This window comes from Rutidosis leptorrhynchoides, chromosome 5, assembly GCF_046630445.1.
Source record: "Rutidosis leptorrhynchoides isolate AG116_Rl617_1_P2 chromosome 5, CSIRO_AGI_Rlap_v1, whole genome shotgun sequence".
NCBI classification, from domain to species: Eukaryota; Viridiplantae; Streptophyta; class Magnoliopsida; order Asterales; family Asteraceae; genus Rutidosis; species Rutidosis leptorrhynchoides.
The window spans coordinates 139,200,974-139,273,062 of NC_092337.1; positions in this window are offsets into that span (position 1 = coordinate 139,200,974).

Below are 72,089 nucleotides of genomic sequence, written 5' to 3' on the forward strand. Positions count from 1 at the left end.
AAGAGCTTCCGCTGTTGCATACTAAAATAAGGACAAGATTTGGAGTCCATGTTTGTATGATATTGTGTAAAAACTGCATTCAAGAAACTGATTTCGATGTAACATATTTGTATTGTAAACCATTATGTAATGGTCGTGTGTAAACAGGATATTTTAGATTATCATTATTTGATAATCTACGTAAAGCTTTTTAAACCTTTATTTATGAAATAAAGGTTATGGTTTGTTTTAAAAATGAATGCAGTCTTTGAAAAACGTCTCATATAGAGGTCAAAACCTCGCAACGAAATCAATTAATATGGAACGTTTTTAATCAATAAGAACGGGACATTTCATTTGAGTCGTCGCATTCATCAAGATTATTATTAAGTCAATTATAGTTAAATATATTATGAAATGGTATGCCTGCCGTCAACTTTTGATGTAATGAAAGATTGTCTTTTCAAAAACGAATGCAATGTTTGTAAAATGTATCATATAGAGGTCAAGTACCTCGTGATGTAATCAACTGTTACGAATCGTCTATAATCGATATGGACTTCGTCCGGATGGATTAGGACGGGTCGCTTCAGTTGGTATCAGAGCGGTGGTCTTAGAGAACCAGGTCTTGCATTAGTGAGTCTAACTGATAGTCGTTAGGATGCATTAGTGAGTCTGGACTTCGACCGTGTCTGCATGTCAAAAGTTTTGCTTATCATTTTTTTTTCAGAAATCATCTATTTATTATCCTTAGGAAATTACCTGCTTATCATTCTTAGTCTAGACACATCTTACTGCAATGATTGCATGAATAGTGTATAGACAAAATTCGTATCTTAGCGTATCTGCTAATTCATCTCTTAGCATATCTTGTACTGTAGACTTTGTCTGACAACTTCCGTAAATTCCTCCGTAACATATGGAATTTTAGTATTGTATATGCATATGTAAATTATGTATTGCAGGGTACTAATCTACATCCTATAATCTGTTTCTTATCAAAAATATTTCATCTGATCGTACAAGATGAATCCCTCAACCAGTTCGAGTCCCTCAGACTTCGATAGCTAATCCGATAGTTATTCCGACAGCTATTCCGACATGGATGTTCACCTAAGCTCCGGAGGCAACGTCATCAGAATGAATCAACCAATCAATCATCCCCAATTCATCTGATGGGTTCGTAGTCAACTTAACCGATGGAGACGAGAGGAAGGCGATCCTTTCCACCCACCAACCGAATTTACCTCTTGGCAATGAACCTGAAGCACTTACCGGCGAACCAGTCTGAAACACCATTTTCACCCCCATTTCCCGAATATCTCACCACGATTGTATTCTATCTAAAATTCTAAACCTTATTCATCCGCTCGTACCGACCGACAATCATCCCGGAATAATAGAGGAAGTCAACGAACTTCGCGCTCGAGTAATCAATCTAGAGAATATGGTGCAAAAATTACCAGCTTTAACAACATCACCGGCACCAACAGTACCATCAGTAACAACACCAGTGCTATCAAAAACCCATGCCTCGACGTCTCATTCTATACCTTGAGTAGAATTATCGTTCTACGTATCGTTCTACATCATTTATCTTCACTCGACATGGTGATTATGTAATCTCTAATGTTTTAGAGATTATATATTCTTGTTCCAACGGTAAATCAAATGAGTTTAATATCATATTGACTCATTAAATCTGAAGAAAATATATATGTATATATATTTTCATAAAGATTGTAATTAAAAAAAAATAAATTCTTGTGTACAAACTGTTAATGGTGAAAATATTTTAACGGGTAGGTAATGCCCGAGGAATATTTAGATTTCACATTAATAAGTTACACTGTACATTCTTCGAATGTAATTCAACAGTCGTTTACTATCCTACTTACGTCCACCGATATACAAATCCGTTCAACACAGAATAACCATATTCATCCAATTTCATATTTGGATTTTGATTTATCAAAAATCAAGTGGCATAATGAAGGAAACATTTGACAAAATAAAATTTGTTAGAAACAAACAAATTAACTATGAGAAATTTTGTTAAGAATCCACGCTAACTGTTCCTAACTAATTGTTCCCAGCTAACTGATTACACTTTATTTATCGCAATTTAATTATTGCAATTTACATTCTCGCACTTTATTTATCGTCATTTAATTTCTGTTATTTATTTTACGCACTTTAAATATCGGGACACGTATACAAGGTTTTGACATATCATATCGACCCATCTATATATATTATTTGGAATAACCATAGACAGTCTATATGCAGTAATGCGGCAGTTAGCTATACAGGGTTGAGGTTGATTCTATTATAATATATATACTTTGAGTTGTGATCGAGTCTGAGACGTATACGGGTCACGACACGTATTAATTAATTCGAATATTATATATTAAACTGTATATGAATTATTAGACTGTCAATGTGGACTATCAACTGTGGACTATTGACATTGGACAATTAAAATGAATTAATATATTAATCATAACATATGAAACTAAATAATTCTTCAAGTTTGCCACTTGCTTTCATCTTAAACCTCATTTGTATCTTGACAATTCTAATCTGCGTTCAAACCTTTCATGATTCTTGAAAACACCTCAATCGATAGGATGAATCAACCGCACTTCATCTATGGAAGGAAAGAGTGATACATATAGTTATACACCTGAAAACACTCGGAACCTGAGTAAACGTTTAACTCGTAGCTGTGCTAATTCCTTTAGCGTTATTATTACCGAAAATAACTTCGCATCTGTTGTTCGAGATAGCCAGTTTTGTCACAGCTCCAACAAGACAACTTCGACTTTTCGTATAAAACAACCTTATTATAACGTTGATATATACGCGTGCTCCTTTATTGTTACCAGGGAACCTTTCATATTCCACCATATTGCCATCAGCGTTTAATCAACTAAAAACACAATTTTTCTGAAACCACCTCGGATTAATAACCGATGATTCAGATATCATAGCATTAAATGCAGAGGAAACAGAAAAATGGTAGATGGTCTAAACGACCAAAAGTTTGATGATAAAGAAAGGAGTGTTAGGAACGCTCGATAGAAAACTGGGTATTGAAAAACAGATTGAGCCACCCATGAAGGAGACCATGGACAAATACAAGGACCATACCCTATATTCAAAGAATCCAGATAATTCTGAATCCGTTGAAATCTTTAGAGAATATCTTGCTCCGAAGTCATGTTAAAATCTTACGGAAAATCTTTCTCCATCAACCATCGAACTTAGAAATTCTAAAATATCATCATCAATATCTTCGATATTTCTGAGGATATTTTCATAAATATTCTCGTCCGAAATTATATACCTCCTCGTGCTTCCTGTGTATCATTATATTGGAAACATTCAATAGAAAATTTAGTACTGAAAAGTGGATTATGCTAAACTATGAAGAAAGCCGTGGACAAATCACAAAGAATAAGTTTGACTTCAAAGAATCCAAATGATTCTGTTTCTGATGAAATCTTTAGTGAATACCTTGCTTCCGAATCTAAACCCTTACGGAAAAATCTTTTTCATCACCCATCGATATTAGAAATTCAAAGATATCATCGTATCTTTCATTATAAATATCCTCCATATTTCTGAAGATATTTTCATAACTATTCTTATCTGAAATCGGTAATCTCTTCGTGCTATCAGTTTTACATCATATAGAAACTGTTAGTTTCTATATTCTGTAAACTTTCGAGCTTAAAATATGAATGTTATTGAAGTAATGTTGAGAACTGATGCATGAGTTAGTATAATATAATGACACTTGATCAACGTGATTATATTACAGTAAGTCATGCTGAGTTTCTAATGGGACGTGATGATTCACAGATCCTAACATCATCATGTGTTATGTCACATAACTCTTTTATTCTACTTAACTTCTGAACAAATCAAGAAAATGTATTCTTGATGGTTCTATCTTCCGTGATGCTGATAAATTTAAAAATCAAATCATGATATCATATTCCTTCCTGCTTAGAACATTATAATCATTTGAAACTCTATATCTACAAATTCTGGACCATTATTCGCTTGACTTGAAGTCGGGAGGAGAAAACAAAAGCATAGAACTTTGAAATATAAGGGAGAATATAAAGCCCGATAACCACACATAAATTACAAACCGTGTATATCAATGTTTATCACAACATAAAGACACGGGAGAATTAAAAACATTATAATCCCAAGGGCGAAGTAGAATAAAGCAGATTCCTCTGGTGGAAGTTGGAAAATGAGAATGATTGTTGCGATAGTAAGGATGAGGACAAGGATCAGAACTGGATTAAGCATTTTCACAATCTTTTAAATGTATAAAATAAGAAAGAAAGTATAGAAATGATGAGAATAATAGAATGGAAAAGTTTAATTTATAATGGGAATACCAGATGGAGTAATCGAGACAGATCACCGTATTAATTATAGAGATCTTAATTTCCTTATTCGTCGAAGAATCAAATCTTTTAGATTTTGAAGATTTTCTCTATATCCCTTGAATTCCGGAATTCAACCAAGACAACGTCAAAAGTTAAAACGAAACTTCATTTATTCATTTCACTCTTTTGTGATAGCTTCATTCGTACTCTTCGAATAATCGAATTATTTATATCCATATTACTCAATGATGATAAAACTCAATTTATCAACTCTTATTCGTCATGAAAACATTTTTATTGTTAGCCATGACCACCTCACTCAAATTTCGGGACGAAATTTCTTTAACGGGTAGGTACTGTGATGACCCGGGAATTTCCGACCAAATTTAAACTTAATCTTTATTTGATTCTGACACGATAAGCAAAGTCTGTTAAACTGAATTTCAAAAACTTTGAACTATGTTCATGTATACATTTGTCCTTTTGACCATTCCCGACGATTCACGAACAATTGTTGTAAATAAATATGTATATGTAAAGTATACGTATATTAAATTGAAATTATAAGATATAATTTAAACATGCGAATTAAATATGTAAAATAGAATACAAAGTAATTAAGTGTAAATTTAAAAGGAATCTATATATATATATATATATATATATATATATATATATATATATATATATATATATATATATATATATATATATATATATTAAAATAGGTAACATATTAGTACTAGTATTATTATAAAGTAATATCATTAAGAGTTATAATTATCATTATTAACAGAGATATTATAATATGATTATTAATTAATATTTCAGTATTAATATTATTGATTATTACTAAAATTATTATTATTAATACATTTACTTCTTTGTAAAAAGGTTACTAGCAAATTTTGCCAAGGGGATCAATTCCAATCCCTTTCAAACTATTTTCAATTCTTGTATCTACTTGCCAATTGATTCTTTTACAGCAAAACCAATCCAAAATTTGTTAAAGGTTAATATCACTTTTTAATTTTTATATATAAACTGTACTTGATTAACCTGTATATGATAAACCCAGTTGCCATAAAGCCATCGAATCCCTCTGTAGAAAATTGACTAAACCATACCAATCAATTTCAACAAGAATAAAAAAATTTGTTACCAATTATTCTCATATTATTTTTTTTCTTCCTATTTCTCTTCACATTCAATTTTTATGTCCATTTTATCTTTTGTTTGATTGAACAATTCAGGGCATCCAGCAATCGAATTTTTACCTTCCACTACCATTATCATTTACCCAACAGACAACTATATGATTTTTTTTTAAACTAAACCCAATGATAAACACCCAAAAACAGTCGGTATCCCTGTTCCTATTTTATTTTTCAAAAATCAAGAATTCGAAAGAAATTGCAAAAAGTGTAAATCCCATTCTGTTAGGAATCCCTTATACAAACTATCTGCAAATTCTTAAAACCCAATTTCTATTATCGAGTAAGAAATTACGAGTCAAAGGTTCAAATAAAAAAAGTCAAACGATTTTAAATCCTTCACATTCGTGAACTGTAGATGGATTCAGGTCAAAAGGATAATTGTCGAGAGTTTCTAAGTTGATAAGAAACATTTTTCGTGAAGATATCGAAGTCCCAAAACATCCCAATCTCAAAATCCATTTTTTTATGTTCTTCGTTATATTTTTTTTTTACTGTTGTTGTTTATAAATTTTATCCTTTTTCTGTTAATCACATTTATACAGCCGAATAACTTTGTTAAAAATTCAAGTTTTTAAATCAATCAATGAACTCACTTTGGCGATTCCTGAATGTCCTCTGATCAAACTTAAAAATTGATGAAGAAGAAAGGTTATATAAATACGGGATAAATATAATTAAGTTCAGTATAATCTCAGTAATTGGGCAACAGCCCAGCTGGTGTTATGGGTGTGTGGGTATACGGGAGGTCACGAGTTCAAGACCGGCTGATGCAACTTTTTCTTTTTTTAAAAAGGTTGGGAAGGTATAATCTACTACCAAAATCATTATTATTATTAGTTATTCATTATTATTATGATCATATTTGTTGTTGTTTGCTATTATTATTGTTATTATTAACAAGTAGGAGTGTTATTATTAATATTAATATTAAGTATTATGAATATCATTATTAATGTTAAAGTAAGTATTATTATAATTATTAGTATTATCATTAATTTTAAAACTTTAAAAGGTTTATTATTATATTCATTATGAAAATAATACGAATTATTATTATTTTTGTAAATATTAGTATTAGTATCTTTTTACGAATAATAGAATTGTTAAATTTAACATAAGCACTATTACTAATATATGTATTATTATTATTAACATGTTAGGATTATTATTATTATCATTAATAGGAAAACAATAAAATGTATTATTATTTCTTTAATTAGTATCATTTTATAATTATTAGTATTATTTATTAATAATATTATTACTATTATTAGTTGTATCAATATTAATAAGGTTATTATTATTAGTAACTCACTAATGTTAAAAACTATCATTTTTAACAAATAAATAATTTTGTATATAAAATGTATTTAGTACATATACTATAACTACATTAATATTTCATATAACTATATACATTAACATTATCTAGATAAATAATTACAGGTAACAAACTATTGAGTTTAAAACATAATATATATATATATATATATATATATATATATATATATATATATATATATATATATATATATATATATATATATATATATATATATATATATATATATATATATATATATATATATATATATATATATATATATATATATATATTATGTAGATATATATGAATATAACTAAATGAATAAATATTAATCATTTCAAACTATATATATACAAAATAAATATATATAACATATAATTTAAGACATAATATAAGTACATGTTTTTAAATAGAATTTAAAATAAATTCTATATAACTACAAATATATATATATAAATAATATACCTTAATAAATAAAATTATGTGATTTCCATTATACGTTTTTAATATATACAAATGATATAGTTTCGTGAATTCGAGGCCAACCCTACACTTATTCAATGTAGTCATATGTATTTTTACTACAAAATACATTAGGTGAGTTTCATTAATCCCTTTTTAAATGCTTTTGCAATATATATTTTTGGGACTGAGAATACATGCGCTATTTTTATAACTGTTTTACGAAATAGACACAAGTAATTGAAACTACATTCTATGGTTGAATTATCGAAATCGAATATGCCCCTTTTTATTAAGTCTGGTAATCTAAGAATTAGGGAACAAACACCCTAATTGACGCGAACTCTAAAGATAGATCTATCGGTCCCAACAAGCCCCATCCAAAGTACCGGATGCTTTAGTACTTCGAAATTTATATCATGTCCGAAGGAGGATCCCGGAATGATGGGGATATTCTAATATGTATCTAGTTAATGTCGGTTACCAGGTGTTCACCATATGAATGATTATTTTTGTCTCTTTGCATGGGACGTATGTTTATGAGAAATGAAAATATGAAATCTTGTGGTCTATTAAAATTATGAAATGATTATTTATGTTAAACTAATGAACTCACCAACCTTTTGGTTGACACTTGAAAGCATGTTTATTCTCAGGTATGAAAGAAATCTCCCGCTGTGCATTTGCTCATTTTAGAGATATTACTTGGAGTCATTCATGACATATTTCAAAAGACGTTGCATTTGAGTCGTCGCGTTCATCAAGATTATTATTAAGTCAATTATAGTTAAATATATTATGAAATGGTATGCCTGCCGTCAACTTTTGATGTAATGAAAGATTGTCTTTTCAAAAACGAATGCAATGTTTGTAAAATGTATCATATAGAGGTCAAGTACCTCGTGATGTAATCAACTGTTACGAATCGTCTATAATCGATATGGACTTCGTCCGGATGGATTAGGACGGGTCGCTTCAATTAACGTAATATATCATTATCGAGCATCATTCGTATCATCCTAACCTCGTCACATAAAATCAAAATCATAAAATTTATAATCATCATCACATCGTCCTTTAACTACCATCGTCTTTATCTTCACATAAAATCATACCATCCATATTATCATAATCATGTCATCATCTTCATTATACTCCACGTTATTCCCTAGCATCATCATCTTTTCTAACTTCCCTTGTGAAAACCGTATCAGGAGCCTAAATAGCAACTCGCTGGTCGGTTGTTTGGACAGAAAGATAGAAAAACGGCAGTGGCAATAACAATAATTTGGATAGGTTAAAGTAGTATGTGGTGGTGATGGTTAACGACTCAAGTCGGGAGCAAGAATCATAAAAAGTACAGCAGAAATATTGGCGGTTTCATGGTGGTTAATGGTGGAAGTGGCAATTGGGTTAAGGTGATTTTTTTTTATTCCGGCTATTTACAGCACAACTGAACAGAAAAAAAAATAATAGTAGTAACATACGAGCAGTTGGTTGGGTTTAAGTAGTGATGGAAACTTGATGATGGTTGCCGGAGAAGATGGTGATGGATGGTGGTGATGCCGTGGAGATTGAGGATCATGGTGGTGGGAGGTTGAGTGGTGATTCTTCGTGATGGTAGCCGAAGGTGGTGAAGTGGGTTTGTTTGGTGATCATGGATGGCTCTATGGTATTATGTAAATGGAAAATGGTTTCATCAACTTGAGTTCTTGTCAAATTCAACTTGTTTTTTCTTTTCTTTTGTCTCCTAGAAGATGTACGTATAGTTATATATTTATCAAAGCCAAAAGTCAAGAGTTGGTGGTAGTGGGGTTAAAAAATAAAGAAATAAAATAATAAATAAAAATATAAAACGTGCCATTTATGAAGCCGCCTGTTACTATTGACTTAAATTCAGTTTTACGGACTGGATTTCTTGCCCCGTTGTTAATCAGTGGCGAAATAAAAGTCTTCGGAAAAATCCCATAATTTTAAATTAACTATATTTATTTATTTGGGTCATTATGGTATAAAATTCGATCATTAATTTATTAAATAAAAATTACATCAACTGTCCCTCTCATTTATGGGTGAAATATAAAAAGTTCTAAAATTTAATAAACAACTTCTAAATACATTTTTAATAAGTCTATAACTTATAGAACTCATTTTTGGATCACCGTTTATTTTAAAATCATATAAGTTTGAATTTAGTTTGCTTAATATCAATTAGAATATCAAACGAGTATTACAATCATTTAATATTTTTTTTTACTTTATTTATATATATAGATATATTTTAAATAATAATTATTATAATATCCTATTTTTTATGTTTACTTTACATAATTAATTTTTAATATCAACAACCTATAGTACTTCAAATTATATTTCAAATTATTATATATTTATTTATATACACACATATCTATTTACAATTAATTGTTCTTGAATCGTCGAGCACAGTCAAAGGGTGTTTGATTACATGAGTATAGATTTCAAAACTTTCGTGACTCAACATTACAGATTTTTGCTTATCGTGTCAGAAACATATAAAGATTAAAGTTTAAATTTGGTCGAAAATTCCCGGGTCATCACATTTATTGCCTTTGTTGAACGACTTGTGTACTAGCTAGAATTATCTTCACAACTATCTTGTATCAAAGTTATTGTGTGCTATATTTCATGTTTTATGTAAAATAAGCGGTATTGTAAGTTTGTAAAATATTGTATAAAAGTTTGAACGCGAAATATTATTATAATCAGTTTTTCATATAGAATTGTAGTAGTTGAATTGTATATTAGCTACTAAGTATGAACTTAACGGGTAGGTACTACCCGAATTTAAACTTATAAAACGCTAATATGAAGAAAAAGCTTTTATAAATGAGTTAATATTATGCTACAAAATACTATTAACTACTCTTAATATTCTGTATGATTAACTTGTTCCATTTGACTATTTTGAAGGAAATGGCACCGACTACTCGACACACCGTGAATATGAATGGAGAGGAATTTCGTACTTTTCTAGCTTCAAACATAGCTACAGTACAGGCTGCGCTACATACCAACAATAACCTTGGATCTAGCAGTACAGGAAATCGTGTAGGATGCACCTACAAAGAATTCACAGCTTGCAAACCTTTGGAATTTGATGGAACCGAAGGACCGATCGGATTGAACTGGTGAACCGAGAAGGTCGAATCGGTGTTTGCCATAAGTAAGGGTACTGAAGAGGACAAAGTGAAGTACGCTACGCATACCTTCACAGGTTCTGCGTTAACATGGTGGAATACCTATCTAGAGCAAGTGGGACAAGATGATGCGTACGCACTACCGTGGTCAGCATTCAAGCACTTGATGAACGAGAAGTACCGTCCCAGAACCGAGGTCAATAAACTCAAGACAGAACTTAGAGGGTTACGAACCCAAGGATTTGATATTACCACGTACGAAAGACGATTCACAGAATTGTGCCTATTGTGTCCGGGAGCGTTCGAAGATGAGGAAGAGAAGATCGACGCGTTTGTGAAAGGATTACCGGAAAGAATCCAAGAAGATATAGGTTCGCACGAGCCCGCCTCCATACAACAGGCATGTAGAATGGCTCACAAACTAGTGAACCAGATTGAAGAAAGAATTAAAGAACAGACTGCTAAAGAGGCCAATGTGAAGCAAGTCAAAAGAAAGTGGGGGAAAAACGGTGATAAGATTCACCAATACAACAACAACAGCAATTACAACAATAATCGCAACAACTATCCTAACAATCGCAACATCAATCGCAACTACAACAAACGGCCCAACAACAACAACAACAACAACAACAACTACAACAATCATCTTAACAACAATAATAATCGCAACAACAACAACAATCAGAAGCAGCTATGCCAAAGGTGTGAAAAGTATCACTCGGGGTTCTGCACTAAATTTTGCAACAACTGTAAAAGAAATGGTCATAGCGCGTCGAAGTGAGAGGTCTACGGACCAGGGGTTAACCGAACAAAAGGAACAAATGGTGTCGGAACGAGTAATGGCGGAGCAAGTAGTGTCGGAGCAAGTTATGCCAATGTAGTTTGTTATAAATGTGGAAAACAGGGCCACATTATTAGAAATTGTGCGAACTAGGAGAACCCAAATGGACAAGGCCGCGGAAGAGTTTTCAATATTAATGCGGCAGAGGCACAGGAAGACCCGGAGCTTGTTACAGGTACGTTTCTTATTGACAATAAATCTGCTTACGTTTTATTTGATTCGGGTGCAGATAGAAGCTATATGAGTAGAGATTTTTGTGCTAAATTAAGTTGTCCATTGACGCCTTTGGATAGTAAATTTTTACTTGAATTAGCAAATGGTAAATTAATTTCAGCAGATAATATATGTCGGAATCGAGAAATTAAACTGGTTAGCGAAACATTAAAGATTGACTTGATACCAGTAGAGTTAGGGAGTTTTGATGTGATAATCGGTATGGACTGGTTGAAAGAAGTGAAAGTAGAGATCGTTTGTTACAAAAATGCAATTCGCATTATACGAGAAAAAGGAAAACCCTTAATGGTGTACGGAGAAAAGGGCAACATGAAGCTACATCTTATTAGTAATTTAAACGCACAAAAACTAATAAGAAAAGGTTGCTATGCTGTTCTAGCAAACGTCGAGAAAGTACAAACTGAAGAAAAGAGCATCAATGATGTTCCCATTGCAAAAGAATTTCCCGATGTATTTCCGAAAGAATTACCGGGACTACCTCCACATCGATCTGTTGAATTTCAAATAGATCTTGTACCAGGAGCTGCACCAATAGCTCGTGCTCCTTACAGACTCGCACCCAGCGAGATGAAAGAACTGTAAAGCCAATTACAAGAACTTTTAGAGCGTCGTTTCATTCGACCAAGCACATCACCGTGGGGAGCTCCTGTTTTGTTTGTCAAGAAGAAAGATGGTACATTCAGGTTGTGTATCGACTACCGAGAGTTGAACAAACTTACCATCAAGAACCGCTACCCACTACCGAGAATCGACGACTTATTTGATCAACTACAAGGCTCGTCTATTAATTCAAAGATTTACTTACGTTCCGGGTATCATCAAATGCGGGTGAAAGAAGATGATATTCCAAAGACTGCTTTCAGAACACGTTACGGTCATTATGAGTTTATGGTCATGCTGTTTGGTTTAACTAATGCACCAGCTGTGTTCATGGACCTTATGAACCGAGTGTGTGGACCATACCTTGACAAGTTTGTCATTGTTTTCATTGATGACATACTTATTTACTCAAAGAATGACCAAGAACACGGTGAACATTTGAGAAAGGTGTTAGAAGTATTGAGGAAGGAAGAATTGTACGCTAAATTTTCAAAGTGTGCATTTTGGTTGGAAGAAGTTCAATTCCTCGGTCACATAGTGAACAAAGAAAGTATTAAGGTGGATCCGTCAAAGATAGAAACTGTTGAAAAGTGGGAAACCCCGAAAACTCGGAAACACATACGCCAGTTTTTAGGACTAGCTGGTTACTACAGAAGGTTCATCCAAGACTTTTCCAGAATAGCAAAACCCTTGACTGCATTAACGCATAAAGGGAAGAAATTTGAATGGAAGGATGAACAAGAGAAAGCGTTTCAGTTATTGAAGAAAAAGCTAACTACGGCACCTATATTGTCATTGCCTGAAGGGAATGATGATTTTGTGATTTATTGTGACGCATCAAAGCAAGGTCTCGGTTGTGTATTAATGCAACGAATGAAGGTGATTGCTTATGCGTCTAGACAATTGAAGATTCATGAACAAAATTATACGACGCATGATTTGGAATTAGGCGCGGTTGTTTTTGCATTAAAGACTTGGAGGCACTACTTATATGGGGTCAAAAGTATTATATATACCGACCAAAAAAGTCTTCAACACATATTTAATCAGAAACAACTGAATATGAGGCAGCGTAGGTGGATTGAATTGTTGAATGATTATGACTTTGAGATTCGTTACCACTCGGGGAAGGCAAATGTGGTAGCCGACGCCTTGAGCAGAAAGGACAGAGAACCCATTCGAGTAAAATCTATGAATATAATGATTCACACTAACCTTACTACTCAAATAAAGGAGGCACAACAAGGAGTTTTAAAAGAGGGAAATTTAAAGGATGAAATACCCAAAGGATCGGAGAAGCATCTTAATATTCAGGAAGACGGAACCTGGTATAGGGCTGAAAGAATTTGGGTACCAAAATTTGGAGATATGAGAGAAATGGTACTTAGAGAAGCTCATAAAACCAGATACTCAATACATCCTGGAACGGGGAAGATGTACAAGGATCTTAAGAAACATTTTTGGTGGCCAGGTATGAAAGCCGATATTGCTAAATATGTAGGAGAATGTTTGACGTGTTCTAAGGTCAAAGCTGAACATCAGAAACCATCAGGTCTACTACAACAACCTGAAATCCCGGAATGGAAATGGGAAAACATTACCATGGATTTCATTACTAAATTGCCAAGGACTGCAAGTGGTTATGATACTATTTGGGTAATAGTTGATCATCTCACCAAGTCAGCACACTTCCTGCCAATAAGAGAAGATGACAAGATGGAGAAGTTAGCACGCCTGTATTTGAACGAAGTCGTCTCCAGACATGGAATACCAATCTCTATTATCTCTGATAGGGATGGCAGATTTATTTCAAGATTCTGGCAGACATTACAGCAAGCATTGGGAACTCGTCTAGACATGAGTACTACCTATCATCCACAAACTGATGGGCAGAGCGAAAGGACGATACAAACGCTTGAAGACATGCTACGAGCTTGTGTTATTGATTTCGGAAACAGTTGGGATCGACATCTACCGTTAGCAGAATTTTCCTGCAACAACAGCTACCATTCAAGCATTGAGATGGCGCCGTTTGAAGCACTTTATGGTAGAAAGTGCAGGTCTTCGATTTGTTGGAGTGAAGTGGGGGATAGACATATTACGGGTCCGGAGATAATACAAGAAACTACCGAGAAAATCATCCAAATTCAACAAAGATTGAAAACCGCCCAGAGTCGACAAAAGAGCTACGCGGACAGTAAAAGAAAAGATATAGAGTTTGAAATTGGAGAAATGGTCATGCTTAAGGTTTCACCTTGGAAAGGCGTTGTTCGATTTGGTAAACGGGGGTAACTAAATCCAAGTACATTGGACCATTCAAGATTATAGATCGTGTCGGACCAGTAGCTTACCAACTAGAGCTACCTCAACAACTCGCGGCTGTACATAACACTTTCCACGTCTCAAATTTGAAGAAATGTTTTGCTAAAGAAGATCTCACTATTCCGTTGGATGAAATCCAAATCAATGAAAAACTTCAATTCATTGAAAAACCCGTCGAAATAATGGATCGTGAGGTTAAGAGACTTAAACAAAACAAGATATTAATTGTTAAGGTTCGATGGAATGCTCGTAGAGGACCCGAGTTCACCTGGGAGCATGAAGATCAGATGAAGAAGAAATACCCGCATTTATTTCCAGAAGATACGTCAACACCTCCAACTGCTTAAAATTTCGGGACGAAATTTATTTAACGGGTAGGTACTGTAGTGACCCGAACTTTTCCATTTTTATATATATATATTAAATGAAATTGTTATTTACATGATTAAGTGTTTCCAACATGTTAAGCAATCAAACTTGTTAAGACTTGATTAATTGAAATAGGTTTCATATAGACAATCGACCACCCAAGTTGACCGGTGATTCACGAACGTTAAAACTTGTAAAAACTATATGATGACATATATATGGTTATATATATAGTTAACATGATATTATGATAAGTAAACATATCATTAAGTATATTAATAATGAACTACATATGTAAAAACAAGACTACTAACTTAATGATTTTGAAACGAGACATATATGTAACGATTATCGTTGTAATGACATTTAATGTATATATATATCATATTAAGAGATATTCGTACATCATAATATCATGATAATATAATAATTTAAAATCTCATTTGATATTATAAACATTGGGTTAACAACATTTAACAAGATCGTTAACCTAAAGGTTTCAAAACAACACTTACATGTAATGACTAACGATGACTTAACGACTCAGTTAAAATGTATATACATGTAGTGTTTTAATATGTATTCATACACTTTTGAAAGACTTCAAGACACTTATCAAAATACTTCTACTTAACAAAAATGCTTACAATTACATCCTCGTTCAGTTTCATCAACAATTCTACTCGTATGCACCCGTATTCGTACTCGTACAATACACAGCTTTTAGATGTATGTACTATTAGTATATAAACTCCAATGATCAGCTCTTAGCAACCCATGTGAGTCACCTAACACATGTGGGAACCATCATTTGGCAACTAGCATGAAATATCTCATAAAATTACAAAAATATGAGTAATCATTCATGACTTATTTACATGAAAACAAAATTACATATCCTTTATATCTAATCCATACACCAACGACCAAAAACACCTACAAACACTTTCATTCTTCAATTTTCTTCATCTAATTTATCTCTCTCAAGTTCTATCTTCAAGTTCTAAGTGTTCTTCATAAATTCCAAAAGTTCTAGTTTCATAAAATCAAGAATACTTCCAAGATTGCAAGTTTACTTCCAAGTTTTCTAAATCCATTCCAAGTAATCATCCAAGATCAAGAAACCTTTGTTACTTACCGTAGGTTATCTTTCTAATACAAGGTAATAATCATATTCAAACTTTAATTCAATTTCTATAACTATAACAATCTTATTTCGAGTGGAAATCTTACTTGAAATTGTTTTCGTGTCATGATTCTGCTTTAAGAACTTTCAAGCCATCCAAGGATCCTTTGAAGCTAGATCTATTTTTCTCATTTCCAGTAGGTTTATCCAAGGAACTTGAGGTAGTAATGATGTTCATAACATCATTCGATTCATACATATAAAGCTATCTTATTCGAAGGTTTAAACTTGTAATCACTAGAACATAGTTTAGTTAATTCTAAACTTGTTCGCAAATAAAAGTTAACCGTTCTAACTTGACTTTTAAAATCAACTAAACACATGTTCTATATCTATATGATATGCTAACTTAATGATTTAAAACCTGGAAACACGAAAAACACCGTAAAACCGGATTTACGCCGTCATAGTAACACCGCGGGCTATTTTGGGTTAGTTAATTAAAAACTATGATAAACTTTGATTTAAAAGTTGTTATTCTAGGAAAATGATTTTTATTATGAACATGAAACTATATCCAAAAATTATGGTTAAACTCATAGTGAACGACGTCTAGATGACCATTTTAGAAAACATACTTCCACTTTGAGTTTAACCATAATTTTTAGATATAGTTTCATGTTCATAATAAAAATCATTTTCCCAGAATAACAACTTTTAAATCAAATTTTATCATAGTTTTTAATTAACTAACCCAAAACAGCCCGCGGTGTTACTACGACGGCGTAAATCCGATTTTACGGTGTTTTTCGTGTTTCCAGGTTTTAAATCATTAAGTTAGCATATCATATAGATATAGAACATGTGTTTAGTTGATTTTAAAAGTTAAGTTAGAAGAATTAACTTTTATTTGCGAACTAGTTTAGAATTAACTAAACTATGTTCTAGTGATTACAAGTTTAAACCTTCGAATAAGATAGCTTTATATGTATGAATCGAATGATATTATGAAGATCATTAATACCTCAAGTTCCTTGGATAAACCTACTGGAAATGAAAAAAATAGATCTAGCTTCAAAGGATCCTTGGATGGCTTGAAAGTTCTTGAAGCAGAATCATGACACGAAAACAATTTCAAGTAAGATTTCCACTCGAAATAAGATTGTTATAGTTATAGAAATTGAATTAAAGTTTGAATATGATTATTACCTTGTATTAGAAAGATAACCTACTGTAAGTAACAAAGGTTTCTTGATCTTGGATGATTACTTGGAATGGATTTAGAAAACTTGGAAGTAAACTTGCAATCTTGGAAGTATTCTTGATTTTATGAAACTAGAATTTTTGGAATTTATGAAGAACACTTAGAACTTGAAGATAGAACTTGAGAGAGATCAATTAGATGAAGAAAATTGAAGAATGAAAGTATTTGTAGGTGTTTTTGGTCGTTGGTGTATGGATTAGATATAAAGGATATGTAATTTTGTTTTCATGTAAATAAGTCATGAATGATTACTCATATTTTTGTAATTTTATAAGATATTTCATGCTAGTTGCCAAGTGATGGTTCCCACGTGTGTTAGGTGACTCACATGGGCTGCTAAGAGCTGATCATTGGAGTGTATATACTAATAGTACATACATCTAAAAGCTGTGTATTGTACGAGTACGAATACGGGTGCATATGAGTAGAATTGTTGATGAAACTGAACGAGGACGTAATTGTAAGCATTTTTGTTAAGTAGAAGTATTTTGATAAGTGTCTTGAAGTCTTTCAAAAGTGTATGAATACATATTAAAACACTACATGTATATACATTTTAACTGAGTCGTTAAGTCATCGTTAGTCGTTACATGTAAATGTTGTTTTGAAACCTTTAGGTTAACGATCTTGTTGAATGTTTTTAACCCATTATTTATTATAACAAATGAGATGTTAAATTGTTATATTATCATGATATTATGATACATAATATATCTTAGTATGATATATATACAGTTAAATGTCGTTACAACGATAATCGTTACATATATGTCTCGTTTCGAAATCATTAAGTTAGTAGTCTTATTTTTACATATGTATTTCATTGTTAATACACTTATATAATAATATATTTACTTATCATTTAACATAATTAACCAAGTGTATCAATATCTTAATATGATTCGTATGTACCTAGTAAGACGTTGTTATAACGATAATCGTTATATATATCGTTTTCGAGTTTCTTAAATTAATAGTCTCATTTTTATGTATATAACTCATTGTTAAAATACCTAATGAGATACATACTTATAATAAAATCATGTTAACTATATATATAACCATATATATGTCATCGTATAGTTTTTACAAGTTTTAACGTTCGTGAATCACCGGTCAACTTGGGTGGTCAATTGTCTATATGAAACCTATTTCAATTAATCAAGTCTTAACAAGTTTGATTGATTAACATGTTGGAAAAACTTAATCATGTAAATAACAATTTTATTTAATATATATATAAACATGGAAAAGTTCAGGTCACTACAACTGGTTTGTTTGCTGCTACTGCTTTACCAACAAAAATCACTTTAGACTTACCAGTATCAGGATTTACTGGTTCGTCTGTAGTTAATGGTTGACCAGCAGGAATAGCAGCATTAGGCTCAGCATTCAGGCAGCTAGAAGGCTTAACTGATTTTAGATTTCTCTTGTTATTCTCCGTTATTTTCTTCTTGATTTGTCTTTCTTTGGGAGTCATATAGTAAATGCTTGAGGGATCAGTAGTTTCATCAATTGAAGCACTGATTTCCATAGCTTTAACTTCACTCTCCAAAGTTTATTTCATGGGCAGTGGTGGGGTCTCTGTAGGTCCGACAAACTTATTTGTTAAGACCTTTTTACCCTTAACTATCTTAGCAAAAGTATTTGGCAAGATAACTTCAGGATCAGTTTCAAGAGTAGGGTCAATAAAAGCAACTTCTACAAGAGTAGCAGCAGCATGTCACCAGCAAAGAAGGCTTCAACTTGGCAGGCACCTGCTCATTTACACATTTGGCTGTGCATGTACACTATAACGACCCTACTCTTTCCGTTATCTTTTGCCGTTAATTACTTAACGACCGTTAACTATGGTTCGTGCCACGTCATTCTATGACCTATATTATTATTTTTGTAATAATATATATATATATATATTAATTATTATGTGTATATTTGTATTCATATTTTAAGTTATACGTTTCTACGTGCCGCGGATTTCTATCCGGTGAATCTTTTCGGTTTTTGAACCAACGGTTGAGCTTTTGGGATTTTTAAGTCCTAATTATTTTAAATATGATATTTTAATGTCATATGATTATATATAGTATTTATATATATTTTTCATCGCGTATTTGTTATCTCTCCGAATTTTCAATAGCGTAGTCGTGTTTTCGCGTTTCGGGTTTCGTTCGGGCATTCGGGCCACAAGGAAGTTGCAAGTTAGAAAAATTAGTCTAGTGGGGCCCACCCCACTCACATCTTTCGTCCGAATAGATGGGTAGGGGGTATCCCCTTTTGTTTTCATTTTTCTCATTTTACTTTTCATTCCATTTTATTTCACTACTAAACCTAATCTATTTTTCTCTCTTTCTCCTCCCTTTTTCTCCCTTTGGCCATCACCCTACAACATCACCATCATCATCATCTTTCAAAAATTGCTTGCTTGGATCATCATATAAATTACAACAACGGATTCTACGCGATCTCCTCTACACATCTATAACATTTGATTCTTGATTAGGGTATAAACCCTAACCCTAGATTTTTAATTTTTCTTTATTTTTCTGTATTTTGATGTTATATTGATAGTATGATGCTTACATGTTATTGTAGTGATGATAGTATGCGTAGAATTGCTCGATTATACATGTTTTCGGTTTGATTGAATTGGGACAGCAGCATATTCGTTAATTTCTGGTTATGTAACTGATATAAAAGTGAAATTAAAGTATCTAGATGAGTTCCTCTCATCAAGACATTAATTTTAGACTCCGGATTCATGTCATTTCGATTCCCGGAGCTTAAGATATGATTGAAATGGTGTTTTGTTGAGATTAAATTATGAAAACGAATTGAATCAGGTATGGTCCGACTTTGTGACCATTTTTGGAGTCTTTAGGGTGTACTAGTGTGTTAGGATTGATTATGGGATGAAGTTTCATGTTCGATTCATCTAAATCCGAGCCATGGATCACCGGTTATGACTAAAACATGTTTTTGAGCAGATTGAAGATCCGAACTGATTAGTGGCTGTAAGTCACGACTTGGTTGCTATTATTGGGGTGTTCTTGAGCACACTAAGGTGTCGGGTGAGTTGGTTAGGCGAAGATATATATAAGACTCGCCAAAAACTGATCCCGGGGCTCAAGTTATGACCCGATGAACCTTTAATTAAAACTTATGGTTATTAATTATGACTTATGATAAAAATAACGATTTTCATTATTAATAAATTACTTATGATATAAAAAGTAATTATTTTAATTTAAGACTTATGATATATATATTTATTATATCATTATTTAATTACTTATGATTTAATTAAACTTATGATTAATAATACTTTTATTATTAATGGAAAATACTTATGATAAATATTAAACTTATATTATGAGATTATTATTATAAGAATTATAATAAGGATTAATTAATTATTTAATTATTATATGAAATGTCCCGTTCTTATTGATTAAAAACGTTCCATATTAATTGATTTCGTTGCGAGGTTTTGACCTCTATATGAGACGTTTTTCAAAGACTGCATTCATTTTAAAACAAACCATAACCTTTATTTCATCAATAAAGGTTTAAAAAGCTTTACGTAGATTATCAAATAATGATAATCTAAAATATTCTGTTTACACACGACCATTACATAATGCTTTACAATACAAATATGTTACAACAAAATAAGTTTCTTGAATGCAGTTTTTACACAATATCATACAAGCATGAACTCCAAATCTCGTCCTTATTTAAGTATGTGACAGCGGAAGCTCTTAATAATCACCTGAGAATAAACATGCTTAAAACGTCAACAAAAATGTTGGTGAGGTATAGGTTTAACCTATATATATATAAAATCATAATAATAGACCACAAGATTTCATATTTCAATACACATCCCATACATAGAGATAAAAATCATTCATATGGTGAACACCTGGTAACTGACATTAACAAGATACATATATAAGAATATCTCCATCATTCCGGGACACCCTTCGGATATGATATAAATTTCGAAGTACTAAAGCATCCGGTACTTTGGATGGGGTTTGTTAGGCCCAATAGATCTATCTTTAGGATTCGCGTCAATTAGGGTGTCTGTTCCCTAATTCTTAGATTACCAGACTTAATAAAAAGGGGCATATTCGATTTCGATAATTCAACCATAGAATGTAGTTTCACGTACTTGTGTCTATTTTGTAAATCATTTATAAAACCTGCATGTATTCTCATCCCAAAAATATTAGATTTTAAAAGTGGGACTATAACTCACTTTCACAGATTTTTACTTCGTCGGGAAGTAAGACTTGGCCACTGGTTGATTCACGAACCTATAACAATATATACATATATATCAAAGTATGTTCAAAATATATTTACAACACTTTTAATATATTTTGATATTTTAAGTTTATTAAGTCAGCTGTCCTCGTTAGTAACCTACAACTAGTTGTCCACAATTAGATGTACAGAAATAAATCGATAAATATTATCTTGAATCAATCCACGATCCAGTGTATACGTATCTCAGTATTGATCACAACTCAAACTATATATATTTTGGAATCAACCTCAACCCTGTATAGCTAACTCCAACATTCACATATAGAGTGTCTATGGTTGTTCCGAAATATATATAAATGTGTTGACATGATAGGTCAAAACATTGTATACGTGTAAAGGTAGTCATTTCAGTCGAAAGAACGACGTCTAGATGACCATTTTAGAAAACATACTTCCACTTTGAGTTTAACCATAATTTTTGGATATAGTTTCATGTTCATAATAAAAATAATTTTCTCAGAATAACAACTTTTAAATCAAAGTTTATCATAGTTTTTAATTAACTAACCCAAAACAGCCCGCGGTGTACTATGACGGCGTAAATCCGGTTTTACGGTGTTTTTCGTGTTTCCAGGTTTTAAATCATTAAGTTAGCATATCATATAGATATAGAACATGTGTTTAGTTGATTTTAAAAGTCAAGTTAGAAGGATTAACTTTTATTTGCGAACAAGTTTAGAATTAACTAAACTATGTTCTAGTGATTACAAGTTTAAACCTTCGAATAAGATAGCTTTATATGTATGAATCGAATGATGTTATGAACATCATTACTGAAAGGACCCGTTCATATACATTATAAACGATTCACAATAGTTGATTACATCGCGAGGTATTTTGACCTCTATATGATACATTTTACAAACATTGCATTCGTTTTTAAAAGACAAACTTTCTTTACAACGAAAGTTGACGGAATGCACACCATTTCATAATACATCCAACTATAATTGACATAATAATAATCTTGATGAACTCAATGACTCGAATGCAACATCTTTTAAAATATGCCATGAATGACTCCAAGTAATATCCTTAAAATGAGCTAATGCACAGCGGAAGATTTCTTTAATACCTGAGAATAAACATGCTTTAAAGTGTCAACCAAAAGGTTGGTGAGTTCATAGGTTTATCATAATAATCATTTCAATATATTAATAGACCACAAGATTTCTGTTTATAAATATATGTACACTCGCAAGTGTATAAAAGTATTCTATAAGTTGTAGGCACCCGGTAACAAGCCTTAACGTTCATGTTTTACCCTCTGAAGTACACCAGATCAGGTGTGTTTAAAATAACCTCGAAGTACTAAAGCATCCCATAGTCAGGATGGGGTTTGTCAGGCCCAATAGATCTATCTTTAGGATTCGCTCCTACCGTACATAGACAAGTAGTTTAATGTTACCAAGCTAAGGGTATATTTCTGGTTTAAACCCACGTAGAATTAGTTTTAGTACTTGTGCCTATTTCGTAAAACATTTATAAAAACAGCGCATGTATTCTCAGTCCCAAAAATATATATAAAAGGGAGCAAATGAAACTCACGCATATAAATATTGTAAAACAGTTAATAAAGCATTTGCATGTATTCTCAGCCCAAAAATGTAAAGAGTAAAAAGGGAGCAAATGAAAGTCACCATACTGTATTTCGTAGTAAAAATACATATAACGTCATTTAACAAGTGCAAGGTTGGCCTCGGATTCACGAACCTATATTAATTATATATATTTATATGTTGGTCAATATTTGTCTAACAATTTTTGGTCAAGTCATAGTGTACCACAATCCTAATGCTCGAGACTAATATGCAAAAGTCAACTTGACCCAAAATGACTTCTAAAATTTATACGTGTTTATTATATAACTTAGCTATAGTCGTTTTATATATTTAAATATATTTATTAGATTTTATAATAATAAAAGTCATTTATTAATAAAAATTTATATTAACGTTTATATATGATAAAATATACTTTTATATATCTTAAGTAGTAAAATTTATAAAGTTCAATTAATATCGTAAAACTATAGTGGTAAGTATTATTAATGTAATTATATTACGCGTGGTGAAAAATATCTTTGTATCCCCTATTTATTTGATAAAATAATATTGATCATAATAATAATAAGTAAAAGTTGTATTATTTTGTAATAATAATTATTATTATTCTATAAAAAAATAACAATATTTATATTTACTAAAAATGTTATTATGATAAAGTGATAATACTAACATAATAATAATGATATTTTATAATAACAATGATATTTCTATTAAAATAATAACGACGATAATAATAATAATCATTTTAACAATAATACTAAAATTCAGTTGACTATAACTTCAAATCCGTTCATCGAAACCATTCGATATCTAAATGAAAAGTTCTTAATTTTTCGCTAGCTTTCCAATGACATGCATATCATATACCCTATCTCAGTAGCATATGTATCTAATTCAGGATTCAACAAACCTATCTAAGGACAATATCGAATGTACAAGCATGCATAATCCTATATACTCGAGCACTAGTCAGGGATACACTATTGATATATAAAAGTTAAGTTATCAGTGCTCACGTATCAATATTGAGATTCAATATTGCAGGAAAGTACGTAGACGCAACGGAGATGATAAAAACTAGATTGACCTCACTAGCATACCCATGAACCATACCCATCACCTCCATAGCTATAACCCATAATTTCCTTAGCTTCGACTCATTCAAAAAACTATTTTGAAATCACTCGGACATCACTCCGTCGTAATATTTTATGTATACTAATAATATCTTGAAATAATATAGAGCAAATATATATATATATATATATATATATATATATATATATATATATATATATATATATATATATATATATATATATATATATATATATATATATATATATATGTATGTATGTAAATCGATTGAGAGAGTTTAGAGAAATATATTTTCAAGTTTCTATGAAATAATGAAACCTATTGAATTCTATTTATAATAGATTTTTGAATTATTAAAGTGAATTATTAAAGTATGAATTATTAAAGTGAATTATTAAAGTTAAAGTAAAGGTAAAGTAATGTAAAGGTAAAGTTAAAGTACAGTAAAAATATAAAAACTATGTATGTATAATACGTGTATAAATATATATAATATTAATTTAAATCGTTATATATATTTAATGAAATAAAATATAAATATCGTTATATTTATTATACTGGTTAAGTAATGAGTTGTCAAAAGTGATTCTAGATATTTATAAAAGTTATATACGTTTTAATAATAAAGTTCTTTTTAAACTGAAAACGTTTTTGTACGTTTGAAAATAGATTAATAGAATATTATGGAAACCAATTCTCCAATAGCTTTTGTCTAACTTTCGTAAATGACACTTTTTATTTTTATTTATAAATAGCTTTACAAATTATTCCGAATATCGTTAAGAGGAATAGATTTCTCAAATCATAGTGGACCTCTCAACAGAGACTTGTAATCATAATTCAATGTTTCTGATAATTCAATCATTTAATATATTTTTTTTAATTTCGTCGATAATCATATTGAGACAAATACATTCATATAAAGCATTATACTTTTAAATACTTTGTTGACATTTTCAATTTATAACATATACACATATACATACATATTCATATATGTTCATTTAATGGTTCGTGAATCATTGGAATTTGGTCGAGGTTTAAATGAATGTATAAACATAGTTTAAAATCCTTGAGATTTAACTTAACAAACATTTCTTATCGTGTCAGAATAATATAAAGATAAAGTTTAAATTTAGTCGAAAATTTCCGGGTCGTCACAGTACCTACCCGTTAAAGAAATTTCGTCCCCGAAATTTGATAGAGGTCGTTATGGCTAACAATGAGAATGTTATTATGATGATTATGAAGTTTTATCATGTCTAAGAAGTATGGATAAAATAATTCGATTACTCAAAGCGTATGAGGGAAGTTATCGTAAATGAAGGAAATAAGATTATAGTGATTCGTCATATCTTTTGACGTCATCACAATTGATCTCCGAATTTAAAGAAAATCTTTGTAATCTATGTTGGATTTGATGCTTCGGTGATTAAGGAGATTATGATTCTCTTCGAATTAATACGATAATCCATCTTGATTTCTCTGTCGGGTATTTCACTATAAATCCACCTCCTTCGTTTCCTTACAACTCACACCTTCTATTCTTTCTCCCTCAACTCATATTTTAAAGTATTTATCAATATGCTTCATCCAGTACTGATTCTCGATATACTCCTCACTTTCATATCTGTCATTCTTCTTTTTCATCTGCCTCCGGAAGAATCTATTTACTTCTACTATATTCTCGGTTTTATAGTGTTTTTAGTTTTTCCGTGTCTTTATATTGCTATATGCATCGATATATACGGTTTATAATTTTTGGGTGGTTGTTGGGTTTTATATCTTCCCTTATATTTCAAAGCCCCTGCTTTTGTCTTCTATAATCATTGACATCCAAGTTAATGTTCCCTTCTATTTGCTGCGATTTATACTCCAATTTCTATTTTGGAGTTTTGTCCTTTCGTTTCTTCTTCTTGCGATTAAGCAACGTTTGTAATGGTCCAGTATTCGCAGATATGAATTTCATAATGAACATAGTTAATGTTCTAAGAAGGAAATGGTAATGGCACGATCTTGATTTGTTAATTTACCAGAATACCCTGAAAAGACCGAATCATCAAGAAAATATATTCTTGATATTTTTAGAGATTAAATAGAATACAAGAGTCGTGTAACATGGAACATGATGACGGCATGGTCTGTGAATCGTCATGTCCCATTAGAAACTCAGCATGACTTACTGTAATATAATCACGTTGATCAAGTGTCATTATATTATACTAACTCATGCTTCAGTTCCCAACACTACTTCAAAACATTCATAATTTAAACTCAAAAGTTTATAGAATATAGAAACTAATAGTTTCTTATATGATGTAACATTGATAGCGCAAAGAGATAAATGACTTCAGATAAGATTAGTTGTGAAAATATCTTCAGAAATATCGCGGATATTTATAATGAAAGATATGATAATATCTTAGAATTTCTAATATTGGTGGATGATGATGAAGATTTGTCTGTAAAGGTTTAGAATAAAGAGTAAGGTATTCGTTAATGACTTTAGCAGGCACTGAATCATTTGGATTCTTTGAAGGCAGATTTAGTCTTTTTGATTTGTCCACAGCCTCCTTCATAGTCTGTTCAATCCATTTTCCAGTTCCAAACCTTCTCTTTTTCTCAACTTTACCACCTTACTATTCTTTGTCATCATACTTTTTACTGTTAAGATCGTTTACAATTTTTGATGCTTCGTCAGCATTTCAAGAACTAGTTTGCAGTTCAGAATATTTTTCAGAACTTCACATTCAAAGTATGTAAGTCCAGGAGATAGACGTTTTACGTACACATATAACTGTTGGCGTAGACATGCTGCGAGATTTCAAAATATTGGTTACTATTTTTCGATGATTCGTATGACAATTCTCATTACAAGATGCGAATGAGTAAATGAAGTGATTTCAATAAATATAATGATTTTTCGAAAAGTCAAAGATAATTGAAGTTGTTGGTAAGTTTATTACTAAGGTGGCGAGATATGAAAGGTCCCCAGTAACGATGACAAAAGGGCAACGTATCTATCGAGGTTATAATAAGACTAGTTCGACTGAAAAGTCGAAGTTGACTTGCTGGAGCTGTGACAAAACTGTCTACTTTGAAAAGGAATTGAAAAGTCATTTTAGCTAATAAATGCCAAAGGGTCTGACACGGATACGCGTCGAACTATGACTTTGGCTTCGAGAGCTTTTTAGGTACATAAATGTGGGTAATATGTGATTAGATCATCATCTCAATTGTTCATTGTTTGAAGTGTCTTCGAAAACTTCGGAGAGTTTGAACACAGTTTGTAATCGTTAATATACATATGATGTTCTAACACGGTTTTGAAGTCAAAGTATAGCTTTGAAAGATGTAGGAATCTAAGAGTGATGTCTTCTGTTAAATTATGACTTGGATTTTGATTTGTCAAAATCAGAATGCGTAATCAAATTTGGGTGAGAATGGTTGTTTTGATTTCTATACAAGAATGTATATTGTTGTGAGATTTTGAGAGTATAGTTGATGATTTGCTTAATCAGATTCGAAAAATGTAATATATTAATTGTGAATTTATATATCTCTCGGGTATTACCTACCCGTTAAAAAAAATTTCACAATTAATATTTTGTACAACAGAATTTTATTACAGTCTTTATGAAAATATATATGTGCATATTTTCTTCAGATGTAACATAGATTTAATGAGTTAATATTAAATTAAACTCATTTGATTTACGGTTGAAACTAGAACTGAATAATCCCTAAAGACTTTAGAAATTACATAACTTTTACGGAGTATTTATTCAATAAAATTGAAATTATGAATTAATACTTCGTTATTTGTTGGTGTTTGTAACCCTTGCACCATATTCTCTAAAACCACTACTCGAGCACGAAGCTCGTTGACTTCTTCTATTACATCGGGATGATTGTCGGTTCGGACGAGCGGATAAATAAAATCTAGAATTTGATGTAGTATATAATCATGACGAGATACTCTGAAAATGAGAGAGAAAATGGTGTTTCAGACCGGTTCGCTGGTAAGTGCTTTAGGTTCATCGCCAAGAGGGCAATGTGGTGGATGGAAGGGATCACCTTCTTCTTATCTCCAATTATTGAGGAGGCTACGAACCTATCCCCAATTCATTCATAATAGATGATGGCTAATTGGTTGATCCATTCCGGTCACACTGCTTTCGGAGCTTGAGTGGGATTCCATATCGGAATTCGAGGGACTTGAACTAATGACGAATTCCATTTTGTTCGATTGAATAAAGAATTTTTCGATATGAAATGATTTTTCGGCTATCGGGTGGTATTCTAATTACATAGAATATCTATATATATAGCGCAAAAGATTTCGTAGATTACGGAGGAAATTACGGGATATGTCAGGCAAAGTTTACAGTAACAGATACGCTAAGATATGGATTAGCAGATATGCTAAGATATGAATTTTGTCTATACACTATTCATGCAATCAATGCAGTAAGACGTGTCTAGACTAAGAATGATAAGCAGGCAATTTCTGACAAAAATGATAAGCAAAACTTTTGACATGCAGACACGGTCGAAGTCCAGGCTCATTAATGCATCCTAACGACTATCAGTCAGACACACTAATGCAGACCTGGTTCGCTAAGACCACCGCTCTGATACCAACTGAAAGGACCCGTTCATATACATTATAAACGATTCACAATAGTTGATTACATCGCGAGGTATTTTGACCTCTATATGATACATTTTACAAACATTGCATTCGTTTTTAAAAGGCAAACTTTCTTTACAACAAAAGTTGACGGAATGCACACCATTTCATAATACATCCAACTATAATTGACATAATAATAATCTTGATGAACTCAATGACTCGAATGCAACGTCTTTTAAAATATGCCATGAATGACTCCAAGTAATATCCTTAAAATGAGCTAATGCACAGCGGAAGATTTCTTTAATACCTGAGAATAAACATGCTTTAAAGTGTCAACCAAAAGGTTGGTGAGTTCATAGGTTTATCATAATAATCATTTCAATATATTAATAGACCACAAGATTTCCGTTTATAAATATATGTACACTCGCAAGTGTATAAAAGTATTCTATAAGTTGTAGGCACCCGGTAACAAGCCTTAACGTTCATGTTTTACCCTCTGAAGTACACCAGATCAGGTGTGTTTAAAATAACCTCGAAGTACTAAAGCATCCCATAGTCAGGATGGGGTTTGTCAGGCCCAATAGATCTATCTTTAGGATTCGCGCCTACCGTACATAGACAAGTAGTTTAATGTTACCAAGCTAAGGGTATATTTCTGGTTTAAACCCACGTAGAATTAGTTTTAGTACTTGTGAAATGTCCCGTTCTTATTGATTAAAAACGTTCCATATTAATTGATTTCGTTGCGAGGTTTTGACCTCTATATGAGACGTTTTTCAAAGACTGCATTCATTTTAAAACAAACCATAACCTTTATTTCATCAATAAAGGTTTAAAAAGCTTTACGTAGATTATCAAATAATGATAATCTAAAATATCCTGTTTACACACGACCATTACATAATGGTTTACAATACAAATATGTTACAACAAAATAAGTTTCTTGAATGCAGTTTTTACACAATATCATACAAGCATGGACTCCAAATCTCGTCCTTATTTAAGTATGCTACAGCGGAAGCTCTTAATAATCACCTGAGAATAAACATGCTTAAAACGTCAACAAAAATGTTGGTGAGTTATAGGTTTAACCTATATATATCAAATCATAATAATAGACCACAAGATTTCATATTTCAATACACATCCCATACATAGAGATAAAAATCATTCATATGGTGAACACCTGGTAACCGACATTAACAAGATGCATATATAAGAATATCCCCATCATTCCGGGACACCCTTCGGATATGATATAAATTTCGAAGTACTAAAGCATCCGGTACTTTGGATGGGGTTTGTTAAGCCCAATAGATCTATCTTTAGGATTCGCGTCAATTAGGGTGTCTGTTCCCTAATTCTTAGATTACCAGACTTAATAAAAAGGGGCATATTCGATTTCGATAATTCAACATAGAATGTAGTTTCACGTACTTGTGTCTATTTTGTAAATCATTTATAAAACCTGCATGTATTCTCATCCCAAAAATATTAGATTTTAAAAGTGGGACTATAACTCACTTTCACAGATTTTTACTTCGTCGAGAAGTAAGACTTGGCCACTGTTGATTCACGAACCTATAACAATATATACATATATATTAAAGTATGTTCAAAATATATTTACAACACTTTTAATATATTTTGATGTTTTAAGTTTATTAAGTCAGCTGTCCTCGTTAGTAACCTACAACTAGTTGTCCACAGTTAGATGTACAGAAATAAATCAATAAATATTATCTTGAATCAATCCACGACCCAGTGTATACGTATCTCAGTATTGATCACAACTCAAACTATATATATTTTGGAATCAACCTCAACCCTGTATAGCTAACTCCAACATTCACATATAGAGTGTCTATGGTTGTTCCGAAATATATATAGATGTGTCGACATGATAGGTCGAAACATTGTATACGTGTCTATGGTATCTCAAGATTACATAATATACAATACAAGTTGATTAAGTTATGGTTGGAATAGATTTGTTACCAATTTTCACGTAGCTAAAATGATAAAAATTATCCAATCTTGTTTTACCCATAACTTCTTCATTTTAAATCCGTTTTAAATGAATCAAATTTCTATGGTTTCATATTGAACTCTATTTTATGAATCTAAACAGAAAAAGTATAGGTTTATAGTCGGAAAAATAAGTTACAAGTTGTTTTTGTAAAGGTAGTCATTTCAGTCGAAAGAACGACGTCTAGATGACCATTTTAGAAAACATACTTCCACTTTGAGTTTAACCATAATTTTTGGATATAGTTTCATGTTCATAATAAAAATCATTTTCTCAGAATAACAACTTTTAAATCAAAGTTTATCATAGTTTTTAATTAACTAACCCAAAACAGCCCGCGGTGTTACTACGACGGCGTAAATCCGGTTTTACGGTATTTTTCGTGTTTCCAGGTTTTAAATCATTAAGTTAGCATATCATATAGATATAGAACATGTGTTTAGTTAATTTTAAAAGTCAAGTTAGAAGGATTAACTTTTGTTTGCGAACAAGTTTAGAATTAACTAAACTATGTTCTAGTGATTACGAGTTTAAACCTTCGAATAAGATAGTTTTATATATATGAATCGAATGATGTTATGAACATCATTACTACCTCAAGTTTAGTAGATAAACCTACTGGAAGTGACAAGAAATGATCTAGCTTCAAAGGATCTTGGATGGCTTGAAAGTTCTTGAAGTAGGATCATGACACAAAAACAAGTTCAAGTAAGATTTTTGCTCGAATTAAGATAGTTTATAGTTATAGAAATTGAATCAAAGTTTGAATATGAATATTACCTTGAATAAGAAAGATAACCTACTGTATATAACAAAGGTTTCTTGATCTTAGATGATTACTTGGAATGGATTAGAAAGCTTGGAAGTAAATTAGTAAACTTGAAGGGATTTTTGAAGTATTCTTGAAGTGTTCTTCTTATGATGATTATAGCTTGATTCTTGAAGTGATTTTTGATGAAGATGATGACTAACTACTGGAAAAATACGTTCATAATAGTGTGGGTGTGTTGAGAGAGAATTAGAAAGAGATTTGGAAGTGAAATGGAGTGAATGATGAGTGTTATTTGGTGAGTGGTGAGTGGGGTTAAAAGGAGTTCTAGTTAGTTGACTAGCTCATGGTAGAAGTTAAAATTGATTAGTCATACATGACATAATCAAGAGTGGAATCCCATGCTAGTTCCTATTGGTATATACCCATAGTAAGTACGTTTTGAAGCTGTGTATAATACGGGTAAGAATACGACTAGAATTCTTGATGAAAGAAAAGAATGGGAAAGTAACTGTAACCATTTTCGTTAAGTATGAGTGTTTTGATATATGTCTTGAAGTCTTCCAAAAGTATTTTAATACATCTAAATACACTACATGTATATACATTTTAACGGAGTCGTTAAGTCATCGTTAGTCGTTACATGTAAGTGTTGTTTTGAAACCTTTAAGTTAACGATCTCAATTAATGTTGTTAACCCATTGTTTATTATATCTAATGAGATGTTAAATTATTATATTATCATGATATTATGATATATTAATATATCTTAATATGATATATATACATTTAAATGTCGTTACAACGATAATCGTTACATATATGTCTCGTTTCGAAATCCTTAAGTTAGTAGTCTTGTTTATATGTATATAACTCATTGTTAATATACTTGTGGAGATAATTACTTATCATAATCTCATGTTAACCATATGTATATCCATATATATATATCGTCAAGTCGTTTTTACAAGTTTTAACGTTCGTGAATCGCCGGTCAACTTGGGTGGTCAATTGTCTATATGAAACATATTTCAATTAATCAAGTCTTAACAAGTTTGATTGCTTAACATGTTGGAAACATTTAATCATGTAAATATCAATCTCAATTAATATATATAAACATGGAAAAGTTCGGGTCACTACAGTACCTACCCGTTAAATAAATTTCGTCCCGAAATTTTAAGCTGTTGAAGGTGTTGACGAATCTTCTGGAAATAGATGCGGGTATTTCTTCTTCATCTGATCTTCACGCTCCCAGGTGAACTCGGGTCCTCTACGAGCATTCCATCGAACCTTAACAATTGGTATCTTGTTTTGCTTAAGTCTTTTAACCTCACGATCCATTATTTCGACGGGTTCTTCGATGAATTGGAGTTTTTCATTGATTTGGATTTCATCTAACGGAATAGTGAGATCTTCTTTAGCAAAACATTTCTTCAAATTTGAGACGTGGAAAGTGTTATGTACAGCCGCGAGTTGTTGAGGTAACTCAAGTCGGTAAGCTACTGGTCCGACACGATCAATAATCTTGAATGGTCCAATATACCTTGGATTTAATTTCCCTCGTTTACCAAATCGAACAACGCCTTTCCAAGGTGCAACTTTAAGCATGACCATCTCTCCAATTTCAAATTCTATATCTTTTCTTTTAATGTCAGCGTAGCTCTTTTGTCGACTTTGGGCGGTTTTCAACCGTTGTTGAATTTGGATGATCTTCTCGGTAGTTTCTTGTATAATCTCCGGACCCGTAATCTGTCTATCCCCCACTTCACTCCAACAAATCGGAGACCTGCACTTTCTACCGTAAAGTGCTTCAAACGGCGCCATCTCAATGCTTGAATGGTAGCTGTTGTTGTAGGAAAATTCTGCTAACGGTAGATGTCGATCCCAACTGTTTCCGAAATCAATAACACATGCTCGTAGCATGTCTTCAAGCGTTTGTATCGTCCTTTCGCTCTGCCCATCAGTTTGTGGATGATAGGCAGTACTCATGTCTAGACGAGTTCCTAATGCTTGCTGTAATGTCTGCCAGAATCTTGAAATAAATCTGCCATCCCTATCAGAGATAATAGAGATTGGTATTCCATGTCTGGAGACGACTTCCTTCAAATACAGTCGTGCTAACTTCTCCATCTTGTCATCTTCTCTTATTGGCAGAAAGTGTGCTGATTTGGTGAGACGATCAACTATTACCCAAATAGTATCAAAACCACTTGCAGTCCTTGGCAATTTAGTGATGAAATCCATGGTAATGTTTTCCCATTTCCATTCTGGGATTTCGGGTTGTTGAAGTAGACCTGATGGTTTCTGATGCTCAGCTTTGACCTTAGAACACGTCAAACATTCTCCTACATATTTAGCAACATCGGCTTTCATACCCGGCCACCAAAAATGTTTCTTGAGATCCTTGTACATCTTCCCCGTTCCAGGATGTATTGAGTATCTGGTTTTATGAGCTTCTCTAAGTACCATTTCTCTCATATCTCCAAATCTTGGTACCCAAATCCTTTCAGCCCTATACCGGGTTCCGTCTTCCCGAATATTAAGATGCTTCTCCGATCCTTTGGGTATTTCATCCTTTAAATTTCCTTCTTTTAAAACTCCTTGTTGCGCCTCCTTTATTTGAGTAGTAAGGTTATTATGAATCATTATATTCATAGATTTTACTCGAATGGGTTCTCTGTCCTTCCTGCTCAAGGCATCGGCTACCACATTTGCCTTTCCCGGGTGGTAACGAATCTCAAAGTCGTAATCATTCAATAATTCAATCCACCTACGCTGCCTCATATTTAGTTGTTTATGATTAAATATGTGTTGAAGACTTTTGTGGTCGGTATATATAATACTTTTGACCCCATATAAGTAGTGCCTCCAAGTCTTTAATGCAAAAACAACCGCGCCTAATTCCAAATCATGCGTCGTATAATTTTGTTCGTGAATCTTCAATTGTCTAGACGCATAAGCAATCACCTTCGTTCGTTGCATTAATACACAACCGAGACCTTGCTTTGATGCGTCACAATAAATCACAAAATCATCATTCCCTTCAGGCAATGACAATATAGGTGCCGTAGTTAGCTTTTTCTTCAATAACTGAAACGCTTTCTCTTGTTCATCATTCCATTCAAATTTCTTCCCTTTATGCGTTAATGCAGTCAAGGGTTTTGCTATTCTGGAAAAGTCTTGGATGAACCTTCTGTAGTAACCAGCTAGTCCTAAAAACTGGCGTATGTGTTTCGGAGTTTTCGGGGTTTCCCACTTTTCAACAGTTTCTATCTTTGCCGGATCCACCTTAATACCTTCTTTGTTCACTATGTGACCGAGGAATTGAACTTCTTCCAACCAAAATGCACACTTTGAAAACTTAGCGTACAATTCTTCCTTCCTCAATACTTCTAACACCTTTCTCAAATGTTCACCGTGTTCTTGGTCATTCTTTGAGTAAATAAGTATGTCATCAATGAAAACAATGACAAACTTGTCAAGGTATGGTCCACACACTCGGTTCATAAGGTCCATGAACACAGCTGGTGCATTAGTTAAACCAAACGGCATGACCATAAACTCGTAATGACCGTAACGTGTTCTGAAAGCAGTCTTTGGAATATCATCTTCTTTCACCCGCATTTGATGATACCCGGAACGTAAGTCAATCTTTGAATAAACAGACGAGCCTTGTAGTTGATCAAATAAGTCGTCGATTCTCGGTAGTGGGTAGCGGTTCTTGATGGTAAGTTTGTTCAACTCTCGGTAGTCGATACATAACCTGAATGTACCATCTTTCTTCTTGACAAACAAAACAGGAGCTCCCCACGGTGATGTGCTTGGTCGAATGAAACCACGCTCTAAAAGTTCTTGTAATTGGCTTTGCAGTTCTTTCATCTCGCTGGGTGCGAGTCTGTAAGGAGCACGAGCTATTGGTGCAGCTCCTGGTACAAGATCTATTTGAAATTCAACGGATCGCTGTGGGGGTAATCCCGGTAATTCTTTCGGAAATACATCGGGAAATTCTTTTGCAATGGGAACATCATTGATGCTCTTTTCTTCAGTTTGTACTTTCTCGACGTGTGCTAGAACAGCATAGCAACCTTTTCTTATTAGTTTTTGTGCCTTCAAATTACTAATAAGATGTAGCTTCGTGTTGCCCTTTTCTCCGTACACCATTAAGGGTTTTCCTTTTTCTCGTATAATGCGAATTGCATTTTTGTAACAAACGATCTCCGCTTTCACTTCTTTCAACCAGTCCATACCGATTATCACATCAAAACTCCCTAACTCTACTGGTATCAAATCAATCTTAAATGTTTCGCTAACCAGTTTAATTTCTCGATTCCGACATATATTATCTGCTGAAATTAATTTACCATTTGCTAATTCGAGTAAAAATTTACTATCCAAAGGCGTCAATGGACAACTTAATTTAGCACAAAAATCTCTACTCATATAGCTTCTATCCGCACCCGAATCAAATAAAACGTAAGCAGATTTATTGTCAATAAGAAACGTACCCGTAACAAGCTCCGGGTCTTCCTGTGCCTCTGCCGCATTAATATTGAAAACTCTTCCACGGCCTTGTCCATTCGTGTTCTCCTGGTTCGGGCAATTTCTAATAATGTGGCCTGGTTTTCCACATTTATAACAAACTACATTGGCATAACTTGCTCCGACACTACTTGCTCCGCCACCACTCGTTCCGACACCATTTGTTCCTTTCGTTCTATTAACCCCTGGTCCGTAGACCTCACACTTCGCCGCGCTATGACCATTTCTTTTACACTTGTTGCAAAATTTGGTGCAGAACCCCGAGTGATTCTTTTCACACCTTTGGCATAGCTGCTTCTGATTGTTGTTGTTGTTGCGGTTATTATTGTTATTGGGATGATTGTTGTAGTTGCTGTTGTTTTTGTTGTTGTTGTTGTTGTTGTTGTTGGGCCGTTTGTTGTAGTTGCGATTGATGTTGCGATTGTTGGGATAATTGTTGCGATTATTGTTGTAATTACTGTTGTTGTTGTATTGGTGATTCTTATCACCGTTTTCCTCCCACTTTCTTTTGACTTGCTTCACATTGGCCTCTTCAGCAGTCTGTTCTTTAATTCTTTCTTCAATCTGGTTCACTAGTTTGTGAGCCATTCTACATGCCTGTTGTATGGAGGCGGGCTCGTGTGAACTTATATCTTCTTGGATTCTTTCCGGTAATCCTTTCACAAACGCGTCGATCTTCTCTTCCTCATCTTCGAATGCTCCCGGACACAATAGGCACAATTCTGTGAATCGTCTTTCGTACGTGGTAATATCAAATCCTTGGGTTCGTAACCCTCTAAGTTCTGTCTTGAGCTTATTGACCTCGGTTCTGGGACGGTACTTCTCGTTCATCAAGTGCTTGAATGCTGACCACGGTAGTGCGTACGCATCGTCTTGTCCCACTTGCTCTAGATAGGTATTCCACCATGTTAACGCAGAACCTGTAAAGGTATGCGTAGCGTACTTCACTTTGTCCTCTTCAGTACACTTACTTATGGCAAACACCGATTCGACCTTCTCGGTCCACCGTTTCAATCCGATCGGTCCTTCGGTTCCATCAAATTCCAAAGGTTTGCAGGCAGTGAATTCTTTGTAGGTGCATCCTACACGATTTCCTGTACTGCCAGATCCAAGGTTATTGTTGGTATATAGCGCAGCCTGTACTGCGGCTATGTTTGAAGCTAGAAAAGTACGGAATTCCTCTTCATTCATATTCACGGTGTGTCGAGTAGTCGGTGCCATTTCCTTCAAAATAGTCAAATGGAACAAGTTAATCATACAGAATATTAAGAGTAGTTAATAGTATTTTGTAGCATAATATGAACTCATTTATAAAAGCTTTTTCTTCATATTAGCGTTTTATAAGTTTAAATTCGGGTAGTACCTACCCGTTAAGTTCATACTTAGTAGCTAATATACAATTCAACTACTACAATTCTATATGAAAAACTGATTATAATAATATTTCGCGTTCAAACTTTTACACAATATTTTACAAACTTACAATACCGCTTATTTTACATATAGCATGAAATATAACACACAATAAATTTGATACAAGATGGTTGTGAAGATAATTCTAGCTAGTACACAAGTCGTTCAGCAAAGGCAATAAAGACACGTAATTCATACGTCCAGAAACAAGTCATGCATTCTGGTTTTACTAGGATTACTTCCCATCCTTGGTCTTGTGGAACATAACCGTTATGGCCGTTGATAAGACAGCGTGTTGTAACGTCGTCAAAGGGACGAGGGTTACGTAATGACCAACAGTCTCGTAATAACCTAAAAACCTCATTTCTTACCCCAATTACCGACTCCGTCACTTGAGGGAACGTTTTGTTTAATAGTTGTAGCCCGATGTTCTTGTTCTCACTTTGGTGAGAAGCGAACATTACTAACCCGTAAGCATAACATGCTTCTTTATGTTGCATGTTAGCCGCTTTTTCTAAATCACGAAGTCCTATATTTGGATATACTGAGTCAAAATAATTTCTTAACCCGTTGCGTAAAATAGCATTTGGGTTCCCCGCAATATATGCGTCAAAGTAAACACATCGTAACTTATGGATTTCCCAATGTGATATCCCCCATCTTCCGAACGAAAGCCTTTTATAAACCAAATCATTCTTGGAACGTTCTTCGAATGTCTTACAAACTGATCTCGCCTTAAATAGTTGTGCCGAGGAATTCTGACCGACTCTAGACAAGATTTCATCAATCATGTCTCCGGGTAGGTCTCTTAAAATATTGGGTTGTCTATCCATTTTGTGTTTTTATACTGTAAAATAGACAAGAGTTAGATTCATAAAAAAAATACTTATTAATACAAGCAATTTTTACATATATCATAAAGCATAAGCACACTATATTACATATATTACACCACACGAATACAACTTTCTTATTCCGACTCGCTTGTTTCTTCTTCTTCGGTTTTGGTTCGTTTTGCCAAGTTTCTAGGGATATATGATGTTCCCCTAATACGAGCCGTAATTTTCCACATTGGTTTAGAAAAACCTGGTGGTTTAGAGGTTCCCGGGTCATTGTTACAACTTAAGGACTTTGGGGGTTGACGATACATATAAAGTTCATCGGGGTTGGAATTAGATTTCTCTATTTTTATGCCCTTTCCCTTATTATTTTCTTTTGCCTTTTTAAATTCAGTTGGGGTAATTTCTATAACATCATCGGAATTCTCGTCGGAATCCGATTCATCGGAGAATTGGTAATCCTCCCAATATTTTGCTTCCTTGGCGGAAACACCATTGACCATAATTAACTTTGGTCGGTTGGTTGAGGATTTTCTTTTACTTAACCGTTTTATTATTTCCCCCACCGGTTCTATTTCTTCATCCGGTTCCGATTCTTCTTCCGGTTCCGATTCTTCTTCCGGTTCCGACTCTTCTTCCGGTTCCTCTTCGGGAACTTGTGAATCAGTCCACAAATCATTCCAATTTACATTTGACTCTTCATTATTATTAGGTGAGTCAATGGGACTTGTTCTAGAGGTAGACATCTATCACATAATATCAAACACGTTAAGAGATTAATATATCACATAATATTCATATGTTAAAAATATATAGTTTCTAACAAAAATGTTAAGCAATCATTTTTAAAGAAAACACGGTCGAAGTCCAGACTCACTAATGCATCCTAACAAACTCGATAAGACACACTAATGAAAAATTCTGGTTCTCTAAGACCAACGCTCGGATACCAACTGAAATGTCCCGTTCTTATTGATTAAAAACGTTCCATATTAATTGATTTCGTTGCGAGGTTTTGACCTCTATATGAGACGTTTTTCAAAGACTGCATTCATTTTAAAACAAACCATAACCTTTATTTCATCAATAAAGGTTTAAAAAGCTTTACGTAGATTATCAAATAATGATAATCTAAAATATCCTGTTTACACACGACCATTACATAATGGTTTACAATACAAATATGTTACAACAAAATAAGTTTCTTGAATGCAGTTTTTACACAATATCATACAAGCATGGACTCCAAATCTCGTCCTTATTTAAGTATGCTACAGCGGAAGCTCTTAATAATCACCTGAGAATAAACATGCTTAAAACGTCAACAAAAATGTTGGTGAGTTATAGGTTTAACCTATATATATCAAATCATAATAATAGACCACAAGATTTCATATTTCAATACACATCCCATACATAGAGATAAAAATCATTCATATGGTGAACACCTGGTAACCGACATTAACAAGATGCATATATAAGAATATCCCCATCATTCCGGGACACCCTTCGGATATGATATAAATTTCGAAGTACTAAAGCATCCGGTACTTTGGATGGGGTTTGTTAAGCCCAATAGATCTATCTTTAGGATTCGCGTCAATTAGGGTGTCTGTTCCCTAATTCTTAGATTACCAGACTTAATAAAAAGGGGCATATTCGATTTCGATAATTCAACCATAGAATGTAGTTTCACGTACTTGTGTCTATTTTGTAAATCATTTATAAAACCTGCATGTATTCTCATCCCAAAAATATTAGATTTTAAAAGTGGGACTATAACTCACTTTCACAGATTTTTACTTCGTCGAGAAGTAAGACTTGGCCACTGTTGATTCACGAACCTATAACAATATATACATATATATTAAAGTATGTTCAAAATATATTTACAACACTTTTAATATATTTTGATGTTTTAAGTTTATTAAGTCAGCTGTCCTCGTTAGTAACCTACAACTAGTTGTCCACAGTTAGATGTACAGAAATAAATCAATAAATATTATCTTGAATCAATCCACGACCCAGTGTATACGTATCTCAGTATTGATCACAACTCAAACTATATATATTTTGGAATCAACCTCAACCCTGTATAGCTAACTCCAACATTCACATATAGAGTGTCTATGGTTGTTCCGAAATATATATAGATGTGTCGACATGATAGGTCGAAACATTGTATACGTGTCTATGGTATCTCAAGATTACATAATATACAATACAAGTTGATTAAGTTATGGTTGGAATAGATTTGTTACCAATTTTCACGTAGCTAAAATGATAAAAATTATCCAATCTTGTTTTACCCATAACTTCTTCATTTTAAATCCGTTTTAAATGAATCAAATTTCTATGGTTTCATATTGAACTCTATTTTATGAATCTAAACAGAAAAAGTATAGGTTTATAGTCGGAAAAATAAGTTACAAGTTGTTTTTGTAAAGGTAGTCATTTCAGTCGAAAGAACGACGTCTAGATGACCATTTTAGAAAACATACTTCCACTTTGAGTTTAACCATAATTTTTGGATATAGTTTCATGTTCATAATAAAAATCATTTTCTCAGAATAACAACTTTTAAATCAAAGTTTATCATAGTTTTTAATTAACTAACCCAAAACAGCCCGCGGTGTTACTACGACGGCGTAAATCCGGTTTTACGGTATTTTTCGTGTTTCCAGGTTTTAAATCATTAAGTTAGCATATCATATAGATATAGAACATGTGTTTAGTTAATTTTAAAAGTCAAGTTAGAAGGATTAACTTTTGTTTGCGAACAAGTTTAGAATTAACTAAACTATGTTCTAGTGATTACGAGTTTAAACCTTCGAATAAGATAGTTTTATATATATGAATCGAATGATGTTATGAACATCATTACTACCTCAAGTTTAGTAGATAAACCTACTGGAAGTGACAAGAAATGATCTAGCTTCAAAGGATCTTGGATGGCTTGAAAGTTCTTGAAGTAGGATCATGACACAAAAACAAGTTCAAGTAAGATTTTTGCTCGAATTAAGATAGTTTATAGTTATAGAAATTGAATCAAAGTTTGAATATGAATATTACCTTGAATAAGAAAGATAACCTACTGTATATAACAAAGGTTTCTTGATCTTAGATGATTACTTGGAATGGATTAGAAAGCTTGGAAGTAAATTAGTAAACTTGAAGGGATTTTTGAAGTATTCTTGAAGTGTTCTTCTTATGATGATTATAGCTTGATTCTTGAAGTGATTTTTGATGAAGATGATGACTAACTACTGGAAAAATACGTTCATAATAGTGTGGGTGTGTTGAGAGAGAATTAGAAAGAGATTTGGAAGTGAAATGGAGTGAATGATGAGTGTTATTTGGTGAGTGGTGAGTGGGGTTAAAAGGAGTTCTAGTTAGTTGACTAGCTCATGGTAGAAGTTAAAATTGATTAGTCATACATGACATAATCAAGAGTGGAATCCCATGCTAGTTCCTATTGGTATATACCCATAGTAAGTACGTTTTGAAGCTGTGTATAATACGGGTAAGAATACGACTAGAATTCTTGATGAAAGAAAAGAATGGGAAAGTAACTGTAACCATTTTCGTTAAGTATGAGTGTTTTGATATATGTCTTGAAGTCTTCCAAAAGTATTTTAATACATCTAAATACACTACATGTATATACATTTTAACGGAGTCGTTAAGTCATCGTTAGTCGTTACATGTAAGTGTTGTTTTGAAACCTTTAAGTTAACGATCTCAATTAATGTTGTTAACCCATTGTTTATTATATCTAATGAGATGTTAAATTATTATATTATCATGATATTATGATATATTAATATATCTTAATATGATATATATACATTTAAATGTCGTTACAACGATAATCGTTACATATATGTCTCGTTTCGAAATCCTTAAGTTAGTAGTCTTGTTTATATGTATATAACTCATTGTTAATATACTTGTGGAGATACTTACTTATCATAATCTCATGTTAACCATATGTATATCCATATATATATCGTCAAGTCGTTTTTACAAGTTTTAACGTTCGTGAATCGCCGGTCAACTTGGGTGGTCAATTGTCTATATGAAACATATTTCAATTAATCAAGTCTTAACAAGTTTGATTGCTTAACATGTTGGAAACATTTAATCATGTAAATATCAATCTCAATTAATATATATAAACATGGAAAAGTTCGGGTCACTACAACTTGTGCCTATTTCGTAAAACATTTATAAAAATAGCGCATGTATTCTCAGTCCCAAAAATATATATAAAAGGGAGCAAATGAAACTCACGCATATAAATATTGTAAAACAGTTAATAAACCATTTGCATGTATTCTCAGCCCAAAAATGTAAAGAGTAAAAAGGGAGCAAATGAAAGTCACCATACTGTATTTCGTAGTAAAAATACATATAACGTCATTTAACAAGTGCAAGGTTGGCCTCGGATTCACGAAACTATATTAATTATATATATTTATATGTTGGTCAATATTTGTCTAACAATTTTTGGTCAAGTCATAGTGTACCACAATCCTAATGCTCGAGACTAATATGCAAAAGTCAACTTGACCCAAAATGACTTCTAAAATTTATACGTGTTTATTATATAACTTAGCTATAGTCGTTTTATATATTTAAATATATTTATTAGATTTTATAATAATAAAATTCATTTATTAATAAAAATTTATATTAACGTTTATATATGATAAAATATACTTTTATATATCTTAAGTAGTAAAATTTATAAAGTTCACTTAATATCGTAAAACTATAGTGGTAAGTATTATTAATGTAATTATATTACGCGTGGTGAAAAATATCTTTGTATCCCCTATTTATTTGATAAAATAATATTGATCATAATAATAATAAGTAAAAGTTGTATTATTTTGTAATAATAATTATTATTATTCTATAAAAAAATAACAATATTTATATTTACTAAAAATGTTATTATGATAAAATGATAATACTAACATAATAATAATGATATTTTATAATAACAATGATATTTCTATTAAAATAATAACGACGATAGTAATAGTAATCATTTTAACAATAATACTAAAATTCAGTTGACTATAACTTCAAATCCGTTCATCGAAACCATTCGATATCTAAATGAAAAGTTCTTAATTTTTCGCTAGCTTTCCAATGACATGCATATCATATACCCTATCTCAGTAGCATATGTATCTAATTCAGGATTCAACAAACCTATCTAAGGACAATATCGAATGTACAAGCATGCATAATCCTATATACTCGAGCACTAGTCAGGGATACACTATTGATATATAAAAGTTAAGTTATGAGTGCTCACGTATCAATATTGAGATTCAATATTGCAGGAAAGTACGTAGACGCAACGGAGATGATAAAAACTGGATTGACCTCACTAGCATACCCATGAACCATACCCATCACCTCCATAGCTATAACCCATAATTTCCTTAGCTTCGACTCATTCAAAAAACTATTTTGAAATCACTCGGACATCACTCCGTCGTAATATTTTATGTATACTAATAATATCTTGAAATAATATAGAGCAAATATATATATATATATATATGTAAATCGATTGAGAGAGTTTAGAGAAATATATTTTCAAGTTTTAATGAAATAATGAAACCTATTGAATTCTATTTATAATAGATTTTTGAATTATTAAAGTGAATTATTAAAGTATGAATTATTAAAGTGAATTATTAAAGTTAAAGTAAAGGTAAAGTAATGTAAAGGTAAAGTTAAAGTATAGTAAAAATATAAAAACTATGTATGTATAATACGTGTATAAATATATATAATATTAATTTAAATCGTTATATATATTTAATGAAATAAAATATAAATATCGTTATATTTATTATACTGGTTAAGTAATGAGTTGTCAAAAGTGATTCTAGATATTTATAAAAGTTATATACGTTTTAATAATAAAGTTCTTTTTAAACTGAAAACGTTTTTGTACGTTTGAAAATAGATTAATAGAATATTATGGAAACCAATTCTCCAATAGCTTTTGTCTAACTTTCGTAAATGACACTTTTTATTTTTATTTATAAATAGCTTTACAAATTATTCCGAATATCGTTAAGAGGAATAGATTTCTCAAATCATAGTGGACCTCTCAACAGAGACTTGTAATCATAATTCAATGTTTCTGATAATTCAATCATTTAATATATTTTTTTTAATTTCGTCGATAATCATATTGAAACAAATACATTCATATAAAGCATTATACTTTTAAATACTTTGTTGACATTTTTAATTTATAACATATACACATATACATACATATTCATATATGTTCATTTAATGGTTCGTGAATCATTGGAATTTGGTCGAGGTTTAAATGAATGTATAAACATAGTTTAAAATCCTTGAGATTTAACTTAACAAACATTGCTTATCGTGTCTGAATAATATAAAGATAAAGTTTAAATTTAGTCGAAAATTTCCGGGTTGTCACAATTACTACCTTAAGTTCCTTGGATAAACCTACTGGAAAAGAGAAAAATGGATCTAGCTTCAACGGATCCTTGGATGGCTCGAAGTTCTTGAAGCGGAATCATTACACGAAAACAAGTTCAAGTAAGATCATCACTTGAAATAAGATTGTTATAGTTATAGAAGTTGAACCAAAGTTTGAATATGATTATTACCTTGTATTAGAATGATAACCTACTGTAAGAAACAAAGATTTCTTGAGGTTAGATGATCACCTTACAAGATTGGAAGTGAGCTAGCAAACTTGAAAGTATTCTTGATTTTATGTAACTAGAACTTGTAGAATTTATGAAGAACACTTAGAACTTGAAGATAGAACTTGAGAGAGATCAATTAGATGAAGAAAATTGAAGAATGAAAGTGTTTGTAGGTGTTTTTGGTTGTTGGTGTATGGATTAGATATAAAGGATATGTAATTTTGTTTTCATGTAAATAAGTCTTGAATGATTACTCATATTTTTGTAATTTTATGAGATATTTCATGCTAGTTGCCAAATGATGGTTCCCACATGTGTTAGGTGACTCACATGGGCTGCTAAGAGCTGATCATTGGAGTGTATATACCAATAGTATATACATCTAAAAGCTGTGTATTGTACGAGTACGAATACGGGTGCATACGAGTAGAATTGTTGATGAAACTGAACGAGGATGTAATTGTAAGCATTTTTGTTAAGTAGAAGTATTTTGATAAGTGTATTGAAGTCTTTCAAAAGTGTATAAATACATATTAAAACACTACATGTATATACATTTTAACTGAGTCGTTAAGTCATCGTTAGTCGTTACATGTAAGTGTTGTTTTGAAACCTTTAGGTTAACGATCTTGTTAAATGTTGTTAACCCAATGTTTATAATATCAAATGAGATTTTAAATTATTATATTATCATGATATTATCATGTATGAATATCTCTTAATATGATATATATACATTAAATGTCTTTACAACGATAATCGTTACATATATGTCTCGTTTAAAAATCATTAAGTTAGTAGTCTTGTTTTTACATATGTAGTTCATTGTTAATATACTTAATGATATGTTTACTTATCATAGTATCATGTTAACTATATATATATCCATATATATGTCATCATATAGTTTTTACAAGTTTTAACGTTCGTGAATCACCGGTCAACTTGGGTGGTCAATTGTCTATATGAAACATATTTCAATTAATCAAGTCTTAAGAAGTTTGATTGCTTAACATGTTAGAAACATTTAATCATGTAAATATCAATCTCAATTAATATATATAAACATGGAAAAGTTCGGGTCACTACAGTACCTACCCGTTAAATAAATTTCGTCCCGAAATTTTAAGCTGTTGAAGGTGTTGACGAATCTTCTGGAAATAGATGCGGGTGTTTCTTCTTCATCTGATCTTCATGCTCCCAGGTGAACTCGGGTCCTCTACGAGCATTCCATCGAACCTTAACAATTGGTATCTTGTTTTGCTTAAGTCTTTTAACCTCACAATCCATTATTTCGACGGGTTCTTCGATGAATTGAAGTTTTTCGTTGATTTGGATTTCATCTAACGGAATAGTGAGATCTTCTTTAGCAAAACATTTCTTCAAATTCGAGACGTGGAAAGTGTTATGTACAGCCACGAGTTGTTGAGGTAACTTAAGTCGGTAAGCTACTGGTCCGACACGATCAATAATCTTGAATGGTCCAATATACCTTGGATTTAATTTCCCTCGTTTACCAAATCGAACAACGCCTTTCCAAGGTGCAACTTTAAGCATGACCATCTCTCCAATTTCAAATTCTATATCTTTTCTTTTAATGTCAGCGTAGCTCTTTTGTCGACTTTGTGCGGTTTTCAACCGTTGTTGAATTTGGATGATCTTCTCGGTAGTTTCTTGTATAATCTCCGGACCCGTAATCTGTCTATCCCCCACTTCACTCCAACAAATTGGAGACCTGCACTTTCTACCATAAAGTGCTTCAAACGGCGCCATCTCAATGCTTGAATGGTAGCTGTTGTTGTAGGAAAATTCTGCTAATGGTAGATGTCGATCCCAACTGTTTCCGAAATCAATAACACATGCTCGTAGCATGTCTTCAAGTGTTTGTATCGTCCTTTTGCTCTGCCCATCAGTTTGTGGATGATAGGCAGTACTCATGTCTAGACGAGTGCCTAATGCTTGCTGTAATGTCTGCCAGAATCTTGAAATAAATCTGCCATCCCTATCAGAGATAATAGAGATTGGTATTCCATGTCTGGAGACGACTTCCTTCAAATACAGTCGTGCTAACTTCTCCATCTTGTCATCTTCTCTTATTGGCAGGAAGTGTGCTAATTTGGTGAGACGATCAACTATTACCCAAATAGTATCAAAACCACTTGCAGTCCTTGGCAATTTAGTGATGAAATCTATGGTAATGTTTTCCCATTTCCATTCCGGGATTTCTGGTTGTTGAAGTAGACCTGATGGTTTCTGATGCTCAGCTTTGACCTTAGAACACGTCAAACATTCTCCTACATATTTAGCAACATCGGCTTTCATACCCAGCCACCAAAAATGTTTCTTGAGATCCTTGTACATCTTTCCCGTTCCAGGATGTATTGAGTATCTGGTTTTATGAGCTTCTCTAAGTACCATTTCTCTCATATCTCCAAATTTTGTTACCCAAATCCTTTCAGCCCTATACCGGGTTCCGTCTTCCCTAATATTAAGATGCTTCTCCGATCCTTTGGGTATTTCATCCTTTAAATTTCCCTCTTTTAAAACTCCTTGTTGCGCCTCCTTTATTTGAGTAGTAAGGTTATTATGAATCATTATATTCATAGATTTTACTCGAATGGGTTCTCTGTCCTTCCTGCTCAAGGCATCGGCTACCACATTTGCCTTCCCCGGGTGGTAACAAATCTCAAAGTCGTAATCATTCAACAATTCAATCCACCTACGCTGCCTCATATTCAGTTGTTTCTGATTAAATATGTGTTGAAGACTTTTGTGGTCGGTTGATAATGCTAAAAACAAACATATATTTCATAGCATTATTCCTCAAGAAAGACAAGCTTTTAGTTACAATTGTCCTATTTACAAGTGATATTCGCTTAAATAATAAAAGGTGAAGACAAAAGACAGATTCGACAAATTGAAGACGCAAACGACCAAAAAGCTCAAAAGTACAAAATACAATCAATGAGGTTCCAATTATTGATAAGAAACGTCTCAAAATTACAAGAGTACAAGATTCAAAAAAAAAAGTACAAGATATTAAATTGTACGCAAGGACGTTCGAAAATCCAGAACCGGGACCAGAGTTAACTCTCAACGCTCGACGCAACGGACTAAAAATTACAAGTCAACTATGCACATAAATATAATATAATATTTAAATAATTATTATAATTATTTAATATATTATATTTATTTATAAAACCGTCGGCAGAAGAAAACAACCAAATGTGAGCCTCCCAAGCTGGCCATGCGATCGCATGGCTTAGAAGGCATAAATCCATGCGATCGCATGAGCCCCAGTTCCAGCCCACATGCCTATAAAAATCGAGCTTTGGTGCACCACAAAATCCATCTATCTTTCTCTTCTCCATTCATACGTAATATTTATATTTATAATTTATATTTTAGTTTTAATTTTAATTATAATTCTAATAATAAGGGTATGTTAGCGAATGTTGTAAGGGTGTAAGTCGAAATTCTATCCGTGTAACGCTACGCTATTTTTAATCATTGTAAGTTATGTTCAACCTTTTTACATTAATGTCTCGTAGCTAAGTTATTATTATGCTTATTTAATCCAAAGTAATCATGATGTTGGACTAATTACTAAAATTGGGTAATTAGGCTTTGTACCATAATTGGGGTTTGGATAAAAGAACGACACTTGTGGAAATTAGACTATGGGCTATTAATGGGCTTTATATTTGTTTAACTAAATGATAGTTTGTTAATGTTAATATAAAGATTTACAATTGGACGTCCCTATAAATTACCATATACACTCGATCGGACACGATGGGCGGGGTATTTATATGTACGAATAATCGTTCATTTAACCGGACACGGGAATGGATTAATAGCCACTAGAATAATTAAAACAGGGGTGAAATTATGTACAAGGACACTTGGTATAATTGATAACAAAATATTAAAACCTGAGGTTACACTCAGTCGACATCCTGGTGTTATTATTAAACAAAGTATTAAAATATTGTTACAGTTTAAGTCCCCAATTAGTTGGAATATTTAACTTCGGGTATAAGGATAATTTGACGAGGACACTCGCACTTTATATTTATCACTGATGGACTGTTATGGACAAAAACCAGACGGACATATTAAATAATCCAGGACAAAGGACAATTAACCCATGGGAATAAACTAAAAATCAACACGTCAAACATCATGATTACGGAAGTTTAAATAAGCATAATTCTTTTATTTCATATTTAATTTCCTTTATTTTATATTTAATTGCACTTCTAATTATCGCATTTTTATTGTTATTGTATTAAATTGCACTTTTAATTATCGTACTTTTTAATTATCGCAAGTTTATTTTATCGCACTTTTATTATTCGAAATTTCATTATCGTTATTTACTTTACGCTTTAATTTAAGTCTTGTATTTATTTTTAATATTTTACATTTGGTTTTAACTGCAACTAAAGTTTTAAAATCGACAAACCGGTCATTAGACGGTAAAAACCTCCCTTTATAATAATAATATTACTTATATATATATTTGTATTTTTATAAAAGTAAACTAATATATCGTTAAGCTTTGTTTAAAGATTTTCCCTGTGGAACGAACCGGACTTACTAAAAACTACATTACTGTACGATTAGGTACACTGCCTATAAGTGTTGTAGCAAGGTTTAAGTATATCCATTCTATAAATAAATAAATATCTTGTGTAAAATTGTATCGTATTTAATAGTATTTCCTTGTAAAATTTAATAGTATTTTATATATACCTCGCGAAACATCAAGTTATTTTTGGCGCCGCTGCCGGGGAATCAATCTAGCTTAAAAGCCGGAAGCGCAACGCTAATATATAAAAAAAAAGATTTTTATTTTTAGTACGCTTTTGTAAAAATACGTTTTAAATATTCAAAAATATTAAAAGAAAAACAAAAATATAAATATTTTTTTTAAGAGTTTGGTAAATATTTAAGTTTTATAAAGTTTCTTTATTTCTATTTTTTTAGTTTGTAAAAATATAAGTTTTATTTAATTTATAAATATATTTTATATTTTACAGCAAAAACAAAAAAAAAATTTATTAATTCGGCCGGTACTGTAGCAGCCCACTCTGTGGCCCGAAACCCTAGCCCATGCGATCGCATGGCCGGATAGTTTAGGACTCATGCGATCGCATGAGCCCATCTGACACGCCAGACTGCAACTACATTAATTACGGAGTATATTTTAATTATTATTATTATTAAAACCCTAATTAGGGTTTATTAGTTAATTAATATATTAATTTAGTTTTATTTATTAATTTGTATTTTTAGTTTAATTAGTTTATTTAAATTGTAAAATTAATAGTTTTATTAAATAAATAATATAAAAATAATATTTTTATAAAAATTGTAATTTTTACAACTTTTTATATATTTTTATATTTTGTCCCTTTTTAATAGTTTTAGCGTAATATTTGTATTTTTCGCTCGTATTTATTTTTAATTCATAGTTTTTGCCATAGTTATTTTTATTTCTAGATTTTTAGGCCTTGCCGTAAAATCCCTTAAGTGCTTTTTCTTTAGACTAAGATTTAGGTACTTTAGAATTTTGCGACGCCTTTTTAAGTTTTAGTTTCTTTTTAAGTTATTTCCATTTGGGATATAGTTTTACTTGTAAGCTTTAATATTTTTAGACACCTTTTACCTATGTATCAATTATCATTCCAATTAGTAATTTCAATTTGCGATTATAATTTTAAGTTAGTTGTAGTAATAAGGTTAGGTTAGTCAAGTATTTTTAAGTTTTATAAGTTTCTTTTATTTTTCCGTCACCTTTTATTTTTCAACCATTTTTCTTTTTCGACCTTTTTCGACGCACTCTTTTTCTTTCTTATTTCTCGCTATTCTAGTTTTTAGGACATAGATTTTTATTCTACTTCTTATCTAAATTTCTTAAAATTACGAAAATTTATTTTAAGTAGTTAAATTGATAGACATCAAAATTTTCTGGTTTGTAGTAATACTTGGATTTGTACGTGGACCGGGTTATTGGAGCCAAACAGTCCTCAATTATATTGAGACCAAACGAATCCTGCCCCTCTGCTGCATCTTTTGGCTATTCGAAACGTGGGCAAAATCAGAAAAGTCTATTAATTGGATAACTTATTATAATTTTTCTTTCCTTTTAAAAACTAATAGGATATTCAGTGAATGCACCGAGCAAGACGTTTACCACCTTTTGTACGTTCACCACCTGTAACTAGATCAAGACATTTAGCAAATATTACTGCCATTGATTTTTCTTTAGAATCGTCATCCAGTCGACCAAGTACTCCAGTTCAAATTTCCGATAATCCATTTTTTGAACCCGACCTCACAATTGAGAATCCGGAGAATATTCAGGGACGATTCGTAGATCCTGAACCACTAAACTTTCCTCCAGAACCACCAATCATTCAAACAGAGATTGTTGAGGAACGAACCATTAAATCAGAATCCTCTAGTGATTCTAATTCAACAAATTCAATTATGGAAGTAACAGAACCTTTAAGTATGGAAGACCGAATGAGAGCTAAACGCACTGGCCAAGGTCACGCAATTACTCATCCAAACATTAATGCGCCAGATTATGAAATCAAAGGACAAATTCTACACATGGTGACTAATCAATGCCAATTTAGTGGTGCGCCAAAGGAAGATCCAAATGAACATCTTCGTACCTTTAATAGGATCTGCACACTATTTAAAATAAGAGAAGTTAAGGATGAACAGATATATCTCATGTTATTTCCCTGGACTTTAAAGGGAGAAGCCAAAGATTGGTTGGAATCGTTACCTGAAGGGGCGATTGATACATGGGACATTTTAGTTGAAAATTTTCTTAAACAATTCTTTCCTGCATCTAAAGCCGTAAGACTTCAAGGAGAAATTGTTACGTTTACACAGAAGCCAAATGAAACTCTATATGAGGCGTGGACAAGATTTGGAAAGTTATTAAGAGGATGTCCGCAACATGGTTTAGATACCTGTCAAATAGTACAAATATTCTACCAAGGATGCGACATCACTACAAGGAAAGACATAGATATAGCAGCTGGTGGTTCTATTATGAAAAAAACCGAAACTGATGCTTACAAAATTATTGATAACACTGCTTCCCACTCACATGAGTGGCACCAAGAAAAAGATATCGTTAGATCATCTAAAGCAGCTAGAGCCGATTCTAGCCATGACTTAGATTCCATTTCTGCAAAGATAGATGCTGTCGAGAGACAAATGGAAAAGATGACTAAGGATATTCACTCAATACGAATTAGTTGTGAGCAGTGTGGAGGACCACATTTGACAAAAGATTGTCTCAGTATTGAATTAACAATGGAACAAAGAGAGAATATTTCATACATAAACCAAAGGCCTGGAAATAATTATCAGAATAATTATCAACCGCCAAGACCGCTTTACAATCAAAACCAGAACTATAACCGAAATATTCCATACAACAACCAACAAGGTCCTAGCAATCAACAAGTATCCAATAATACTTACAATCAGCAAAGACCTAATTTTCAAAACAAACCACCACAATAAACCGATGATAAAAAGCCGAATTTAGAAGATATGATGACAAAGCTAGTTGAAACTCAAACGCAGTTTTTCACATCTCAAAAACAAACTAATGAACAAAATGCTCAAGCATTTAGAAATCAACAAGCTTCTATTCAAAATCTGGAACAAGAAGTAAGTAACCTAGCAAGGTTAATAGGTGAAAGAAAACCGGGAAGTCTACCTAGTGATACAAATGCTAACCCCCCGGAATGAAATAGCTAAAGCCATTACCACAAGAAGTGGTACAACAATTAAACCACCTGAAATACCTGTAACTTCTGATGAAGCTATTCCTACTCCACAAGAACCACAACCTAATCAAGATAAGGAAACAGAACCGGTAGTTGAAAAGGTTAATGAAGATAACACAGTTAAGGATAAACCTTATGTTAAACCATACCAACCACCACTTCCTTACCCGAGTAAAATGAAGAAAGAGAAACTTGAAGCCGAGCAATCCAAATTCTTGGATATGTTTAAACAGATAAATGTAAATCTTCCTTTCATTGATGTGATTTCAGGAATGCCTAGATATGCTAAATTCTTGAAAGATCTAATCTCGAATAGAAAGAAAATGGAAGAACTCTCGGCTGTTACTATGAATGCTAATTGTTCAGCAGTGCTGTTGAATAAGATACCAGAAAAACTATCTGATTCAGGAAGTTTCACAATTCCATGTTTTCTGGGTAGTCTTAGTTCAATAGAAGCATTGGCAGACTTAGGTGCTAGTATAAATCAAATGCCATATTCACTATACGCTAAACTAGACCTTGGAGAATTGAAACCAACAAGAATAAGCATACAACTAGCCGATAGATCAATAAAATATCCTAGAGGGATAATGGAGAACATGCTAGTTAAAGTTGGTACTTTAGTATTTCCAGTAGATTTTGTTGTTTTGGACATGGAAGAAGATTCTCAAGTTCCTCTCATATTAGGAAGACCATTCTTAAACACGGCTAAAGCAATGATAGACGTGTTCGGTAAGAAATTGACCCTAAGTATAGAGGATGAGAGTGTTACCTTTTCAGTTGATAGAGCAATGCAACAACCACAATCTGCAGATGATACATGTTATTATATTCAAACTATAGATGCACATGCAGAATTATTAGAAGAATTTCCAGAATTACAAGGAACAGGAGAATGTTCTTTAGGAGAGAGTAATGAACCAATTGATGAAGCTGAAATGTTAGCTACACTAATAGCTAATGGATATGAACCAACAACAGAAGAAATTCAAATGCTAAAAGAAGAAAACAGATATCGATATAAATCATCGATAGAAGAACCACTAAAATTAGAGTTAAAGCCACTTCCAAACCATTTGGAATACGCTTATTTACATGATGAATCTGAATTACCTGTAATAATATCGTCTTCTCTAACTAAAAATGAGAAATCACAACTCATTTCTGTGTTGAAAGCTCATAAACCAGCCATTGCATGGAAGATTCATGATATTAAAGGAATAAGTCCTTCGTATTGCACACATAAAATCCTTATGGAAGAAGGTCATAAAACGTATGTGCAACGCCAACGAAGACTAAATCCTAATATGCAAGATGTAGTTAAGAAAGAAATTATTAAACTGCTAGATGCAGGTTTGATATATCCAATTTCTGATAGTCCATGGGTAAGCCCAGTTCAATGCGTGCCTAAGAAGGGTGGCATGACTGTCATTACAAATGAGAAAAATGAGCTTATTCCTACTAGGACTGTAACAGGATGGCGTGTGTGTATTGATTACAGAAAATTAAATGACGCCACCAGAAAAGATCACTTTCCCTTACCTTTCATAGATCAAATGTTGGAAAGATTATCCGGAAATAGTTACTATTGTTTTCTAGATGGATTTTCCGGATATTTTCAAATTCCAATAGCACCCGAAGATCAAGAGAAAACCACATTCACGTGCCCTTATGGTACTTTTGCTTACAAACGCATGCCATTTGGACTTTGCAACGCCCCTGCAACCTTTCAAAGGTGTATGATGGCGATTTTTCATGACATGATAGAAGAATGCATGGAAGTTTTCATGGATGACTTTTCAGTCTTCGGTGATACATTTGAATCATGTCTAGCTAATCTGGAACGAATGCTTATTAGATACGAATGATCAAATCTAGTTCTTAATTGGGAGAAATGCCATTTCATGGTTAAAGAAGGCATCGTTCTTGGTCATAAAATTTCAAAAGAAGGAATTGAAGTGGATAGAGCTAAAGTAGATGTAATTGCTAAACTTCCACATCCCACCAATGTTAGAGGAGTTAGGAGTTTTCTAGGGCATGCCGGTTTTTACCGACGTTTCATAAAAGATTTTTCTAAAATTGCCACTCCTATGAATAAACTCCTAGAAAAAGATGCTCCATTCATCTTTTCAGATGAATGTATCAAATCTTTTAATATTCTTAAAGAGAAACTGAAATGTCCCGTTCTTATTGATTAAAAACGTTCCATATTAATTGATTTTGTTGCGAGCTTTTGACCTCTATATGAGACGTTTTTCAAAGACTGCATTCATTTTTAAAACAAACCATAACCTTTATTTCATAAATAAAGGTTTAAAAAGCTTTACGTAGATTATCAAATAATGATAATCTAAAATATCATGTTTACACACGACCATTACATAATGGTTTACAATACAAATATGTTACATCGAAATCAGTTTCTTGAATGCAGTTTTTACACAATATCATACAAACATGGACTCCAAATCTTGTCCTTATTTTAGTATGCAACAGCGGAAGCTCTTAGTATTCACCTGAGAATAAACATGCTTTAAACGTCAACAAAAATGTTGGTGAGTTATAGGTTTAACCTATATATATCAAATCGTAACAATAGACCACAAGATTTTATATTTCAATACACATCCCATACATAGAGATAAAAATCATTCATATGGTGAACACCTGGTAACCGACATTAACAAGATGCATATATATAAGAATATCCCCATCATTCCGGGACACCCTTCGGATATGATATAAATTTCGAAGTACTAAAGCATCCGGTACTTTGGATGGGGTTTGTTAGGCCCAATAGATCTATCTTTAGGATTCGCTTCAATTAGGGTGTCTGTTCCCTAATTCTTAGATTACCAGACTTAATAAAAAGGGGCATATTCGATTTCGATAATTCAACCATAGAATGTAGTTTCACGTACTTGTGTGTATTTTGTAAATCATTTATAAAACCTGCATGTATTCTCATCCCAAAAATATTAGATTTTAAAAGTGGGACTATAACTCACTTTCACAGATTTTTACTTCGTCGGGAAGTAAGACTTGGTCACTAGTTGATTCACGAACCTATAACAATATATACATATATATCAAAGTATGTTTAAAATATATTTACAACACTTTTAATATATTTTGATGTTTTAAGTTTATTAAGTCAGCTGTCCTCGTTAGTAACCTACAACTAGTTGTCCACAGTTAGATGTACAGAAATAAATCGATAATTATTATCTTGAATCAATCCATAACCCAGTGTATACGTATCTCAGTATTGATCACAACTCAAACTATATATATTTTGGAATCAACCTCAACCCAGTATAGCTAACTCCAACATTCACATATAGAGTGTCTATGGTTGTTCCGAAATATATATAGATGTGTCAACATGATAGGTCGAAACATTGTATACGTGTCTATGGTATCTCAAGATTACATAATATACAATACAAGTTGATTAAGTTATGGTTGGAATAGATTTGTTACCAATTTTCACGTAGCTAAAATGAGAAAAATTATCCAATCTTGTTTTACCCATAACTTCTTCATTTTAAATCCGTTTTGAGTGAATAAAATTGCTATGGTTTCATATTGAACTCTATTTTATGAATCTAAACAGAAAAAGTATAGGTTTATAGTCAGAAAAATAAGTTACAAGTCATTTTTGTAAAGGTAGTCATTTCAGTCGAAAGAACGACGTCTAGATGACCATTTTAGAAAACATACTTCCACTTTGAGTTTAACCATAATTTTTGGATATAGTTTCATGTTCATAATAAAAATCATTTTCTTAGAATAACAACTTTTAAATCAAAGTTTATCATAGTTTTTAATTAACTAACCCAAAACAGCCCGCGGTGTTACTACGACGGCGTAAATCCGGTTTTACGGTGTTTTTCGTGTTTCCAGGTTTTAAATCATTAAGTTAGCATATCATATAGATATAGAACATGTGTGTAGTTAATTTTAAAAGTCAAGTTAGAAGGATTAACTTTTGTTTGCGAACAAGTTTAGAATTAACTAAACTATGTTCTAGTGATTACGAGTTTAAACCTTCGAATAAGATAGTTTTATATATATATGAATCGAATGATGTTATGAACATCATTACTACTTCAAGTTTAGTAGGTAAACCTACTGGAAGTGACAAAAAATGATCTAGCTTCAAAGGATCTTGGATGGCTTGAAAGTTCTTGAAGTAGGATCATGACACAAAAACAAGTTCAAGTAAGATTTTTACTTGAATTAAAATAGTTTATAGTTATAGAAATTGAATCAAAGTTTGAATATAAATATTACCTTGAATAAGAAAGATAACCTACTGTATATAACAAAGGTTTCTTGATCTTAGATGATTACTTGGAATGGATTAGAAAGCTTGGAAGTAAATTAGTAAACTTGAAGGAATTTTTGAAGTGTTCTTGAAGTGTTCTTCCTATGATGATTATAGCTTGATTCTTGAAGTGATTTTTGATGAAGATGATGATTAACTACTGGAAAAATACGTTCATAATAGTGTGTGTGTGTGTTGAGAGAGAATTAGAAAGAGAATTGGAAGTGAAATGGAGTGAATGATGAGTGGTAATTGGTGAGTGGTGAGTGGGGTTAAAAGGAGTACTAGTTAGTTGACTAGCTCATGGTAGAAGTTAAAATTGATTAGTCATACATGACATAATCAAGATTGGAATCCCATGCTAGTTCCTATTGGTATATACTCATAGTAAGTACGTTTTGAAGCTGTGTATAATACGGGTAAGAATACGACTAGAATTCTTGATGAAAGAAAAGAATGGAAAAGTAACTGTAACCATTTTCGTTAAGTATGAGTGTTTTGATATATGTCTTGAAGTCTTCCAAAAGTATTTTAATACATCTAAATACACTACATGTATATACATTTTAACTGAGTCGTTAAGTCATCGTTAGTCGTTACATGTAAGTGTTGTTTTGAAACCTTTAAGTTAACGATCTCAATTAATGTTGTTAACCCATTGTTTATTATATCTAATGAGATGTTAAATTATTATATTATCATGATATTATGATATATTAATATATCTTAATATGATATATATACATTTAAATGTCGTTACAACGATAATCGTTACATATATGTCTCGTTTCGAAATCCTTAAGTTAGTAGTCTTGTTTATATGTATATAACTCATTGTTAATATACTTATGGAGATACTTACTTATCATAATCTCATGTTAACCATATTTATATCCATATATATATATCGTCATGTCATTTTTACAAGTTTTAACGTTCGTGAATCGCTGGTCAACTTGGGTGGTCAATTGTCTATATGAAACATATTTCAATTAATCAAGTCTTAACAAGTTTGATTGCTTAACATGTTGGAAACATTTAATCATGTAAATATCAATCTCAATTAATATATATAAACATGGAAAAGTTCGGGTCACTACAGTACCTACCCGTTAAATAAATTTCGTCCCGAAATTTTAAGCTGTTGAAGGTGTTGACGAATCTTCTGGAAATAGATGCGGGTATTTCTTCTTCATCTGATCTTCACGCTCCCAGGTGAACTCGGGTCCTCTACGAGCATTCCATCGAACCTTAACAATTGGTATCTTGTTTTGCTTAAGTCTTTTAACCTCACGATCCATTATTTCGACGGGTTCTTCGATGAATTGGAGTTTTTCGTTGATTTAGATTTCATCTAATGGAATAGTGAGATCTTCTTTAGCAAAACATTTATTCAAATTCTAGACGTGGAAAGTGTTATGTACAGCCGCGAGTTGTTGAGGTAACTCAAGTCGGTAAGCTACTGGTCCGACACGATCAATAATCTTGAATGGTCCAATATACCTTGGATTTAATTTCCCTCGTTTACCAAATCGAACAACGCCTTTCCAAGGTGCAACTTTAAGCATGACCATCTCTCCAATTTCAAATTCTATATCTTTTCTTTTAATGTCAGCGTAGCTCTTTTGTCGACTTTGGGCGGTTTTCAACCGTTGTTGAATTTGGATGATCTTCTCGGTAGTTTCTTGTATAATCTCCGGACCCGTAATCTATCTATCCCCCACTTCACTCCAACAAATCGGAGACCTGCACTTTCGACCATAAAGTGCTTCAAACGGCGCCATCTCAATGCTTGAATGGTAGCTGTTGTTGTAGGAAAATTGTGCTAATGGTAGATGTCGATCCCAACTGTTTCTGAAATCAATAACACATGCTCGTAGCATGTCTTCAAGCGTTTGTATCGTCCTTTCGCTCTGCCCATCAGTTTGTGGATGATAGGCAGTACTCATGTCCAGACGAGTTCCTAATGCTTGCTGTAATGTCTGCCAGAATCTTGAAATAAATCTACCATCCCTATCAGAGATAATAGAGATTGGCATTCCATGTCTGGAGACAACTTCCTTCAAATACAGTCGTGCTAACTTCTCCATCTTGTCATCTTCTCTTATTGGCAGGAAATGTGCTGATTTGGTGAGACGATCAACTATTACCCAAATAGTATCAAAACCACTTGCAGTCCTTGGCAATTTAGTGATGAAACTTTAATGACCCGCACTTTTCCGATCAATTTATACTTATAAGATTAATATTTACATAAATTAAACCTTACCAACATGATAAGCAATCCAAATTGTTGAGACTTATGTTTTCAAAGAGAGTTTTACACAACGATTGACCGTCTAGTTTGACCGATGATATCACGAACTATACAATATATGATAATTATACGTTTGTGTATATATATGTATATATACATATTTAACATGATCTAAGGATGTTTTAATACCTCATTTTGTATTAATAACAATAAGTTATAAGTATATTTTGAAACTACTAACCTAAGTTTTCAAAACAATAACCATACGTAACGTTATTTGATATAAATACTTATAACCTATAATGTTTATACATATATCGTATATATAATGTATTTAATCACTTTTTAAAGACTTAAATACATAAAACAATATAAGTATATTCACAAAAGATAGCTATATTTGAATTCTCATTCCATTTTTCACAAAATTTCTATACGTATATCTAGAGTACATGTACTCATATCATACCTAGCTTCTATACGTATTTACTATTGGTATATACACATCAAATCACCACCAACCAGCCCTTGTTCATGCCTTATGTATAAGGTAACTCTCTTGTTCATGCCTTATGTATAAGGTAACTACTTTTGATGTTTAGTATGACTAATTACATAAAAATACAACATGAAATTTTGTCCATGTTTTTCCATTAATCATGTTTTTATGGCCTTAAATACATCTTCCATTTTCAAATTTTACTACCTCATTTCTTTAACCAAAAACACACTCTTAAGAAACTCCATAACCATTCAGCTAAAATCCATGAAGATCTAGCCATAAAAACATCACTTAATCACCATAAGAAAACTCTTACAAAAACACTTCGAGAATCCTTCCAAGAACACAAGTTTACTTCCAATCTTTCATCCAATTCCATCACTCTTTTGGTTCTAGGTCTTTACTCCTCTTTTACAGCAATCTTGTCCAAGTAACTTGAGGTAGTAACTATGTTCATAACCTTATTCGATTCATATATGTATAGCTATCTTATTTTATGGTATAAAATTTTAACAACAAGAACATAGTTTGAATGTTTTCAAACTTGTTTGCAAACTAAATAAATCCTTCTAACTTAACTTTTAAAATACTTCAAGACCTGTAATATTTCATAAATATATGCTAATTTAACAAGGTATAACTTGGTTTTTCAAAGAACACCTTAAAAACTGAATTTACGACGTTGGAGTGCAACCAGGGGCTGTTTTGGGTTGGATAATTAAAAACCATCTTAAACTTTGAATTGGAGGTTTATTTTCTGGAAAAATGATTTTTACTATGAATATGATAACACATAAAAATTTCATGATTTAACTCAAAGTATAAGTATTTTTAGAAAAATAATCATTTAAGGTTGTTTACATGATGGAAAATGATTAACTTCATAAGTTTCACTAAAGTTTGACCTATGACCTGTGATTTCGAATACAAACTAAGGTATTTACAGTTCATAGTCTTAAAGAGGGACTCGATCCAAGGAAGTGGCAAGTTGAATCAACGAAAACGGAGTTGTAACGAAGAAACTATGACCAAAACGAGATCGGATATCTAAGACTAGTTTAGCTACGAAAATAATTGGAGAAAATTAAATAAATCACATCTTTTTAAAATAACATGATATTTTATATATATGTACTCATAATTTAATTTTATATGGTTCAGGATCACCCGTAAACAATACGAGAAGATTAATCATAAGATCCCATGATTGTACGCAACACGTCATTTGACAACACCGGTACTTTATGTACGCAACACGTCATTTGACAACACCGGTACCGTGGGTCAAGATTAATCTCGACCAATACATATACGATGGGGGTTTTTATTTATTTCATTGGGGGTTTATTAAACACCTAAAAATGAACCATTAAAATTGAATTACTAACATCGGACTGCTAACTACGGACTAAGGAATTATTAAAAGTATTAAAAGTATTATAAGTATATATATGTGACGTTTGTTTAAAAAGAAAAGGTATTGATATATTATATATGGATAGGTTCGTGATATCAATCGGAGACCAAGTCTGTAACAACCCAAAACAAACCACGACAATTCCCGTACCACCCGTGCTCACACTCGGACCCTTAGTCCTCTTACTCGGAGCACCATAAGAAACGACCCTTCTATCCCTTGAAGGCTCACCCTTCTTCGATCGTGTATGCGACTCGAAACCCCTAGCCAAGTCGAATAATTCCGAAAACGATTTCGCGTGACCACGTCTAATTTTTCTTTTCAAGTCGTCATTCAAAGTCCGATAGAAATCCCCCATTAATAAACGATCACTTCCCAAATACTCCGGACAGAAACGAGCCTTCGCCATAAAGGTCGTCTTGAGAGTATTTAAATCCGTAGATCCTTGTCGCAAATTTCGCAACTCATTACGCAATTCCCACAAATCGGCCAGAGTCCGGAATTCCTCGAAGAATTCCTCCTTAAATTCGTCCCACGATAAGGCCATAAACGTTTCACCACCAACAAGATCAATCTTACCATCCAACCAATCCCTTGCCCTACCCCGCAACAAACTCGTAGCGAGTCTCGTCTTTCTCTCGGGAAGGCAATCAATCGTGCGAAAACGCCCTTCGACATCCGAAATCCAAGTTGTGCTTACCAATGGATCCGGTTTCCCGTCGTACATCGGTGGTTTAGTCCTCATGAAGCTCTTAAGATAACGCTTCATTTCGCCACTACTTTGAAGTTTGGAATACTTCCTATCCATTTCTTCTTGAAACGCTCTCATTTGCTCCGCAACGGCGGCCGCAACTCTAGCGTTAAACTCCACGTTATTCGCCTCGATCTCGTTTCGCGTCGTCAATCTCAAAATGCAAAACGATTAGATCACGAACGTATAAAATCGCACGCACAACTCCGTCCCATCTTGCTAAACACTCGTCGTACATCACTCGTTAGACGCGATTTGCACCCGTAATAAGGTTTGCAAGTTCTTATTACGCACACACGCCGCATCGACTCGTTAGTACAACGACCGCCTCGCTCGATGATAAGAACAAACACAACCAAAATTCTACGCGATACAAACACACGCGAGAATTATTACCACAACACAAAAGCATATTAATAATATCCGCATTACTAATATAAACGTTAGTCGACCTATAAACAAGGCACTAACTAAACCCATTCCGACCCGAAATCCTACAAGTCCCGCAACAATTTAAGCACACACAAAAGTCTAAGTCTAGGCACCTATCTCAAGTCACCTAAATCCCTTAGACCATGCTCTGATACCACTTGTAACAACCCAAAACAAACCACGACAATTCCCGTTAAATTTCACAACATAAAAAAAAAAATTTCTGGTGCAGTTCATTTGCGCGGCGCGCCAGGTGGGTGCGCGGCGCGCCAAACCACCTGGACAGCCCGCTGTCCCCGGAAGTCAATTTAACGAAAATGTTTGACTAGTTCCCGACATTTTTAGCCAAAACGCTTTTAACCATAAATTCATATATATAAAACTAGCACGTTTAATTAATAAAATTGAGTTTACGAAGCGGGTCCCACAACGACCCATTTTACCACCTTAAGTACCAAAATACAATATTTGACCAAAAGACTTTTAATACAACAAAGCCGAGCATGGCGATTGGGAATACGCTACCCAATCCTAAATGATCCAAAAGTAAGTCACTAAAGCAACTATGCACGTCTTCTAGTCCTCGCGCTTACCCGAGCCACCATCCGCATGCAATCTATAAAAAGAGTCAACAACGAGAGGGTAAGCTAACGCTTAGTGAATGATAATATACTACATACATATATATGCATAAAATGGACACGCCACATAAATAAACAAATACCGCATACCGGAGCGTCCAAGCCTAAAGGCAAGCTAATCTAAGTATACCGTACGATCACTAAGCAACAAGCTAATAATACCATCAATAAGGTAAGTTCACCAACGTCAATGCGAACAACGCCAATAATTACCCCCGGAGGGTTAACTACATCACGACAACACAACATTAATCACGAATTAGCAATTCGACAATCATGCAACATATCGTGCATATACCAATAACCGCAAGTCCACAATAGCTAGCAATACCAAAAGCATATAGTTCATAATTAAATATGCCAATACATAACTCATACAACCATGGTTAACCAATTCGAACAAGGGAAACGGTACATACAAGACCGTTGGAGTTCATAACATCCGTTAGTGCTACTTAATCAACGCGTAGTCACTAATCCCCCGGGTGATGTCTTAAACAACGCGACTCACTCACCCTTTCCAATGTGGCGTCTTAAACAACGCGACGATTCCACATGCCATTCAATACGATGGATGGTGTCTTAAACAACGCGACATCCCCTCCATTACATTGTGGTGTCTTAAACAACGCGACATCCACTTCTTTACCATGTGGTGTCTTAAACAACGCGACATCCACTTCTTTACAATGTGGTGTCTTAAGCAACGCGACAATGCCACATTCATACGACACAAATAAATACATTATATACACATACGCATAATTATTCCACTCACAACCACGTGTGATAACGTACACCCAAAATGTGTACTTTGCTAAAGGTAGTCAACCAAAACGCACAACCGTGCCAATTGGACCTATGCACAAGTCCATCAAATCCACCTATATGTGAAGTGAGCTCTATAGCCGAGAATCACTTCACCCGACCCGCACCCATCCTACACATACATATGCATATAGGATATTAACACTCACCTTGAAGTCTTGATGAAAGCTTCCAAATAATCTGCAACTCGCCAATGGAAAATACCTATTCCATTATCATAATTACAACAATACACTTAGAATGGATTCACAAATCAACCCAAATTGACACTTAGTGCAAATTTGACCCAAATGCACTTCCAAGTACAAAACGCGCCCAAAATTAACCAATAATCACTAACACAAGTGAGAATGGTCTTAATACGCCAATTAAACCCGATCATAGGTGTTAAACACCTATCTTGCCCAAAATGACACTTAAACCCTAGTTTGACCCATAAGAAGTCAATATCACGCTATTAGCAAGTTTTGACACCAAAACATATTTAACTCGGTTTAACACTTCAACTTAATCCATTTTAAGTTTATAAACTTTGTTAAATCGCCAATTGGGTCATAATCACCACCAAACCCTAATTTGACCCAAAGTCAAAGTTAGTCAACCAAATAACCCTAAATAGGTTTCAATACTTCCACAATCACTAAACCTAGTGATTAAACCCAATTTCAAGTTCTAAACATAACCAATTTGTTCACCAAACCGAAATCCACCAACAATAACAATAAACCCGATTACTAGCATCACTAAAGTCACTTCATGAGTCTAAATGGGTTTATCAACAAATCAAGTTCAAACCCTAACTTTGAATAGCAAAATCAACAATGAAATTCGGAGTTAGAACTTACCAATACCGCCAAAATGATGCCGTTGACGAGTGGAACAACTTTAATACCCGAGGTTTGACCCGAAACACCCTTCTTCTTCTCCAATTGGAGCTCTCTCTCTCTAAAACTCTCCTCTCACTCTAGGGTTTGAAGAGAGTGTTTGTGGTGGGTGAGAATGTGATCCAAACTGATCAAAGGATCAGTTTTGATGACCCCAAACCGTCCCCAAGTGAAAAGACCAAAGTACCCTTCATTTAAAGCCTTTAAAAAGGCTGAAAATTGCTTCTGCACCAATCGGCGCGCCGCGCCACTTTGTGGAGCGCCGCTCCACTCTGCAGGTCAGATTTCAGAAACTTGTTTTGGCCATAACTTTTTGACCGTAGCTCCGTTTTCGATGAATCAAATATCGTTGGAAACGTAATAAGATTTCCTTTCCAATGGTAAGGCTTTGAAACATTAACACAAACTTTATTTGGAGTTGAAAAGATACGTACACTCCTCGTCACTTCAGACAATGTCCAGTTTCCTCCAACGTTCGAGCAAGCAACACGTACATGCTTCGTACACTTCATACATGCATAGTACACCATAAATACATTATCTACAATAAATATTTGGGTCTTACAACTCTCCCCCACTTAAACTCGATCACGTCCTCGTGATCTTCTCCACTTAAACAATCCGGACCTGCTTAACGATCCTCACTCAAGTCCCAATACGAACTTTCCTAGACCATTCTTCCCAATGGATCACTTTCAACAACTAAAGTCGTCAACCGTGATTTATCAAAACCACAATCCGAGCACTGAAACCTGCTCAATTTCCCATATCGGGAAAAACTCGACCCATCTCGTACCGAGATATCAATTCCTTAGCGTACCTTTACCAAGGACAACGCTAAAAGCAACCAAGTCTCAACTTATAGTCAACAATCCGAAACGATGAAGACCGAACCAAACAAATCCTTACGGATAACATTAATCACTAACATCCCTTGTAGTGCGCAATACGACCTTTACGCAACTACCATAGCATCAAAATCCAACGGCTAAAACCAAAAGCGCCCAAAACGACTATGGCAACGCTAAACCTAAGGTGTACAAAATCGACTATTGTCACACCCGTAACAACATGTGAGCGAAACACGGCTATCGCATCCCTAATCACACAACATGGTCCTCACGATCCCACCCTCGGTGTATAAAACAACCGATAGATCACTCAACACCCGATGAAGTCAGCGGACCCCGTCAACGGTCATGCTTCACCGATATAATCCCATGATGAAGTCAGCGGACCCCGAAGGTCATGCTCCACCAATCAACAATACCATGATGAAGTCAGCGGACCCCGAAGGTCATGCTTCACCAATCTCATACGCACTTGGCCTCAAACATCGAGTAGTGCAACATCGCGCTCCGCTACACTATAGTGAACCCTAACGGATACCGCTAACCGTCTACACTATCGAGCAAGAACCACCTATATCAAACATAGGCACAAAACAATATTTCTCTAGAAGAGAATCCGATACGCACATCCCTTAACCGAGGGATTTCACCTTGCTCGCCAAAACACGTCCATTATCTCTCGAAGAGATTCACCAAACTTACCACCTCGGTGGTAATTTACAAATCCAATATCATAAGTACCAATGAGCCAAAAATTGTACTCTACCACCAATTGACCAAAACTAGGTCTCGACCAAATTTCCGGATCTAACAAAAGCATCATCCGAAATCTCACACTAAAACCTCCTCGTGCGGGAGTGCCACTCCCTCACTTGGAACTACGTTCCATATCCACAACTCGTACAACCGTACAATGCTACCAAAGGTAGACTTTACAAACAATTGGGTTCACACGACCCGTTACCATACCTTGCTCCAAACCTTGAGCACACGAAGAATTTTAACCAATCCTTATACACTTTGAACGAAAGCGTACCGCAACACAATCGGAGTCGAACACCACGCTAGTAGGTATAAAAGAGGCACCTAATGTTGCATCATGTAGACTCCATTACCAACACACATCGAGATTAAAAACACTCGATCTCAAGGGTTCCAACCACCCGACGAACCTCATGGTTCATCACTTCAACATAAAAGCGAACACGCGCTTAACAATCGAACACCAAAACCATTTCCGTGGCTTAGTAGAAACATTTCTCAAATATCAAGGAATGCTTGGTTGCACCCAGTCTTACGCCCTTCGCCCGACAATCAAACGTCACCATAGGGTACTTCCATTAGGAACGTCACCCATAACAACAATATGCACAACACAAGGCATTAACAACTCAAACTCAAACAGCATCGAACATTCCCAAGACTTGTGACCCCTCATGCCACCATTGTAACATCTAGACGCGCTAGAATTCGATATACTCGTCCGCGTACCACCCGTGCTCACACTCGGACCCTTAGTCCTCTTACTCGGAGCACCATAAGAAACGACCCTTCTATCCCTTGAAGGCTCACCCTTCTTCGATCGTGTATGCGACTCGAAACCCCTAGCCAAGTCGAATAATTCCGAAAACGATTTCGCTTGACCACGTCTAATTTTTCTTTTCAAGTCGTCATTCAAAGTCCGATAGAAATCCCCCATTAATAAACGATCACTTCCCAAATACTCCGGACAGAAACGAGCCTTCGCCATAAAGGTCGTCTTGAGAGTATTTAAATCCGTAGATCCTTGTCGCAAATTTCGCAACTCATTACGCAATTCCCACAAATCGGCCAGAGTCCGGAATTCCTCGAAGAATTCCTCCTTAAATTCGTCCCACGATAAGGCCATAAACGTTTCACCACCAACAAGATCAATCTTACCATCCAACCAATCCCTTGCCCTACCCCGCAACAAACTCGTAGCGAGTCTCGTCTTTCTCTCGGGAAGGCAATCAATCGTGCGAAAACGCCCTTCGACATCCGAAATCCAAGTTGTGCTTACCAATGGATCCGGTTTCCCGTCGTACATCGGTGGTTTAGTCCTCATGAAGCTCTTAAGATAACGCTTCATTTCGCCACTACTTTGAAGTTTGGAATACTTCCTATCCATTTCTTCTTGAAACGCTCTCATTTGCTCCGCAACGGCGGCCGCAACTCTAGCGTTAAACTCCACGTTATTCGCCTCGATCTCGTTTCGCGTCGTCAATCTCAAAATGCAAAACGATTAGATCACGAACGTATAAAATCGCACGCACAACTCCGTCCCATCTTGCTAAACACTCGTCGTACATCACTCGTTAGACGCGATTTGCACCCGTAATAAGGTTTGCAAGTTCTTATTACGCACACACGCCGCATCGACTCGTTAGTACAACGACCGCCTCGCTCGATGATAAGAACAAACACAACCAAAATTCTACGCGATACAAACACACGCGAGAATTATTACCACAACACAAAAGCATATTAATAATATCCGCATTACTAATATAAACGTTAGTCGACCTATAAACAAGGCACTAACTAAACCCATTCCGACCCGAAATCCTACAAGTCCCGCAACAATTTAAGCACACACAAAAGTCTAAGTCTAGGCACCTATCTCAAGTCACCTAAATCCCTTAGACCATGCTCTGATACCACTTGTAACAACCCAAAACAAACCACGACAATTCCCGTTAAATTTCACAACATAAAAAAAAAAATTTCTGGTGCAGTTCATTTGCGCGGCGCGCCAGGTGGGTGCGCGGCGCGCCAAACCACCTGGACAGCCCGCTGTCCCCGGAAGTCAATTTAACGAAAATGTTTGACTAGTTCCCGACATTTTTAGCCAAAACGCTTTTAACCATAAATTCATATATATAAAACTAGCACGTTTAATTAATAAAATTGAGTTTACGAAGCGGGTCCCACAACGACCCATTTTACCACCTTAAGTACCAAAATACAATATTTGACCAAAAGACTTTTAATACAACAAAGCCGAGCATGGCGATTGGGAATACGCTACCCAATCCTAAATGATCCAAAAGTAAGTCACTAAAGCAACTATGCACGTCTTCTAGTCCTCGCGCTTACCCGAGCCACCATCCGCATGCAATCTATAAAAAGAGTCAACAACGAGAGGGTAAGCTAACGCTTAGTGAATGATAATATACTACATACATATATATGCATAAAATGGACACGCCACATAAATAAACAAATACCGCATACCGGAGCGTCCAAGCCTAAAGGCAAGCTAATCTAAGTATACCGTACGATCACTAAGCAACAAGCTAATAATACCATCAATAAGGTAAGTTCACCAACGTCAATGCGAACAACGCCAATAATTACCCCCGGAGGGTTAACTACATCACGACAACACAACATTAATCACGAATTAGCAATTCGACAATCATGCAACATATCGTGCATATACCAATAACCGCAAGTCCACAATAGCTAGCAATACCAAAAGCATATAGTTCATAATTAAATATGCCAATACATAACTCATACAACCATGGTTAACCAATTCGAACAAGGGAAACGGTACATACAAGACCGTTGGAGTTCATAACATCCGTTAGTGCTACTTAATCAACGCGTAGTCACTAATCCCCCGGGTGATGTCTTAAACAACGCGACTCACTCACCCTTTCCAATGTGGCGTCTTAAACAACGCGACGATTCCACATGCCATTCAATACGATGGATGGTGTCTTAAACAACGCGACATCCCCTCCATTACATTGTGGTGTCTTAAACAACGCGACATCCACTTCTTTACCATGTGGTGTCTTAAACAACGCGACATCCACTTCTTTACAATGTGGTGTCTTAAGCAACGCGACAATGCCACATTCATACGACACAAATAAATACATTATATACACATACGCATAATTATTCCACTCACAACCACGTGTGATAACGTACACCCAAAATGTGTACTTTGCTAAAGGTAGTCAACCAAAACGCACAACCGTGCCAATTGGACCTATGCACAAGTCCATCAAATCCACCTATATGTGAAGTGAGCTCTATAGCCGAGAATCACTTCACCCGACCCGCACCCATCCTACACATACATATGCATATAGGATATTAACACTCACCTTGAAGTCTTGATGAAAGCTTCCAAATAATCTGCAACTCGCCAATGGAAAATACCTATTCCATTATCATAATTACAACAATACACTTAGAATGGATTCACAAATCAACCCAAATTGACACTTAGTGCAAATTTGACCCAAATGCACTTCCAAGTACAAAACGCGCCCAAAATTAACCAATAATCACTAACACAAGTGAGAATGGTCTTAATACGCCAATTAAACCCGATCATAGGTGTTAAACACCTATCTTGCCCAAAATGACACTTAAACCCTAGTTTGACCCATAAGAAGTCAATATCACGCTATTAGCAAGTTTTGACACCAAAACATATTTAACTCGGTTTAACACTTCAACTTAATCCATTTTAAGTTTATAAACTTTGTTAAATCGCCAATTGGGTCATAATCACCACCAAACCCTAATTTGACCCAAAGTCAAAGTTAGTCAACCAAATAACCCTAAATAGGTTTCAATACTTCCACAATCACTAAACCTAGTGATTAAACCCAATTTCAAGTTCTAAACATAACCAATTTGTTCACCAAACCGAAATCCACCAACAATAACAATAAACCCGATTACTAGCATCACTAAAGTCACTTCATGAGTCTAAATGGGTTTATCAACAAATCAAGTTCAAACCCTAACTTTGAATAGCAAAATCAACAATGAAATTCGGAGTTAGAACTTACCAATACCGCCAAAATGATGCCGTTGACGAGTGGAACAACTTTAATACCCGAGGTTTGACCCGAAACACCCTTCTTCTTCTCCAATTGGAGCTCTCTCTCTCTAAAACTCTCCTCTCACTCTAGGGTTTGAAGAGAGTGTTTGTGGTGGGTGAGAATGTGATCCAAACTGATCAAAGGATCAGTTTTGATGACCCCAAACCGTCCCCAAGTGAAAAGACCAAAGTACCCTTCATTTAAAGCCTTTAAAAAGGCTGAAAATTGCTTCTGCACCAATCGGCGCGCCGCGCCACTTTGTGGAGCGCCGCTCCACTCTGCAGGTCAGATTTCAGAAACTTGTTTTGGCCATAACTTTTTGACCGTAGCTCCGTTTTCGATGAATCAAATATCGTTGGAAACGTAATAAGATTTCCTTTCCAATGGTAAGGCTTTGAAACATTAACACAAACTTTATTTGGAGTTGAAAAGATACGTACACTCCTCGTCACTTCAGACAATGTCCAGTTTCCTCCAACGTTCGAGCAAGCAACACGTACATGCTTCGTACACTTCATACATGCATAGTACACCATAAATACATTATCTACAATAAATATTTGGGTCTTACAAAGTCAAAATTACATATCTTCAAGACGAAAGTGAGTATATAGTCCCACTTTTAAACTCTAAGTATTTCGGGATGAGAATACATGTATTTTATGTTTTACGTTATGGACACAAGTAACTGAAAAATATATTCTACGTTGAGTTGTACCACTGGCATACTTCCCTGTAGCTTGGTAACTGTTATTTACAGCAGTATTGTAAACGCGAATCCTGTTGATAGATCTATCGGGCCTGACAACCCCAACCGGACTGGACGACCAGTATTCAACGGTTGCACAGTACTTCGTTTTGTGACTAAACTTGGTACGGTGTAGTAAGATTTCATAATAAAGAGAATATGCGACGTGATTAAATGTTAAGTATGGTTACCAAGTGCTCAACCACTTAGAATATTTTTATTAAAACGTTTATATATGAAATCTTGTGGTCTATATATATATATTACTGCCGGCATTAAACCTATATCTCACCAACTTTATGTTGACGTTTTAAGCATGTCTATTCTCAGGTGATAATTAGAAGCTTCCGCTGCAACATGTTGAATTTAAGCAGGATCTTGCGTACTCATATTTGTGTCAAAAATAAAACTGCATATCTGAGGATTTGTATTGTAAAATATGCTAGAAATCGTGTT